The 70,564-nt window shown below is 47.6% G+C and overlaps 5 protein-coding genes across 6 annotated transcripts in view; 4 read left to right on the top strand and 1 right to left on the bottom strand.

Moving 5' to 3' along the window:
* Positions 1-16,249, top strand: part of LOC135826148 (uncharacterized) — a 16,546-nt gene extending 297 nt beyond the window's left edge. Inside the window, exons 1-13 of the mRNA XM_065338788.1 lie at positions 1-265; positions 1,415-1,709; positions 2,792-2,934; positions 3,889-4,057; positions 6,333-6,556; positions 7,000-7,186; positions 7,614-7,780; positions 8,503-8,689; positions 9,147-9,286; positions 9,850-10,060; positions 10,756-10,907; positions 11,248-11,452; positions 12,855-16,249. The exon at positions 1-265 is cut by the window's left edge and continues 297 nt beyond it. Coding sequence (XP_065194860.1) covers positions 37-265; positions 1,415-1,709; positions 2,792-2,934; positions 3,889-4,057; positions 6,333-6,556; positions 7,000-7,186; positions 7,614-7,780; positions 8,503-8,689; positions 9,147-9,286; positions 9,850-10,060; positions 10,756-10,907; positions 11,248-11,452; positions 12,855-15,036 — 4,491 coding nt within the window. The 5' untranslated portion in view covers positions 1-36 and the 3' untranslated portion in view covers positions 15,037-16,249. The remainder of the gene's footprint in view (positions 266-1,414; positions 1,710-2,791; positions 2,935-3,888; positions 4,058-6,332; positions 6,557-6,999; positions 7,187-7,613; positions 7,781-8,502; positions 8,690-9,146; positions 9,287-9,849; positions 10,061-10,755; positions 10,908-11,247; positions 11,453-12,854) is intronic.
* Positions 16,250-18,586: 2,337 nt separating this feature from the next.
* Positions 18,587-21,268, bottom strand: LOC135826436 (uncharacterized). The gene is made up of 2 exons (XM_065339047.1): positions 20,506-21,268; positions 18,587-20,094 (listed from the first exon to the last, which is right to left on the bottom strand). The coding sequence occupies exon 2, from the start codon at positions 20,054-20,056 to the stop codon at positions 18,869-18,871; it is 1,188 nt and encodes a 395-aa protein (XP_065195119.1). The 5' UTR covers positions 20,057-20,094; positions 20,506-21,268; the 3' UTR covers positions 18,587-18,868.
* A 9,818-nt stretch (positions 21,269-31,086) lies between these two features.
* On the top strand, positions 31,087-36,710 carry LOC135825850 (uncharacterized). Of its 2 annotated transcripts, none has more exons than XM_065338482.1 (4): positions 31,087-31,277; positions 33,645-33,850; positions 34,685-34,780; positions 35,449-36,710. In XM_065338482.1, exons 2-4 carry the CDS (start codon positions 33,674-33,676, stop codon positions 36,130-36,132), a joined length of 957 nt encoding a protein of 318 aa, XP_065194554.1. In that variant the 5' UTR covers positions 31,087-31,277; positions 33,645-33,673; the 3' UTR covers positions 36,133-36,710. The 2 variants fall into 2 exon arrangements, with proteins under 2 accessions (XP_065194554.1, XP_065194553.1); XM_065338481.1 differs by lacking the exon at positions 31,087-31,277 and adding an exon at positions 32,922-33,196.
* A 1,985-nt stretch (positions 36,711-38,695) lies between these two features.
* LOC135826014 (uncharacterized) lies at positions 38,696-48,647 on the top strand. The gene is made up of 6 exons (XM_065338645.1): positions 38,696-39,106; positions 42,248-42,916; positions 43,727-43,820; positions 45,223-45,434; positions 46,794-46,861; positions 48,015-48,647. Exons 1-6 carry the CDS (start codon positions 38,938-38,940, stop codon positions 48,138-48,140), a joined length of 1,338 nt encoding a protein of 445 aa, XP_065194717.1. The 5' UTR covers positions 38,696-38,937; the 3' UTR covers positions 48,141-48,647.
* Positions 48,648-50,106: 1,459 nt separating this feature from the next.
* On the top strand, positions 50,107-60,502 carry LOC135826015 (tropomyosin-like). Its single transcript, XM_065338646.1, has 5 exons — positions 50,107-50,440; positions 53,050-53,239; positions 55,870-56,043; positions 57,394-57,471; positions 59,801-60,502. Exons 1-5 carry the CDS (start codon positions 50,244-50,246, stop codon positions 59,897-59,899), a joined length of 738 nt encoding a protein of 245 aa, XP_065194718.1. The 5' UTR covers positions 50,107-50,243; the 3' UTR covers positions 59,900-60,502.
* The last annotated feature ends 10,062 nt before the right edge of the window (positions 60,503-70,564 follow it).

The following is a 70,564-nucleotide window of genomic DNA, read 5'->3' as shown; positions in this document are numbered from 1 at the left end:
CAAATCACTACATGTAGCAGGAGATTTGTTCCGTTTATGGAGTTTGCCCACGTTTCTGGCAGAATGCGTATGTGTTGTGCATGTGGGGATCTGACGTGTCGTCATTCCACTGCAACTCGGCACCAACCAAAACACCTTTCACAAGTCAGGACACGACGTTTCCGGGAAGCTTTCCGGTGCTCCCTCGTGTGGTATTCGTGGACGGCGATTTTCCAGGTGGTTCTATTCTGCTGTATCGTGGTCCATGGAGGCAGACACAGACGCAGTGAGTGCTGAAATCTCATTTTGATAACTAACGTCTTGACGAAAGCCAACAGTCCTACTACCCCCCGGTAGTACTTGTCCTGCTTTGGTTGAATGTGAAATCCGATCATCTGTCCTCCCAACCCTTGTTTCCGGCACGTGTACGTACATGAACATGTATGTTCATGTTGGATTTCAGAGTGCTGCTCAATGAAATCCGGTCAAGTGATTGGATACCACGCTGGGCGCTGTGCTAAACACTAGGATGTGTACCCGCGCGGGGGGGGGGGGGGGCAACATGGATTCATGAGATTGGATTTTATTGAGCAGCACTGACTGTACGTTATACAATAGCATGGGAGAAGACCAATGGCAGTGATCACGTGGGATGTACAGCCGTGGCCAAAGAAATGTGACCCGTGAACCGAAAGCAGCGTCAAGGCTCATGCGGCCCGTGCGGCCCTCGGACGGGTTTTCGGACGGTGCACGATGTCATTGAAATGGAAACACGGCGCTACTTTTGACTGGCAGGTTGGATTTCTTTGGTCCCAACTTTCGAGCTCGCGCTTCTTCCATCGACTTGTAGGTGACTTGACACATGGTTGACTCATGATAATAATACTTCAAGTAAGACACACAGGCAGCAGGCATAGGTTCTGCGAAAGTGCTCAACACCTGATTCAGGCAGAGCCGGCGTGCACAAAGGCACACAATGAAAACCTTGAGCAAATTCCGTTGCGACTCAGAATTTCAGGGCTGAACCAATCATTGTTGTCTGATGATTGGTTCAGCCATGAAACTCTGAGTCACAACGGAATTTGCCCAAGGCTTTCATTGTGTGCCTTTGTGCATGCCGCTCTGCCTGAATCAGGTCCTACTACTTCAAGTAATAATAATATCTTTATTAGAATGATCCAGAGGCTTGATGATGGCTGCTGTCCAGAGTACACAAGATGTTCATCAAACCTACGACCCGGAAAACCTGCAAGAAAGCAAGAGAAAGAAACGGGGAAAGCGCGAGCTCGAATATTACAAGCAACCAACCTCCCCTTGAAGCATCACCGAAGTCGCCACCACTAATTCATAATAATAATATGTTTGTGCTCGTTCGGCTCAAATAAGCCAGAATTTAATATGGTTTCCCTCTGTTCACATGTGATCCCCACTGCAGTCGCTGGTACTCCAAGCAGCGCCGCAACCCTCTGGTCGGAAACTGTGCTGCAAACGCCTCATGGCAATCTGCTGCACCTCCCGTTTCGCACCTACAGTGAGGGAGTTGTGCGTGTTTCTCACTACGGCCATTACATGAGAGCGTGCGCGGATGGATTTGATGACTACACACGCTTGATCACTTGCAGACAGCTTGGTTATGAACGAGTGGAGGACACTCCAACTCGACAAGGCAGCAGCGGGGATGGTGGCAGTGTGGATGCTCACGGACGCGACAAATCAATACACTTACTGAAGTACGGTTGCTTGTGTGTGTGTGTGTGTGTGTGTGTGTGTGTGTGTGTGTGTGTGTGTGTGTGTGTGTGTGTGTGTGTGTGTGTTCTCTGCTCTGGTGGAGGACGGTTGTACTTTTCCGGGCTCTTGTTTCTGGCCTCCGTCCGTGCTTGTTCTCGCCGGTGTGGACGGCCTGGGGTGTCCCCAGCCGTCCAGGCCAACAGTGCCTGAGGTGGGGTATTCACCGACAGGAGACTTGGTCGGATAGTTACGATGCCGACACTCTCCTCGTCGCCCCCACCTCGGAATCCTTCGCGAGGCTTTGCAAGCCCGCGAGTGGAGCAAACTACCGCACGAAGCGACGACTTGGAACGACTCTGAGCGTTGGCTCATGGAATGTTCGCTCTGTTGTGGAGAGTGATGGACCAGTTCTAGCGGCAGCCGTGAGAGGAATCATTTCCGATGATAAGCCAGAGCCATAGCTGCTGGAGATGGCTCTCTCGAACATGGTCCCGCTCGTCGTTCTATATTGTCGGCCCCGTAAGGGGACACGTGACCGTAATGGCAGTGTTTACCAGGACCAGGTGTGTGTGTATGTGTGTGTGTATGTGTGTGTGGAGGGGGGGGGGGGGGGTGGTGTAGGTGTGTGTGTGTGTGTAGACGCGTGTGTATATGTGTGTGTATGTGTGTGTGTGTGCGTGTGTATGTGTGTATGTGTGTGTGTGTGTGCGTGTAGGTGTGCATGTGCGTGTGTGTATGTGCGTACGTGCGTGCGTGCGTGCGTGCGTGCGTGCGTGTGTGTGTGTGTGTGTGTGTGTGTGTGTGTGTGTGTGTGTGTGTGTGTGTGTGTGTGTGTGTGTGTGTGTGCAGGTGTGTTCGCCAAATATAAATAACCCTAATGTTGTCATAGATCATCCCAATCAGCCCAAAGCACATGCATGTGTGGAACATCACAGGGCAGAAATGTCTGTCTTGCAACTTACAATGAAAACAGGTAGCACGGTGTTGGTGATTCCGCACCGTTTGCGATGTATGTTGATGCTGTTCGTTTCCCGTTGTGTTTTGTTGTTGTTTTTGTTCTTTTTAACCACTTCCCTGCTTTCAGCTACAACAGTGCTACACGCAAGTACATCGGTGCCAACGTTACTTGCACAGCCGGAGAAGGCTGTGGTGACTACAGAGCTATCTCCACATGTCAAACCGAACACGCTCCGTATCTCAAGTGTTCCTCGCCGGTTGCCAAAGAGGGTGAGCTAGCTACGCTGACTTCCGTTGTGAGGTCTTTTCTTGTGTTGTGTTAGCCGTGATGTGTGTCGTCGGCTACTGTACATGTTTCGTTGTGTTGGTGTGATCAGATAAGCCGTTCGTTGTCGCCCTTCTTTTCAGGTACTGTGTGTGTGTGTGTGTGTGTGTGTGTGTGTGTGTGTGTGTGTGCATGTGTGTGTGTGTGTGTGTGTGTGTGTGTGTGTGTGTGTGTGTGTGTGTGTGTGTGTCTGCTTCTGGCTAGATTAACTCTTGTGTAATCAATGGTGCTAGTGAAGCTTATATCAGATCCACTCTGATTTAGCCACCCACACTAGTAGCAAGTATTACCTTCACTGGGGGCAGGGGTTCTGCAGTTGGATCCCAGGACGGATACCCTGATGCCGTCAATCCTTTTTCTGCACCTTGTCCTCACCCACTTACTGAGGTGTGGTGAGCCCATAAGTGGGATCATTTTCAAGTCCACCCAGAGTTTTGGGGATTTCAGGGGGGTGTCGGCCGTTGGGCGGTTCAATAGCCAATTGAGTCATCTTTCCAAGATTCCTTTTGAGTCTCTCTCCCCTCTCCCGGGGAGACCCACGTGACCAGTTTTGGCAGTGAGCAACAAGTAAATAAGTAAACAAGTGTGTGTGTGTGTGTGTGTGTGTGTGGGTGGGTGTTTGTGTATACATGTGTGTATACATATGTGCGTGTGTCCGTACCTGCTTGTGCGTGTGTGTAAGAGTGTATGTGTACGTATGTGTGAAAGTCTGCATGCACCCCGACACACACCCTTGTGAGAGCATGTGCATGCATGGTTGACAGATTGGTACATTTTCACATCAAGTACCCAGCATGGACAGATACTACTTCAAGTAATGCTCTTCCTTCCACTGCCAAAGTCATCACCACTCGTTCATATTTAACGGTGTGCACAATCTCATCATTGTCTTTGTACAGGTACGTTTCGCCTAGTTGGTGGGCACGGGCGTAACGAAGGCCGACTGGAAGTATCCGAGAACGGAATGTGGTCGGCCATCTGCTGGGATCACATCTACACGAACCACACGCTGGATCTGGTCTGCCGGGAGATGGGATTCGCTGGCCTGCGATTGGCGGGCAGAGCGAAGTAAGTTGCGAGATGAACCCCGTCCGAAGTGTCACACAATGCTCTGCATGCTGTATGGCATTGGGCACTATTGTATTGACAGTGCGTATCAATGCGTATCTCCAAGAGTACATAACCGCCAAAGAGTGTGCAACTCTGGGTGCTGTCCCGACAGAATTTCAAGTTGACGTCGTTTTTTACGATACAATGTACATGTTTTACCCGTCCTCACCTCCCTGGAGAATCCCAACCAGTTCGGTCTACACTACCAGCAGTTTAGAGTGCAAAGATTCCCATCTCGTGCAGTGTGAAGCGCTAGTGTCATCTTTTACCAATGACATGTCACTCAGAAGAATGTGAAAAAGAGGTTGGTGCGACTTCGACGAAAGTAGGAGAAGGGTGTGTTGCTCCCTACGTGAGAGCTCGCGGTTTTCCTGCCGACTTGAATTCTCACTTGACTGACTCACGACTGCCATCCAGAGCACACAAGAAGTCCATCGAACCGTCCGGGCTGCTTCAAAGGTTGGACGGCTCGCGCTTCCTGATACCTTCCTGCTTTTCCTCTACAATCACTGCTAAAGCCGCAGCCTCTCAGTTCGTATAGGTACGAATCGCAGCTCCATTTTCAGAACTCTTCCATTAGTTTCAGTGTGTGTTTGAATGAGTAAGAAGTCACACTCAACTGTCAAGTGCTCCCACTTCTTCAACCTTGGCATTCTATTTGGCAAACAGTGTAACATTTTGCTACTTTTTTTGCAACTTTTGCGCCTTTTTTCGACTCAGTATCCAGTGAAGTATGGAAGATAAAAGAAATGTGTGCACAGTCAGCTCCTGTTTGCGCTCGCCTTCCCCACTTCTGTCCCACCTTTACCATGAACCGTCCAAGTTGGAAGGCTGTTGATTTGCGCGCTGGAGATGTGTTAGAGCTAGATGTCAGGGAGTTGAATGTCTGAGCAGTCTGTCAGTTGTGTGCCTGGGTGTCACACTTTCTGACTTCATATTACATACTATCTAGTTACAGCGGTGGACCACTATTCATAACCTCTATCAAATTGTCTCAATACAATCAGTTCTGTTGTAATCCCTCTAGCATTGCCCATGAGATAAGGACTTCTCCCACTGTATGGACCGGTGTTCTTGACGAGGGATGGCTGAAAAGATAACTGTTTGGAAATCGGGGATCCCGTGATGACTAGCCCTGGCTGAACATTTGATTGTAATTTTACAGGCCAGGAGCAAAGAGACCACTTGCATTTGTGACGGCGCAGAGGTTTCCATGTTTTGGAAACTGGAGATTTAAAAACTGTTTTGCGTTTTGAATAGCCACTAAAAACCTTCCGGGTTCGCGTAGAGACTTGGCTACACTGAGTGTTTTTGCATCGGTAGGAACACCACCACCGTCAAGGATCGAGGCGCAGATGCAGTCTTTAACCCATTTAGGGCTACAGGTCATGACGCCCAAGCTCTGCACTCCCTATTTGGCATTGAAAAAGACGTATCGAATATATACGTCATCAGCGCCTGGCCGTCATGTTCAATGACATATATATATATATATATATATATATATATATATATACTCAATCTGCGGACAGCATGCTGTTTCGTTCTTTTTGAACTCATCAGCGCAGCACAGAGAAAATGAGGCCGAACCTGATAGCAATGGAAATAAAAATTTCCAATCAGGCCCGAACGTACCTTGCCAGAGTGCTCAAACTGACAAGTCAGTGAGCTCTGCATAACGCAAACAGCAAAGGCACTACCCCACGCAAGAGTGCTCAACTGCTACAAGAGCAGGAGCGAAATACTCAATCTGCGGACAGCATGCTGTTTCGTTCTTTTTGAACTCATCAGCGTCTCATCAGCGTCTTCAGCGTTGAATCGGTTGAAAAGACACATTGGAAATTAGAATTGCTTGCTGATCTAGTGTGGAATCCTGGCAGTCATATATGTTTTGTTTGTGTGTTTTCATGATTGACCATGACCATGATTGAGACACAGAGAGTACCAGGTCCAAGTCCTGCTTGGAAGCGGAAGGATTTTTCCAGCCGTGCTGCGACCCACAGTTAATTGGGAACTCGTGGCCTGGTACGAGGGAAACATGGATGCAGTGAATGGGATTTTCGGTCTTTGACCACTTTGTGGTGGGTCTGATCTACTCACCTCCCACCGCTTAGGAGCTGCATCTGCGCCTTGATCCAAGAGGGTAGCGGCGTTCCTGCGGATGCGGAAAACTGGGCCTTTGGCCGAGTCTCACGCGAACCGTGATTTTTTGTTGTGTGTGTTTCCTGCTCAGTGGACCGTCGGTGAATGGTGCTCCCATGCCCAGCTCTCGGGCAATACACTACTGTCAGGATCAACATGAGAACATTAGCTCGTGTCCCGTGGTGCAACACAAATCAGCATGCGTGCTTCACAAATGGTGGATTCATTTAGAGTGTGCGCAGCAGCCCAGCGATGTGGTGTCAATGGACGTGTCCAATGTCTCCGATTTCTTCATACTGCGCAAAAGAGCCCTCAGTAAGGGTGTGTGTGTGTGTGTGTGTGTGTGTGTGTGTGTGTGAGTGTGTGTGTGTGTGTGTGTGTATAGAGGGGGGGGGGGGGGTATGGCCATCTCTCACATTGCGGATATTCTCAAAAAAATACATCTTTCTCTTGCTATCTCTCTTCATTTCTGTCTGTCACTCTCGGAGCTTCAATCATTATCATACAGCACTGCTCAATGAAATCCAGTCGCGTCACTCAAGTTTGCGCCTTGCACCATTCCACAGCCCAACCAGTGTTCGCAGGTCTAGGACTGCGCAACGCCCGGCGGGTACCTGAGTGACGTGACTGGATTTCACTAGCAGTAGCACTTTACTGAACATTCCTGATGGGGAAAGAAATTCCCTCCCGCAAATAAAAAGTAGATTATCTCATTTCATTCCGGCAAGTTTCCTTGGTTTTGTTTACATGTGCTGTAGCTGGTCGTAAGCTCCGCTTTGAGGAGGTACGTTTGATAGGTTCTGTGCCAACGGAGGGTCGGGTGGAGTTGCGCGTCAACGGTCAGTGGACCTTGCTGTGCAACTACGGTTGGAATCTTCATGCAGCTAACCTGGTGTGCAAGCATCTGGGATTTGGCCATGGTGCCACACGCATCACTGGAGTAGAGTGAGTGTCTGTGTTGCTGCTGTGCTCTCGGCTGCAGTGTCCTGCGTTGCCGTAGGATACGTGTATACATCTGCTTGTGTGGGGGGGGGGAGGTGTATGTGTGTGTGTTCAGATCTTGTCCTCTATCGTTGCTTAAAAGAGAAAATCTGTGGGTACACATCCAGTTCATTTGCAGGTTTGCGTGCTTCTCTTGCGACGGGCGTATACATGGTACATGTGTGGGTTCGTATGCTACTGTATTCACGTGTGTGTGTGTGTGTGTGTGTGTGTGTGTGTGTGTGTGTGTGTGTGTGTGTGTGTGTGTTCATGGGGTCGTGTTTATGGGGTCGTGTTCTTCTATTTGCATATGGACGAGTGCATGCCATGAATACTCCTGCACTGCCAGTCATTTGTTCCCGTCCTTTTCCACCTTCCATTTTCTATGCAGTGTTAGTCAGTTTGCCCCAGAGCCAGTCTACGAGGGGATTGTCTGTCCGCTAGGAGCGAGGGCACTGAGTGAGTGTGAGATTCCACAGACCAACGGCAAGTGCCATATGCAATCTGCGCGCGATGTAGCCGCCACGGTCGTCTGCAACGCCACTGGGCCGAGAAATCGTGAGTTACTCGAGTTTTACGGTGATCTCCTCCGCTGCCCCTCCAGCTGTCTCAGCACCACAGCGGCAGGGGAGGGGGGGAGAGGGGGTGAACGCAGTTGAAGTTGAGCGAAGACAGCACCCCACTCGATTATCATAAGGGTTGTGAATTTGTTGTTGTTGCTGCTGCTGCTGTAACTGATTATTGTTTCTGCTACTGTTTCGCCTGTTCAGCTGTTGTGCATCTATCAGAATGACCATATAGGACCGCTTTGTTGGTTACAACTCCACTCAACCTTTGCATCTATAGATCATAATGATGTCAGTCATGTTCTTTTCCAATGTCCGCGTGCCACGATCACTTTCTACACAAACATATTCACCTCTCTCTCTCTCTCTCTCTCTCTCTCTCTCTCTCTCTCTCTCTCTCTCTCTCTCTCTCTCTCTCTCTCTCTCTCTCTCTCTCTCTCTCTCTCTCTCTCTCTCTCTCTCTCTCTCTCTCTCTCTCTCTCTCTCTCTCTCTCTCTCTCTCTCTCTCTATCTCTATCTCTCTCTCTCTCTCTCTCTCTCTCTCTCTCTCTCTCTCTCTCTCTCTCTCTCTCTCTCTCTCTCTCTCTCTCTCTCTCTCTCTCTCTCTCTCTCTCTCTCTCTCTCTCTCTCTCTCTCTCTCTCTCTCTCTCTCTCTCTCTCTCTCTGTCTCTCTCTGTCTCTCTCTGTCTCTCTCTCTGTCTTGGCCATGCACAGTAACGCTGTCTGGCGTAACGGAAGGTTTTCCCATGGAGTCGGGTGTTCGTGGACCGGCTCTGTGCATGCTGAACTTCAGAGTGTTTCACGCCACGCTGATCTGCAGGACACTGGGATTTCACGGCGGCCATGTCGAACACCGGGTAGCCAGCACTGCCCTCTTGCTGACAAGAAATGCCTCATCACAGTGAGTGTCTGCTGAAGGTCCATGCAGGGGTGGAGAGTGATTTGATAGTTGTGTGTGTGCGTGTGTGTGTGTGTGTATGTGTGTGTATGTGCATGTGTGTCTGCGTGTGTGTGTACAGTGGGGGGGGGGGGGGGGAGTTGTGCATGACATGCAAGTGTAGGGGAGGGGGGGGGGGGTGGCTGATATGTTTGATATAAATGATGTTGGTAGAGGAGGGGAGTGATGTATTCAATATGTGTGGGGGAGGGGGGTAGAGAGAAAGAAAGATCAATGGAGTAAGAACAGGGACGAGAGAGACCTAGATATTAAGCAGATGACTGAATAGTGTGTCTAAGTTGATTTCATCTATGTCAACATTCTAGATTGCCAACTATTTCTATTGTGGTTGTGAAGTTTGTCCGCATGTGTCTGTGTTCTCCCCAACATATCCCTACCCCTAACTCCCAACACCCTGCAGATCCACAGTGAAGGCCATTGTGTCCTGCAAGAACACGGCATCCACTATATCCGACTGCATGATGGCCACACTTCCCGCGGCCGAATGCCACGAGTATCCGTACATCTTCTGCAATCGGCAAACAGACAAGAAACCCTCTGGTGAGTGCACGTTCAGGGTCACTACTATAGAGTGGTTTCATGTCTCTCACCAGAGCTGGCGGAAGCAGTTTTTGATTAGTTCGGCCATACCCTAGCCTTTCATACAGTTTGTGTATGATATGGAGGGTATACACATGACCTCCTCAGCAGTAAACACACGCCGGCGGCCAAACCGTTGGTCCGGCCATGGCCTGACCAACCGGATCGGTTCCGCCAAGCATGGTACACATGACCAAGTGGGGCAGCCATGTTGGTTTCAACTCCACTCAACCCCTGCATCTATGGTTCACGTGACGTCAGCCATGTTGGTTCCACTGTCCACATGCCATGATCAGTTGATGCACAAATTTACTTGTGTATTTTAAATTCATGACAACATTTGGGCGCTATATTAGTTACCATGGCAGCAAATCAAATTGTCCTCGCATTTTGGGTGAATATTTGAATTTTCTGAAAATATTTGGACTTGTTTTTTTGAATTTTGCATTCCAAGTTTGATAGAAAAATTCGCATTTTGTGGACGTCTACTTGCTGTCTATGTGTCCCCCTACCCCACTGCACAGGCAGCGTGCAGTTGCTCGACGAACGGGAAGTGCGTCCGGGCGTATTCCGCGGCAGACTGGGGCTAACGGTGGACGGTGTCAGCGGCACTGTGTGTGGCAGTGTGGCTTGCAGTGGCCACCAGCCCTGGTCTCAGCAGAATAGCGACGTCGCCTGCCATCATCTCGGCTTTCGGGCCGGAGCCGTGGCCTGGAGACTGGCTTCAAGCGCAGTGTAAGAACACACACCAGTAGTGACAGACTAGGGGTTTGCACGGGTAGTCGGGAAAACCCGAAGTAGCAAAGGACATCATGACTGTATCCAATGCATGTGGACAAATTCATGTAATACTCCGCATGTCTACCCAGTGTGTAAGGGAAGGGGCGCGTTGTGGTGTTACCATGCAAATGTTGCTCGATCGGGTACCCGTGCTACCCGTGGAACACTACCCGGACCCCATGCCCGAAGAAAGTGCTACCTGAGTCAGCACTATGAAAGACCACATGCTTTGACGTGAATTCAATTAAGTTAGCTATCTGCGGTGTTTTGTGAATTAGCAGGGTGAAATGCGAACGATTTTTGTCTGTCAAAACCGGGACATGTGGGAGACGTGTGGGAAACATTTGGGAATCTAATGCATGCTGCGAAAGAGAGACACATGAAACTATATGCACGGAGTCACTGGAATGTAGGGTGCAGTGTGCACGCGGGGTAAATCATACTAAAAAGTACGCATGGAGCCATACACAGGAGGTGGCATTCTACCATACCGTTCCCTATGCAAAAAGAACCCGTGTTCTCGTGGAATTGAAAAGAGAAAAAGATGAAGGTGGGTGCGGAAGAAAGGCTAAATGTTGCTTTGTGCGTATGTGTTCACATGTTTGCGCATGGCTGTGTGTCTCCATTTACTCTTCATCCTTGCTAACCAGATCGGGGAGCTACGGCGAGCTGCGTGTGTTTCGCAACATCAGTTGCCATGGCAAAGAGAGGAGTCTGTTGCAGTGTGAATTCTCACCCTGGGCACCGCAGCCCCAGCACAACCATAGCCAGGATGTCATACTCGACTGTGCACATAACCAAGGTAATGGACATGCTTACATGTAGCCTGGCACCGGGGAAGGGAACAGTTGTATCTCTGTCTCTCTCCTCTTTCTCTCTCTCTCCCCCCCCCCCCCCTCTCCCTCACACACACACACGCACACATATACATACATACACTATCTCACTCGCTTCACTAGACACATTGAGACGCTTGGCGAATTGTGGCGCTGACGTGGCGCTGTCGACTACACACAATACTAGTGACCTTGTGTGTGTGTGTGTGTGTGTGTGTGTGTGTGTGTGTGCATGTGCGTGTGCGTGTGTGTGCGTGCACGCTGTGCATACATGTGCACGTGTGTGTATACGTGTTTCCACTACAGTTGTGTTGGCCTCAGATAGCTCTCTGAGAAGCCTGCTGATGATCGGCATTCCGTGCACGGTCTCCGCAGTCGGTATCACTCTACTTGTAGTGAACTTCTTGTCCAAGCATATCGGTAAAAGCGTCAGTGACAGTGTATTGCCAGTGCCACACAGCCACACACCACGGCAGAGTTTTCAGAGTGGCGAGATTACTGTTCCCAACAAGTGAGCTACTCATTCTTGTCCCACTGTTGTGTATTGGGTGGCAATCTGTGTGTGTGGGGAGGGGGGGGGGTGCGTGCGTGTGTGTGTGTGTGTGTGTGTGTGTGTGTGTGTGTGTGTGTGTGTGTGTGTGTGTGTGTGGATACCAGGCTAAAAATAGTGGCGGTCAATTCATCAGCCTTGCAAGCTGTTGAATGGTGTAATCCCAGCACAAGTTGCTATGTCTAACATAGCTGTTCGCTATCATCGCTTCCGCGATGGGCAGGTCTAAGGTCTGAGGTGTGTGTGTGTGTGTGTGTGTGTGTGTGTGTGTGTGTGTGTGTGTGTGTGTGTGTGTGTCCATATGCATGGCAAGGACCTGTATGTCTCATGGGCCATGCTTTGCAGAAATCAGTATGCAGGCAGCAGTCTGCGTCTACCAGAGCTATTTGGGCCGCGGTCAGCCAAAACATATCTGGGGTTTCATACATACTTTGAGAGATGACGGAATGAATAATTGTACCTTTGCAGAGCGTTCTCAACCCTGTGCTTCATTCATCAACCTGTGGCGATAGCATCTTGTCAAACTTCATTCTCACACTTGTTTGACGGTCTAGTTTCACTAGCTGGCGAGCAAAGTGACATTTTCTGGAATAAAATAGAATTTCAAAAATGTCATTCTAAGACATGAGTTAGTTGGTTGTAGCCCATTTCGTCCCGGACACGTAAAACCAGAATGCTACATGACATGATATAATTATTATGAGCCATCAACATACCGGTAATCCAATCACAACCCAAAATTATGCAGGCTTGGCGGAACCGATCCGGTTGATCAGGCCACGGCCACCTCCAATGTGTGTTTGCTGCTGAGGAGGTCATGTACATACCCTCCATATCGTCTGCTATGTACTGTACAACCGGAAAGTCTTATGAGTCACAAAGTCTAACGTTTTAACGATCATTTTTTTTTTCGTTATTTGAAGAAACGTTATCGTGAACCCAGTTTGAGATGTCTGTGTAAAGATGCGCAAACATCGATGCATGTTCTTTCCGTTGTGCAAACATCGTTAAACTTTCTGCACGTTATCATGCCAAAATTACAATTTTTTTAAAATTTTTGCCAGGCTTGTATGCCAGGCTTCTACGCGCGGCACGCGTAGATCTACCACTGACTACCGGTATGGCGGCAGTTTTACTATGCACCGTACATAGCGCATGCACTCTTGACCTACCCGATCCGCGCTTGCATAGAAGCCACTTCTGCGCGCGACATGCTTATATGCATTTGACCCGTTTGGTTTTCAGGCTTCTATCCGCGATGTGCTTGTATGCAAACCCGGCTTTTATCCGCGACTTTACGGTACACTCGTTCACCTTTGCTGTCGTTGCTGTTTTGCTTGTGCTCTCACTGCAAACACTACAGACACGGAAGTGCTGACTCGTTTGCAGCTCGCTCCGCCATCACCACAGCAGAGGGCTGTACGAGCAGAATGTCGTTGACGTGTGCCATTCCTCCGGGCAGCCCGCGCCCGTCTCGCAACTCCATAGCACCACCCCTGCAGCAACCACCACACTGGTCACGCATGGACGAGCATCGCCAGCAGAACTACCGAAGCAAACCCCGCAGGGTCAGCCAGGGATGTGCCGCCCAGTCGTCCAATGAGAGCATCACACCCTATTGTTCGTCTAGCGGATCTTTACCGGTCTGCTTGATACGCAATCTTGCTCCAGGCTCGCCCCGAGGAGCGACGACCGGTCTTGCTCAAATGCTCGAACAGCAACATCGGCGATCTTCCTTCGACTTGACGGAGGAAGAAAATGAACCACAGTCGACGAGACAAAGTGACAAAGCAATGCACATGCCGGCGGGGAATAAGGGTCCCGGCGCCACGAACGCCTACGAGGAGATCAGTCCCAGGAGTTTGAAGATGGCAGCGGGTACGTGTGAGAGGCCAGTAAGTCGTGTCAACGGCAGTATTGAAGAATTGGATACCATTAGCCTTCAGTCATACTCCTGCCCAGACTTCGGGGACTACAAACAGTCCCGTGAGGAAGCAGAACAGCAGCATGCTAGCCAGTTGAACCAGCACCACACCTCCTCTCCTGGCCTACTGCAGCGCAGACAGCGAAGAAGAAGAAGCACAGGTTTCAAACACCTGAGCGTACGCATACCGCAGAGCTGCTCCCTGCTTCGTGATCACGGCAGACAGCTGCGCATTGAGCGCGCCGAGTCGCTGAGCAAAGACTCCGGTATTTGTGCCGTGAATTCTCGACCGGACTGCAGTGAGCTTGCTACGTGCGAGCGAGAGTTTCCCGCGCCTCCACCAGTGCCATCTGGAGCCATTCACGCCAATCTCATCACAACCGGCAAAAGAAACAGTGGTGCTACTGCTGCTCCTGATGGTGGTGGTGGTGGTGGTGGTGGTGGTAGCAGTGATGTGGTAGCTGCTGGCAATCAAGGAGCTCGTTTCACCACTCGCAAGCGCTTGAATTGGTTGCCCAGCGACACGACGATCAGCATTACACGCTTGAGCAGCGACGATTCTGTGTGTGCACCGCTAGATCTGGTGAAGCGGCCGGGCCCTTCGCCACGGACTCACTCCGCAGCTGCTCGATCACCACGGACCCATCCCTCCGCTACCGCTGCCACCACCGCCAACTGCCGCCAGTCGCGTCGCGAAACACGCCTCTTCAATTTCAGCTGTGTGTGCGATGCGTATGACAGCTTGGTCATGACGCCGGCTGGTTACGACTTGCCCGCGGACTGCATGGACCTACCAGACATCTACACCACATCTCCACCATATACACTCTGCTCCAACAACCTAAGCAGGCACTCACAGCCTGCCATCGGCTCTCGTAACGACGCCATGGAGCGGCTCGCATGCTGCTCGGGAGCGGACGTTCTGCAGCCCGGCGTGATGTTCGACACGCCGATGTCGTTCGTGAACCCAGCATGTGGCACGCTACCCACCAACCCACTGAGTGGTTCTGAATGCAGCATCGCCGATGACATCATGACCCAGCGCTATCAGAATATACCAGCAACGAAACGACACGCAGCCAGCAGTGGGGATTTGCGCGGGACATCGTTTACAGAACCCATCCTGGATAGCCTCTTTGCACCCATCACGCTGCCGACGAATGACTTTACAGGTGCGTTTGATTCGCCGAGGAGCCTTCCTGCGTACACTCCAGCAACCATGGTTCCACTGTCTAGTTTAGGCTTGCCGTCATCACATCCCCTACTGCTAGCAAGGACGGAGCATGGTTATAATAACTCCCCCGCGCAACAGACTCCCCCGAGCTTCAAAAGCCTGGGAGCGCACGTCCATGAGCATGAGAGGGGTGACGGCATGCACTCTCTAGTGGCCTTCCCGCCATCCATGGCCCCTTCCGTGCTTTCAGAACAGGTGTTCGGCATTACCATGAAAGACAGTGCAGTGGCGAGTAGCAAGCAGAAATACTCCGAGAAGACGTGGTCAGACGAGCGGATTGCGCCCGCGTTCACGGAAGACGTCGAGCGCTTCACACTGTACACTCTTCAATCTTCCGCTCATCGGTGTGGTCTCATGGAGTGCCAGGACAACTTCGTTGAAATCTGATACATCGTCATTCGTAACAGTGACGATATTATTGGTGACAGTTATGATGTCATTTGTAACGGTGATGCATGATATCGATGGTGTCATTTGTACCAGTGACGATGTCATTTGTAACAGTGATGATGTCATTGGTGACAGTGACGATGTCATTGGTGACAGTGATGATGTCATTTGTAACAGTGACGATGTCATTGGTGGCAGTGATGGTTTCATGGGAACTCTCAAGTCTATCTGTTGTTCTGGAGCCAGTTCTGCTTTCAACGAGTTTGCCTGTAAGCCGGCATGCCGAATATGGTGAGAGTAATAACGTGAACGCATCGCTTCAGCGCTTCCAGCAAAGCACAGTGACAATGCGCCTTTCGTGGCAGCCTCGCCATGTTGTGAAACGTCCGCTGCTGTCTGCCAGGGCATATGCCTCTGTACAGCATGGGCATTTCTATCTTCGACTTCTTTTCTCACTTATGTTGATCAGTTTACGGCACACTGTATAACCAACCCTCTATGCCAAGGCTGAACAAATATTCCTTTTTTATATTGAGCCTATTTATATTATGTATCCAGACACTCCACTCACTCTTTGCTATGCCCAACATTGTATATCACCTGAGCACTCTTTGCTATGCCCCATATCGCCTGAGCACTCTTTGCTATGCCCCATATCGCCTGAGCACTCTTTGCTATGCCCCATTTCACCTGAGCACTCTTTGCTATGCCCTATATCGCCTGAGCACTCTAACCATGCCGAATATAATCCTAGGGCTGGTACAGCTCCAGGATTGAATTAGTCCTTATTTTTACCCCTACCTTTCAACCATGCCTAGCTTGGCTTAGCTGTTTTAAACCCGACCTTGAACCATTACCCGACTTGACCGTATCCGATGTAACCCGACCTTTTGACTTTACCCGATTTTACCCGACCTTTGACCGCGGCCATTTTGACCCTACTTTTCACCATGCTTTATTTGTTATTTTAATGCTTTATTTAACCTAACCCTCGGTCCTACCCATTTTAACCCCGGCCACTCTGCCACGGATTCTGCAATGCACAATTCAGAATTCCGTACGATTAGGCGTCTCAGAGAAAGAAGCTTCAAACAAGCAAAAACTAAAACAGTTTTTTTGATGGGATGCTACTGCACTGGGATGGAAATTTAATTTTTTTAATAATAATAATTGTGTACAGTACATTCAGGTTCAGAAACGTTTTTCTTGCACTCTCTCGCTTTTGTATTTTTCTGCTCCTTTGAGGGCGAAAAACTGCTTGCAACTTTCTCTGCTAGAACGGTCTCCTTGTCTTGTACCGTTCTCAATCCGACACGGCCTCCTCTGCTACAAAGTGACTTCAGGCATGCATGGCCCACCGTCAGGATGAAACGGTATGAACGGTGAATTGACTTGGCAGCAGAGAGACCGTCTGAGCGTATGAATGTTCAACTTAGGATTGAGAAAAGTAAGGTCTAGATGACTGCAATGGAGTATAGAAATCCTTAGAAATGTTTCTCCAGCACTAATCTACCTCAATATTTTCTTTATAGCTACTGTATTATTAGGCTCGGGCGGAGAGCCAAGGATTAATTTAAGAGAATGGGCAATGGGCAATGGGGCAATGGGCGCTTCGTGTACAGAGTGAGTCGCTAGTACAGTCAGTGTATCACTAGCACTGTACCACCACCGACTTGGCCAAAGCATCTCAGCCGACGATGCATGTAAAGCATAATAATTATAACCTCTATAGTTCGGTGCTGGACTTGAATGGAATGATTGTAAGTACCGAACTAGCACATACATCGTATCAACCGTTAAACCGCTTCGACTTTCTTATTACTGTAAATATACAAATTTTCGGCAGCTATTTAATTTCGGCTATATTCGGCACCGACCCAAAACGCCTAAATTGAAACACCGATGAAAATTTTCACAGCATCTGTCGCACTATACCATGCCCTCTACCCCACGCCGAAAATAAATCGCCGCCGAAATGTCAAAAATCGTGAAGTGCCGAAATTTTGCAGCGCCGAAATTTTGTCTATTTACAGTATACAGTCGTCCCTCTCTAATCCGGCACCTTATAATCCAGCACCCTCGATAAACCAGCACAATTTTTAGTAGCCAAAATGTCCTCTTCATGCACATTGCAGCAGTAAATCAGATTTGTTAATCCAGCACCCTCCCTAATCCAGCAGATTTTCGTGGCACAAATGGTGCCGGATTATAGAGGGACCACTGTATAATTATTAGGTCTTATCCACAAAGCTCCGAGTGACAGGACAGATCACAGTGACGTCTTGCGAACAATATGCAGTAAAGTAAGTGAAGTAAATTATCGTGTCCGTTCACAAAGGGAACAATATAGTACAGCAAATTTAAACTCGGATGGTGAGCCAATATAGTTATGATGAAGAACTTCAGGAAAAAGGACAAAATGTTACGAGTTATGACAAACTGTCCACCAACGTAACCAGATCTTATACAGTCCGCAAGTGCGACAAAATGGCACAACACTGACAAGGAGTACTGAGACATTCGGCGACCTGACACCTAGCTCCAACACTTCTCCAAGGCGCAAACCAACAACCTTCCAAGAATCCTCTTGGACCTTTTCGAACCGGAGCCTTCCAACTTGGAAGGTTGTTGGTTTGCGCCTTGGAGAAGTGTTGGAGCTAGGTGTCAGGTCGCCGAATGTCTCAGTACTCCTTGTCAGTGTTGTGCCATTTTGTCGCACTTGCTGACTGTATGAGATCTGGTTACGTTGGCGGACAGTTTGTCATAACTCGTAACATTTTGTCCTTTTCCTTTCTTCATCATAACAATATACAGCAGTTTTTAAACCCGCTGAAAGTCGACTCGAGGATCAGCATGAGAGTGCTCTGCCAGCGAGAAACACTCGCGCATTCGGTTGACCGAAGTCGAATACGTACAGTGTACTTGGGTCTTGGGATCAAACGGCACCAGCTTCATACTGTACTCCAACTCACCAAGAGTTAATGCCAGTCGTCAGGAAGGCGTGAAACAATGCCAAACCTATGCTATAAATAAAGTTATACATGTAGGTGATAAAATAATGTGATACAACGTTTAGTTGGACCCATATCATTGTGCTGCAAGCACTTGAGGACTGCTATCAGTATCAGTGGAGTGATTTTAGAGTGACTGTCTAAGTCACGTAAATTAGGACTTCGTGTTTCAGAATTATGCTGGAGCCGTCAGATGCAAAAAGGTACCTTATGACATTTTTGGCCAAATTGAGTTGACGATTGTTTCAGATACTACCTGGTGAGGAGCGTGTCATGCAAAAAACCAGGTCCAAAAATCTCAATTCATCATAGAGTTACCCTGGAAACTATCCGGACTATCGATCACCTATTCACAGAAAATATTTTTTCGAACGTGATTTTCCGGCTCAACTGCAAAACGTCATAAGGTACCTTTTTGCATCTGACTGTCTGTTAATTATATTATAATTTACTTTACTGTCTTAGAGAACATTGCAGTACCAAAATTAATATAATATTATTAAAATGATAATTTGCACTGGAGCACATGGTTTCGGTGGGCAGGTTTCTACATGTGGCCTTTGGAGTGTGGTTTAGTACGTGTGCATGTCAGTACAAAGACTCGGCCAAGTTGTGGCCTCCTGCTCTTGTCAATGCTGATATTGTATAGCAGATGAATCGTTTTCGGTGATAATCACAAATAAAATATTACGTAATCACGTGGGGTGCCGAATTGTCACTAATAAATAAAAATGTTGTAAGTGGAAAGGCCAGCATAGCAGTGCATGGATCCATCAATAGATATCTGTAAAATCTGGATGTCAAGAAAATTGAGCCTTCTAAGCAAATAGTGTGCATGCACAGTGTGTCGCACTGATATCCTTCAACTCCTCCATCTTGTAGATGGGCTCAGTGTCATGCTCTGTTGCTGCCAAGACCAGTCTGACTGTCCTGCTCGAGTGCGCCACTGGCCTGCACTGGGGTTTGATAGAAATGTCAGACATCTGCATGCTTGCTCCAGGCAACCGGGGAGACAGACCCACGAACTCTGGGCGTTCCGCAAGGCGTCTGCATTTTTTCGTTTGGGCGCAGGTCTTGATCCGAATTACCGCGAAGCGATCCGGTAACTTATAGTGGGCAATCGTCTCGTTTGTCTCCATAGTAACACTTAGCTCATTGGAGCGTATAAGAAAGTCATCCAGATGCCCGCAAACTTGTTCCTGTTCACTTTCGCTTGTTGGGTCTTCCGCTTCCCGACGGCTGCGAGCTTTGTGGGCATTGGGTTGACTCCGGTGCGTGAAATCAGCACTGGCTGCTGCTTCTGATGACGCCAAGTGTGCTTGACGTGCCAGACTTATACGTTTGCGAATATGTGTTGCGGTATCGCCGTTCATAGCGAAACCTAGGACAATCATCGGTCTCAGTCGGTCTGGTTGAATGCTCGGAAACAGCCCGCCGGCATTAGTATCCGGTGACGTCACAGCCGACGAGTTCATGATCTTCCGGAGGCTGACGTAAAGGTGTGCCGAATCCACGTCATGTGACGTCATTGCGGCCATGATGGACCTGTAGAGGGACACATCCAGTGGTTGGTTGAACCAGGGTCTGCTGCACTGTCGACGGGCTGGAATAGTGAAACGAGCCCGCGTGCTGAGCACTGTTTGACCAGCCTTGGCCCGCCCAACATCCCCTGCAGGATATTGCAGGCTAAACGCAGCCTCAATCTCTACACGCCCAACCGGTGTGTGACAAGACAGGGGATTGATAGGGAAGCGAATGTAAGCGCGTGTAGGAATGCCTCCTGAGCTAACAAGGTGATCCATTCGGACAGCAAACGAAGCGTGCAACTCGTCTGAGTATTGGTGCGCCCCGCTCTCAGCTACAGGAGAACCACAGGCTACGGAGACATCCAGACCTTGTGGGGACAACTTGGCATTGGCGTGTTCCAGATAACGCAGACATGAGGATGATGATGCTGATGCTGGTCTTCTGCCTTCCATTTGTGCTGACAGACTTGCGGGGGGCATGCTTAGCACGCATGGTGACAACGTGAGCTGTGTGACAACTAACAGGAGAATAGCAAAGGACGCGCCAGTTCTGCGCAGTTTCACATCGGCTACCACAGGAAATGACGACATGGCGAATTCACGGCAGTGCTCGATTAAAGTTGAAGATCAAAACTGAACAGAAGAGAATAATGCTCGTCATACAATCTTGGCCTCACTAGAAACCTGTGTTTGGTGTTGGCACTTCGCTCTTCAGCTGTTCTTGCCCTTTTAGGCTCTAGAAAAGAACTGTAATGATTCCATAAGCTATTTCTCGTCCTCTTTTATAGTTCTTCTGATGCGCGGTGTATCGGTTTGTTCATAGGTTCAATTCTACAACTACATGTAGCTACCCCCACGTGTCTGGTTAGAAAGCAAAACCATGTCAGGCTCGGCCCCAGCCGAAAGACGAGGGTCCGTGGAGCTCTTACCGATACGATGTACACACTGCTGTGTCTTGCTGGATGATTGCAACACAGCATCCAGCTACATGTTCTTGCTGCAGGGCACGCAATCCGAAAGGGGTTTGGTGCCGGAGAGACCTAGCTTCGATTCCTCGAATCCTAGCTTAGCCTGAGTCCCAGCCACATAGCGCACGCTGCTGAGTGGTGTCGTCACAGCAACCCATTCTGCATGGCTCGTGCTATGCAGCGTGTGGGCAGAGTAATGGATGATGGTTCGCCTGTTGCAAGTTTTGGTGCCCATTGGCAGACGACACCGAGAAAGAAATCACCCACGTGCCGAGAGAAAACAAGCGCGGGCAATGCTCCGAGCGGTATGTGCCGTTAGCAATTCAGAAAGTCCAGCGTTGAAAACAGCAGTAAACACCCCCATACTCGGAGAGTAACAGCGCGGACACCCGTTGTACGCCGTCACTGGCAACCACTATGAGCCAATAAATGCGCTTGTAGTGGCATTTCTGCAATGTTCTTACAGTCAGTCCAGACCATAGCGAATGCTGGCGTAAATAACATGCCCTACATTCCACGGGGCAGAAGAGAAACATTCAACACACGTTGGAATCAATGAACAACATGCGCTCTGCACTGACATTGACAATGACAATCCGCTGTCCCTGGACCATAAGGCCGCTCCAGGACCTCCGGTAGGGGCGTGGGGTCCACGCGACCCTCTCTACCCTTCAATCCTGTCACATAGTGCGCCTCAAAATGTCCAGACTTTCATGGATCAGCCAGGGACATTGATTATGTCACCGTCTGGAAAACACTCCAAAACTATGCCCTCGCCATTTACCAGGAAGGATGGTTGATTTTATTACATACGCTACGATGATCGATTTTGTAATGCATTCAGACTACATTTGTAGTACGTACATGTACTGTATGTACTGTACATGTATGTGGTGAGTTGAGGCTCTATTTGCTGGCAAGAGATCGATTCAGATCTCCACAAGTCAGCTGACATCTCTTGACCCAGTATAGATCATAATAGACATGCGTCCACTCTGCTACATAGGAAGCACTTTGTCTTTGTTGCACTTCGAGCACTGCCGTTTGTTTGTTCGCGCGATCGCATGACCTGGGCAGGCGAGAAGAGCTACTTGTACCGTTTCCCATAGCGAACACCTTCGGAATGCTGAGCAAGCGTGGCGCAGCTCACCGAGCTCAGGCAAATGGTCGTTCGTTGGATTGCCAATGCATGCTGCGGCATGTTTTCCAAACTGCTGATCTAGTATGTGAGAATGTGAGCCTGTACAGGGTTGTGTGTAGATTATGACTGTGGTAGTATCTGAGATTGAAAATGGAATTTGCTCTACATGATTGTATTATTGCTATGCAGCCGCTTTGCATTTACATGTACCTTCGTGATCTTTCAAAACAAAAAGCCGGGTTTTGAGTGATTTCTGAAAAATGTGCGAATGTGAGAGTGTGTGGTATCTGGAGTATGCGGTGGTACATGTACATGTACATGTACGTAGTCATTACATGTACATGCATTGTGAGAGGGTGTAGTGTGTAGAATGTACATACATGTATCTGTACAAATGGCTACATCATGTAAAAATTAATGGAGAACCGGAAACACCACACGAACAATCACGCCCGATGTTTGTGCACATATTTCTTCAGAACCACACAATGTACTTCATGTCACATGACCGCTTCTACACTAGAAAATACTAATGCTGTACTCAAGTGGGGTGTTCAGGAACGCACATGCAAGGTCAATAGTCGATCGGTGGTGCGCCCCCACCTTACCATATCCATACGTTTGGTCGGCAGGAGCTCCTACGTCTGTGAGACTGTACATGTACTGCACAGGTCCTGGGTATTATTGGTATGATCGTGTGTGTGCGTGTGTGTGCGTGTGTGTGTGCGCGCGCGCGCGTGTGCGTGTGTGTCCAATGGATCTTGGAAGGGGTGCAGGAGAATGATCGGTGGCAAATCAGGCCTTTGCCTATGTTTTATCACCCAGCATTATTCCAAGTAGTATTTCCACATTCTAACATCAATAATCCCCTTCCTCCCCCGATTGATATTTTTTTAAATATTAAATGGCAAGACACGTAGATATTCCAAGGCGAGACACGGAGCTATTTCAAGGCGAGACACCTGATATCACGCACCAAGAGGAGGACCGTGATGGTCACATTTTAAGTTGTGCAGCTAAAGATACGTGTGCTAGTACTAGTAAGTGTATGAAGACTAGAGGTTCCCTTTAGCCAGCGGAGAGGGATCAACACGTGGAGCACTATTAGTATTACACACAAAAGAAGGTGGAAATGTATTTGTATGGTCATGAAGGTGGAACGGAATGGATAGCACCCTAGCACCCCAGGTTTACCGACACTTCTCTCTGAACTAATAACTCTCAATGCACCTATTCAAGGTACACAAAAGGCCAAGTGGTGGCAGTGCTTGCACTCAGAAGTGAACTCTGTATCAATGAAAATTGTTAGAAAATAAATCCCCATTACTGGCAGTATTACCGTGTGTGATAGTGGTCTTTGCATGTTTGTCATGACTGGATGTTTCTTTAGCTTGAGAGTCAAGACTCTATTCCACTGTGATGAAGTCTGTCATCCTCGATATCATGTCAGTCGGGTCGTCAGCGGACTCAGTTCCGCCATCGGAGCGACACGGGACACTAGCCATCCTGAGAGTGAGTGAGAGAGACGGATAGGGGTTGTGGAGTGGTATGCGTCAGCTTGTCAACATAACCTTGCTCATTCCAGCCACACTGCAATGCACAGCACCGTACCGCTTGGTACTTGGATAGCCTAGTGGCAGTGCATAGTGAGTGCTTGCGCTGCTGGTACGCTGGTATTGGCTTTCCGACATCACTCGAATAATTCCACGCGTTTAACGTCATGGTGTATTTCCATCACAAACATAGAGCGTACTGGTACCTTGAAGTTAGTTTACGATCACACAAGTACTTTTTGTCAGAAAGAGGCCACCGCTTGCACTCGATCTTCACTCATAATGGTAGCCAGTATGTTGAAGGAGGTAACGTAGAGAACCTCAAACTAAGTGCCGGAATTGAGACAGCGTGAGAGTGCTGACAGATCAGCGCTCCAGAGCTTTCCCACACACACACACAAGGTCCAGTTTGCTTCTGCTCTTCTCTGACTCTGAGCTACATTGTACTTGCTCTGTGCAATCATCAGGAGACTGCTAATCATGTACAATAAAACCTGTGACTAACGACCACCCCTTGGGGCCAGAGAATGCGGTCTTTAGTGGCAGGTGGTCTTTAGTTAGAGGTTTGCACCGCACAACCATAATGTGAGACCGTCCGTGTCGGGCAAAGTGGTCGGTAGTACCAGGCTGGTCGCTAGTCACGGTGGTCGCTAGTCACGGTGGTCGTTAGTTACAGGTTTTACTGTACATTCCACTACATTGTGTATCCCATAGAGAATGTGATACCCCTAAGTCCTTGGCGAGGAAGTGGTGCAGGAATAGCCACGGCACGCAATGGCTTGCTGGTGGAAGGCATGACTGTTGCAGTGATTAGCGAGAATGATATTCTATCACGACATACATGTACAATACCATGCCCCCCCCCCCACGCACACACATACACCCCCTTCGCTATCATAATACTGGTCCATGCTCCCGTTTGACTTTGCGAAGTAAAGTAACAAACAAAATGTATAGTACAAGTATGTTGATTGTGGATATACATGTACATGTAGACAGAAGGTACATGTACATACATGTACATGTCATCAAGAGTAGGGGTTATGTACTCTTGATGTCATGTACTGTACGTGCTTCTTATGGCGTACGCTGTCGTTATGTGGCAGCATGCCAAGTGTTTGTGATCATGAAGCAAACTTTGCAAAACAATAGATTTCACCTGCATGAATCTTACATATACTTGGACGTGAGAGAAAAATGCTCTGCAACAATACTTGTACTGGCTGCCTTGGACATTCTTAAAACGTGATAACTGTTATGTGCAGCGTGCCAAGTGTGCTCAGTGATGGTCAGGCAAACCTTCCCAGAACAATAGGTCTCACCTGATAAATGCACGCTGATCATGTTGTGCATGAACCATACCTGGACGTGACGTGAGAGGCGAATTATCTATAACAAATACACTAACTTTCTCTTGTACTGACTGCGTAAGACATGTATTAAAACTTGTAGTTATGATTACATTTGTTACGTTTGGTGGTGACAATCAATTGTTATACTCCAGCCGGCTCTTTTACGGGCAAATGAAACAAACAATAGGAGGACAGAGAAAGTGTTTTCACTCCGAGTTTCACGCACTAAGCGATCATCAGAAAACAAAAGAAAAGAAACACAATGGATGAAAATGCAATACAAATGCAAGCCCAGACAATCAACAATTGTTCCTTCAGACATTTCAGATTTTCAGCTCCCTCATCCTTACGAATGACTACATGTACATGAGTACATGTATGTTTGTAGGCATGTACATGACTGTACATGTACTTCGAGTATGAATATACGATTAATCAATGTATTGTACTTGAATAAAATAATAATTCTATTTTACCTTTCATGGTATCTCAATTTTTCACGTCTACATGACTTTATTTTGCCCGTAAAAGAGGCCGTTACCCCCATGAAAAAAAATTAATCATTTGCGATGCTAGGGAGTCTGAACTGTACACTGTATTCATGTACTGTATGCACCTGTACATGCATCTGGAGATTGAGTGCATTGTATTCAACACATGCATAATAACATTGTTGTATGACTCGAGTCGAGGAGTGAGGATCTCGTTAGTGTGTACATGTAGCGCTATTAGCATGTAACACATCGTACGCACCATGTTCCATGTTCTAACTCCTCTGTTCACGCACAATACTACACGTACACTGTATGTAAATAACTACATACATATGTACGTGTACGATTATGTCAGGTATATATTTTGTCTCCCTCGTGCCTTTAGTCTGCATGTACATGTATTTGTAACTTTACAAATACATGCACCGACGACTGTTGAGGTCAATTGGCTAGTGAAGCATTGTTGCCAGGAGGGCCCGGTTCTTGGTTATGGTGTTACATTTTACAATGCTGAAGAATGCTGAGTCCCTGACAGCTGCCGCCATCCGCAGAGTTGAATGCATGCACGCACCATGAACAGTATGAAAACATGTTTTATTCACGGCCCCGTGTCGTGCAGCTCAATGGAGAGAGTCTACCCGGTACCCATGACACTCAGACGCATCATCCTCTTTTAAATCATGGTACGTGGGAAGCCGCGAGTACATGTATTTTGTTGATGCGAAATACACCAGCCATCAAGCCGATGCCTGTGACGAGCGCAAAACAATCATGGCCACGATCCATGATATTGCAAAAAGGGCAGGACCAATCCTACAGTGTTTGCTGGCTTTCCACAAGATTGCACTTTACTAGTTTTGAGACTATAGCTGCCATACCTGGAGACAAGAGGCTGACGGCTCTTCCACTCATCCACTGCAGTGCATTGCAGAACGCCGTACCACGTATGTAATTGTCCTTATGATCCTTGTGTTGTTGTTATTGTCTTGGGAGTCTCGTTGTCGCCTAGAGAAGTCTTATAATCACATACTGTAACACGTGATAAATATTTAGTGTGTGTGTGTGTGTGTGTGTGTGTGTGTGTGTGAGAGAGATAGAAAGAGACAGAAAGAGAGAAATGGGAAAATAGAAAGAAAGAAAGAGCGTCAGAGTCAGAAACAGAGAGAGAAAGGAAAAGAAAGACAGAAAACAGAGACATAGATCAGGGGGGAGAGAGAGAGAGAGAGAGAGAGAGAGAGAGAGAGAGAGAGAGAGAGAGAGAGAGAGAGAGAGAGAGAGAGCGCAAGAGAGAGAGAGAGATAGATAGATAGAGAGAGCGAGAGAACGAGAGAGAGCGAGAGAGAGAGCGAGAGAGAGAGAGAGAGAGAGAGAGAGAGAGAGAGAGAGAGAGAGAGAGAGAGAGAGAGAGAGAGAGAGAGAGAGAGAGAGAGAGAGAGAGCGAGAGCGAGAGAGAGAAAGAGAGAGATAGATAGATAGATAGATAGAGAGAGAGAGAGAGAGAGAGAGAGAGAGAGAGAGAGAGAGAGAGAGAGAGAGAGAGAGAGAGAGAGAGAGAGAGAGAGAGAGAGAGAGAGAGAGAGGAGAGAGAGAAAGAGAGAGTGTGTGTGTGGAGAAATGGGGATGAGAGGGGATGGGGGAGGTCAGGGGGGTCTGCAGAAGCCAGTAGCAGAAACTTAGAGACATAGAGCGACAGAAGAGAGAGACAGAAATTATTTAAAAACATATTATAACGTTAGCCCTTTACGTGGGAGAAAGTTTTTAAATACATTTTAAAACGATTCCAACACTTCCCCAACCTCCACTCCTTTTCCAAGCCCAACTGCCGGAGACCTGCCAGGTGGACCTTGCTTGTTGGGAGTCCAGTTACTTTGTCCCTGTGTTTGCTCGACTGCAAGACCCACAGCCATGGCTATAGTATTAACTGGGTATGCCTCGGACAGGTGTATTATGGTCTTCGTCGTGTCCGTAGACACAGCTGGCACACTCCAGCAATGTACGAGCGTAGGCAGCAGCTCCCTTCCAGCTATTTTTGCTCCCAGGCCATAGAGGCGACGTATATTCTGTTCACTGTGAGTGTGAGTTTGTTGAGTGCTTTGTGCACCGACTGATAATCGGGACTTGAGAGACTTGAGCCTCACCCGTGTCAACATTAAAATATACACATTGCCTGGTGATCACTATTAATTTTTACATTTTGTCTTCGAGTTGTCGCGGATCCGGCAGTTTCTGGGAGATTCGCACTGGTCGTTCATTTTTGTTTTTTATGTATTTCGGGTGGATTTATTACATTCTGAAACCTTCACCGCCATGCGCTTTATTAGCCGAACCAACGCACGAAGCATAAACACAACGGCACTGCAAGGACACTTCCGTTGACAATCAGTGTTGTGCCTCACCTACTGATGAACTGGAAGGAGCGAAACGGCTGCACATGTCTAGAGGCGTGACAATTATCTGTCAACGGAAGTGTCTTTGCTGTGCTGGTGTGTTTATGCTTCGTGCATTGGTTCAGCTAAAGACCGCATGGCGGTGACGGGTGGAGAACGTACTCAGTAGTAAAGTGGAGTATGGCCCAAAGGTCTGTCGCAATATTTAATTGGTGGATTTACAGTCAACTTCGCTAATAACGACTGCGAATATAACGACAATTCGCGAACAACGACAGAATTTCCATGCCCAGAGCAAAGTCCCATCCCACTGGAATATAATGAGACTTCGGGTATACCGACACTTCGCGAATAAGGACACCTTTTTGATGCCCCACCGAGTGTCGTTATAAGCAAAGTTGACTGTACAGTCAACTTGGCTAATAACGACTGCGGATATAACGACAATTCGCGAATAACGACAGAATGTTCATGCCCAGAGCAAAGTCCCATCCAACTGTAATACATAGAATGAGACTTCGGGTATAACGACACTTCGCGAATAAGGACACTTTTCTGATGCCCCGCCGAGTGTCGTTATAAGCGAAGTTGACTGTATTATAATAAAAAGGATGCTTATCATGCGAGACAGGCAGACATTTCTCAATGTGAAGACTCCATATCATGGGAGGTGCATACTAATTGCGAGAATATGGGGAGGGGGGGAGGAGAGGTTGTCACGAGCAGGGCTACAAATACAAGCTGCAGGGAGTAGGCCTCGACCAAATTATGCTTGCGCATATTTCCGCATATTTTGTGAGACAGTTCATTATGGCATATTGAGCGACAAAGGGAATATTGGAATGAAGCCAGCATATAATTCAAATATTCTGAAGAAAACGAGGACAAAACATTCATATAATATGGACAAAATGCGTTCAGAAATGCCTTTTATGGATGAATTTGGAATGGTTGAGGCGTTTGCTACATTTCCCCATGGATGAACACTATCGCTACGGTTGCTGGGGACACACCCCAGCCATACTATTCCGCATGTGTTTTGATTTGCACCATAAACATGATAGCCGTGAGGCCAATGAATATTCCAAAGTTGTAATTTTACTGAAATGATCTACACTTTCTGCTTATGTCGAGCATATTTTGGCATATTTTGGCATATCTTTTTGCATATCTTGCTAAGCCTTTGGCCTATTATGGACGTTTTGCCTGATATGCGACGAGCATAATATGCTCTTTTTTTTAGCATATTTGGTCGAGGCCTAGCAGGGAGCCTTCCGAGTCCACATAATTATTATAATTATTATCTTGTATTAATTGCAACATCTCAGGACTCAGTGGAAACACCGGCCAATGTGAAGAGAGTGGGTGATAGCCCTCCACATACAATGTACATGTACATGTACATTGTAACAATAGCGAGAGTTCCCAGATTACCTAGAGTGCTCAGTCAACACCACAAGGATGGAGCATTACCATTTACCACAAAGGCAGAAGAGAACAGAGACAACCGGCTAGGTCATTGTTGTAACGCTGCGTTTCATGCACATACACTGTAGCAAAGCTAAGGCAATCCTCAGACAACTCCTGCCTTTGTACTAGTACATTGTATGCGGAGGGCTCCCTGGGCATGAGCAATCATGCTCTAGACTAGTCTCCATCACTGAGCAGTATGGGACCACACAACCAGGCTGACTGATTCAGTGAATACAACGCCTTTCGAGGGGCATTCCTTTCCGGTTCATCCCGTGATTTTGTCCTCCATATTAAACCTTGTTGTTGTAACGTTAATTGATCCATCTCTCTGTTTACATGAAAGGTTTGTTGTTGAGTGCCAGGTGAGATAATAATTGTGATGGAAATTTAGCAAAAGCTACCGCTGGTGACAACCAGGGAGCCATTATCGTAGACCGTGAACTACATTGTACATGTATCTGAGAAGCTCAGAGCCGCTTGGCGCAGAAGATGAGCTCGGGTTAGTTGCTGCGGAAAGTAATAATAGTTTCATGCCCATGCAAATTTCTGGTTGTCACCAGGGCTAGGGAGTCGTATATACACGACTCCCTGGTTATCAGTTATCACTGATGTTGAAGACAGCCATCATCATGATCGACATGGCATGTATGCCATTGTATGGGCATGAAAGTCTGGCTCTGACTCTGAGTGGCAGCAGATACTGTACCTGGATGTTGTCCTCACTTCACCCGTCCTGCCTGTTGCACTGTGGTCCATACTATAGTGGACGTTCGGCGAAGTGTCATAGTCCAAGTCGCCTACCGCGCGTACCGCGTCGACGCAAACATTTTTGAATTTCAGGGCTCACAGTCGGTATGCAGGATCGACAAAAGCGTCGTGCGAGGGCGGGTTTGGTGCACGTGAGTCGCGTGACCCCACGAGAGCACAGATCATGGTGTACATCCTACGCATCCCAACAGAACAAAGAAGTAAAGAGAAAGAACCTGGGCTTGAGTAGCCTGTTCTTGTCTTGTAGATCTATAGAGCCGATGTTCGCGATATTTTGGTCGGACCTGTCCTTTCCTCGCTTCTCTTGGCATGCAGTGTCAAACCATTCTCGTTTCCGTTCGTCTCGATCTTGTGCTTTTACGATCGTGCATACTCCAGTGGAAATAGTTTGCTTTATTATTTTCACTGGGAATTGCACTGCAACACTGAACAGTTACTGCCAGCCCTCGGCAGCGACTTGCCTTTCACTGTGCCTTGTAGAATTGGTCCACCGAAGGAGAAGGCGAAAGGCAACCTGTGCTAGTCCCAGGAAATTCATGTCATGTAGCCGCTGTTCGACCAAATGCTGATGCTACAATGAGCGATCGCGATATTCCACAGGTAAGAAGACAAACAAACGAGTCAGAGCTCGCCAGGCAGGTAACGCCGAGAACATACAACACGGAGCTGCTGATCGGATGGAGGCGAACGGGACCAGCAAATCCGCCAGGCGTTAGTTGAGGGCCACTAAAGGCCAGGTTTCCAGAGGTACCAGTTCCTCCATGATGGCGAAATGCGCTGCCACAAGAACTCCAGCGAGAACGAAAGCACAGCAACCAACTCCGCGGGCGAACTGAGGAGAGAACACTGAAAAATCTGTGCGCAATGATTTTCTGTTGGACGGCGCGCGTTGCTGTTCCGCTGCATGCATGCGTTTTTCTTGTTGTTTGATCTGGTGCTGCTTTTGCACTTTTGGCGTTCTGCGCGCTGAGTGGCACTCACTCAAAAAATGTCCACTACATCTCATTCTTGGCGGATTTTGATCATCTATGGCTTATTTTTTTCAGCGTGGAATTCTCCAGACATTTACCGATCACTTTTCCGTTTGCTGTGCCGAAATCGAAGCCAAAACGACCAGACTTTGGCTAATCCGTGCCGGAAAACTGGAGGGAAAATGGTGAAACGCTGCGGTAGATCACTGAGTTTGGGGGTTTTGAATCAGCACAGCGAATCCCAGCTTCGTGGACATCAGGGCCGATGTAGTGGACAAGATCAAAGATTTGAGAATAGAGGAGAATAGAGGCCTGTGATTGGTCAGTTGTCATCACGTGACATCCGCGCAAAGCCGTGCGCGACTCCACGCTTTTGTATTGGACTGTGAGCCCTGAATTTTCCAAAAATGAAAGGAGATGATTGTACTGAAAGAAGTGAATACTGAATTGCCATGGTCTTGGCCGATTGGTGGCAATCGAATCAGCTTCACGCAGGGCGTGGTGGTTGTAGTAGGTCGCTCTTCTCTTGAAGCGTGGAATATGACTATGGACAGGAGAAGCTAGCCGTCTGAACTTCAGCTGCACAACAGATAGGTACGTGTTTACTAAATTTTTAGTTCCGACTTGTGAACTGTTTGATTTCATCACTTACTACAATTATGTACTTTTGCTCTGACCTCCTGTCGTTCGCGTTCATCAGTAAACCATTCATTGTCACTGGCCCGAGGGTTAGAGCTCTCCACTAGGACATAAGATTTTCTAGCCTAGGGTACATCGACTAAAATAATAGGAGTTGGCATTGCGCTGCTGAACATTGAAAACTGTCTGCATTTGAGTTAGTTGATTGATTGAACGAATTCGGTTGCGGATTTTGTTTTCGCATCCGTCGCCAGTGCCGTGATATCGATGTGGTTTGACACCAGATACATGGAAGGACGGCTGTGAGTGTGACAGGGACAGCGAGTGAGTGTGTGAGTGTGACTGTGGTGTACGATGTACTGTATGCAGCCTGTGTTATTACTGTAGTTACTAAGTTAGTGTTGAAGCCCTGTGGTTGTGTGGCAGGGTGTTTGTGCGCGCGACATAAACCGGTGTACTGTCATTTACTTGGCGTGCCAGCGCCGCTCAGCACGTGCTGTAACATGGTAGTGCTGGAATGCAACCCTAGAAAAATGGAAATAAGTATGTGTCAGTAATATTGTTGTGTCACCACACTATAAATGAGATGTGTCACAGTGTCACCCATCCAATGCAGTACTTATGCGATAAGTTATGGTATCTGGCCAGGCCCCCTTCTGAATCTACGAGTAGTATCTTTACTACTTTATGTATACTGATGGTGTGCAGCATGCTGTTCTTTGCGAAGTGACTGCCAGTACTATCAGTATGCTGTGTGAGTATGAGTGTGTATCACACCGTATACATTGTACTCAAATTACAATAATTTATTTGTGTCCAGTGCTCTGAGTTACGGATTCAGTCTCGAGTTTCGAACACCCTCCGGTTCGGTCCCAACCCACGGGTCCTAGCACCCTCGCACGACCTCGACCTCCGTTCCCAACCTCCCCCGAAAATGTGTGGGAATCCGAATTTCCGGGCATGACTCATCCTCGGAGTGAAACAGGCTGCTGCTGACACCACCAGAAGGAAGAAATGGACACATACATGTAGAAGCGCATAATAGTGTAATTCCATATACATGTACTGTCGTGGACATGGAAATCCGGTCGCACGTCTAGCGGCCCCAGGACGCTGGCCATGCAGCCGTGGATAAGCGGTACGCACATACATGTACGTACATGACTTTGTACATCGTCATGCATTTATGCGCTGCAGCGCGATGGTCGCGTCGGATCACCAGATCACCATGTGCACTGCACGCAGCGTTCTGTACGCGCTGAGGGCGCCGGCCCCGGTCAATCGACTGGATTTCCATGTCCGCAACAGTACAATGTACATGTGTACTGTTTTCCAAAATTATCTTTGCCATGCAAAATGCAACGTACGGGGGCGCTGGCCAGGCGAACCCAAAGCATTTTTTTAGTGACTATCGACTGCATTTTCGTTGAATTGCCCGAAAAAACACAAAAATCTAGAAATGAGTACGGGCGGCACATTTTCACAAGGGAGGGGGGGGGGCGCTTAATCAGTGTAGGGGGCTGCCCCCCCCCCCCACCCTCCTTTTGATAGGACACTTCTGTATTGCATGTCAACTAAATGAATTATTTGATACTCGTGTGTTGATAGAAGAATATTTTTTTACTGCCGAAATCTGCATTTGTGTCTGCCCTAAAGTCTTGCTGCAGTTCACATCAAGAGCGCTTAGCTGAGAGTTTCTTTTTGTAAGACTGATTTAGGGCATGTGTATGTGTGTGTGTGTGTGTGTGTGTGTGTGTGTGTGCGCATGTGCGTACGCGTGTGTGTTCTTGTGGAGTGCATGTGCACGTGCTTGCACACTCGGGTGCAGGTCTACACATGTGCGTGCACGTACGCCTGCTCAACGGCACTTGCCAGTATGTGAGCGTGTGCACACCCAATTGTTGTTTGTTGTTGTATCTTATTTATAGTAGGAATCAAAACAGGCATACGCCTAATAGCAATGGATCCCCTGGGAATAAAATTTAAAGGATGGTGTGGGAAAGTGGAGATAAGAAAAAGAACAGACACATGGGTTACGAGTTATGAGTACACCTGTCTTCTACTATAAGAAGATAATAAGCAGTCAGAAAGTACGATAACTAAGCACAAAACTGACAGACTACTGCGACATTCAACGACCTGACACCTAGCTCGAACACATCTCCATTGCGCAAACCAACAACCAACAGTTACTCAGTCATAATTCGTAAGTTGAAGTCGTAACCCATGTGTCCTTTCTCATTTTTACATTTTACTATTCGCTCAGTGCCTAAGAAAAAGAAAGAAAGAAATTAGGTTCTCCTGTCCGTTTCCCGTTTCCAGGTGCACTGTGTCTTCGTGTCGTCGTGGTGATGCCTCTTCACCGCGGTCACATTCTCTGTTGCCATGGTGCCCAGCAGTCTGTACGCAGCCGCTGCAAGACGCTGTGCATCGCACTGGGCATCGGTGCGCTGGTGATCGTCGTTGCTGAGGTGATCCTGCGGAACGTTGGCGTCGACAACCTGCATGTCTACAACTTCCACCGTGATGTAAGTCCTAGGTCCCTGGTCTGGGTAGCCAGCAGCAATGTCTGACCGATACATTGTCAGTTTGTTTTGTTTGTTTTAATAGCTTTATTTACTTCACCATAAGCACAGGTAAAATCTGCCTTCTTACTGGGCGTATTGCCACAGTTCTCGCACAATGATGAAGCTACTGATATGAGAAAAGGGAAGAGGATAATATTATATTGAAGAACGAGGCACGAAAAATAAGACGGAAGCGAATCAATGATGGAGTACTGCAAGTAACGGATTTGAATCCCCTGCCCAGTGGGCTTGTACAGTATTGTCGGGCGCCGAAGAACGGAGCGCCGAAGAACGGAGCGCCGAAGAACGGAGCGCCGAAGAACGAACACGCTAGGATTTTACCAAGCACAGCATACCAATGTATACGCGGTGACTGTGCATGGACTGTGCATGGACCGAAGTATTTCGAAGTACAATAAACCTACAGCCTCTTTTTACGGGCAAACAAAACACTTCGAAGTACAATAAAATAAGAACGGTCTAGGCTGGGAGGCTGATCCCCCCCCCCCCCCCCCCCCCAGTTCTTCGGCACCCGATCGTACTGTACTAGTGCACAACTGTACACAGGGGTATACTGGTTGTGGTAAAGTTCTAGCCTGTTTGTTCTCCAGTGTGTCGTTCCCCGGTGCCCGGCAGTGCTGAACATGCACAGTGTGCTAGGTGAAAACTGAAAACCGACCCAAAGTGCATCTCACACACCCGGACATGCACGGCCAGTGACGCCCAGGCAGTTAGCGGTACGAATGCCGTTGTTTTCATTGTCGTTGCTGCTGTTTGTTTGTTCGTGCTGTACAGCTGTTGCACCTGGTTCGCGCTAAGGAACCATGTTACCCCAGCAACCAAGCTGAGCGATTTCGCTTCTTCCGCAATACCCTGAAAGACGTTGATGAGGTGAGGCGTGCTACCTGACTTTCTCTATTCATGTGCAGTGCTTATGCAGGGTTCTAGCCATAAGAGGAACATGCAGTGGACAGTCACAGAGGGTTCATAAAGACACACTTGCCGGGGGTGAAGTCGGGGGTTTGCCCCCGCACATTGCATTTTGCATGACGAGACATTTTTTGGAAAAATGGAAAAAATGGGCTACGGGGTAACTGTTTCCTCTGCCCCTGCCCCCCCCCCCCCCCCCTACTACTTTGACCCGGCTAGAACCCTATTATGTACATGCCATTCTTACGAGTTGTCGTCGTCTCGATGTACAGGGACGGGGCGTTTGTTTATTCAGCTGCCGGTTTGGGATTGTGCAGGATGTCTGCACAGGACTCTTGTGCAGGTTAATAGCTTCACTTTCTTTATCCATCGCTGTAGTATGGAGAGGTTTCTAATGCAAGCAAACTTCTCCCTGTCGTGTGTGTGTGTGTGTGTGTGTGTGTGTGTGTGTGTGTGTGTATGTGTGTGTGTGTGTGTGTGTGTGTGTGTGCGTGTGTGTGTGTATCTGTGTGTGTGTGTGTGTTTGTGTGTGTGTGTGTATTTGTGTATGTATGTGTGTGTGTGTGTGTGTGTGTGTGTGTGTGTGTGTGTGTGTGTGTGTCTGTACATGTGTGTGTGTATGTGATTAGATATTCACGACATTGGGTATCCCCTACTGGCTGGACTTCGGCACTCTGCTGGCTGCATCGCGATCTCCTCACTTCATCCCGTGGGACTACGATGTAGATGTGGCAGTCATGCAGGCAGACTTCGTGCCGCGGTACACCGCCATCTCCGATGACCTGCGCAAACGAGGCCGCACCATATACGGCACGCGGGGCTGCCGCTACATCATCAACGCGTGGGATCACGGGCTGCCGCTCATCTTCGAGATATTCCTCTTTGCCAATGGCTCGGCCGAGGACCTGACATTATTCGAGAGATCCCATGGTCGTCGAGATATAGCCCCGTCGTCGCCGCAGGATTCCCCCACTCGCTCTCCGATCATCACACGCTGCAACCTGAGAGACGCGTATCGCTACACCATACCGCGCAAGTACGCTGAGGATCTGGTACGCGTGCCGTTCGAAGGCGTGAACGCCTCGATCCCGCGCCACCACACGGACATGCTGCGTCTGTATCGCTACCCCTACTCATACGGTATCACCATTCCGTACAAGATACGCTGCTACTTGACCGAGCCCGAGTACGCCTGGATGCTCGCCGTCGCTCTTCTGTTTATCGCCGTCGCCATGGCAGCGTGTTACCATGGTGTTGGGGTGTTACGACGTCGAGGGCACACGACAAAGATTAATCTCTGCGCTGTGACGTGAGGGTATGGCACCTAGTTTTTTTTAAACAGAAAAAAACAATGAACTTGAATAGTCTGCAGGCAACCTGCCTACACTAGTGCTCTCATTTCACACAAATCCAAAACAATGAACGTAACAGGAATGAGGCATCGTTCAGCTTCGTAATTCAAAGAGAAATGTTGAGCACACATGCTCTTTCCCTGGACACTCCAAATTCACAACTCAGTTCACTGCATTACTTTCGACGTTTCGGCAAACTGCCATCATCAGGATGCAGTATGAAGTGGAAATCTGGCAATGGAAAGGTGGCTGCTTTCCGCACGACTTGACACTTGAGCGCTAGCTCCAGTGTGGGGAGCACTGAACCAACTACTCTATAAGAAGTATCGGCCAAGAAGTCGCTATCAGTATTTCTTATGACAATGGTGCTCATCTCTATCTCCTCGGCCTGACTTTAAAAAAATGCTTACAGCGTCCGGGTTTTATTTACTTTTACAAGAACTTGTCTTGGAAATGTTTTTTTAATGGATTTCTTTTTCAAAATACATAAAACGGTTTTACTGATTACGTTTTCAATGGAGGTTACTCAGCACAAACCATCGCAGGTGTTTCCATTGTGTGATGTGTAGCCAGGCCTGTGCTACACTGGTGCCAACGCTCATAATTCACCAATGGTGAAATAATAATCAACGGTGAGATGTCTGTATTTCGTGAGAAAAATCTAGGTGCGGCTCGTACTCCGGAAGTTTCGGTGTTTCTTTTAAAACAATAAAGGTGCATAAGACCAGAGGCAGGGTGTGCATGTGGAGCTCTGTGCTCCTGTTCTGCCATGTACGAACTGACACTGGGCGTCTCTCCTCAGACAGCTCTCAATGGGCGTGCACATCTCCAGCGATCTCCCGGACCTTCGTGCACAGTTTATTGTAGGAGGTAGTTTATTGGCGTTGATTTGTACATGCAGAACGCAGGCTGTTCCGCTCAGTTTGGCTTTGTGTGTGGCCAGTTATTGCATTCCTCAAATCATTGACTCGTAAGTGTAGGTACAGTAAAATCTGTAACTAAAGACCACCGTGACTAGCAACCAGCCTGGTACTACAGACGACTTCGCCAGGCACGGGCGGTCTCACATTATAATGGTTGTGCGGTGCAAACCTCTAACTAAAGACCACCTGCCACTAAAGACCGTTTTTTCTGGTCCCAAGGGGTGATCGTTAGTCACAGGTTTTACCACAACTCAACCAACTCAGTGACAACATGAGTCGTACCGCCATTTCCGGCAAGTCTGTCTGGTAGTCATGGTTCTGTTGCTATAGAGACGGTCGTGCGGTTACGTCATTAGTTTGAAATGCTGTGGCGAAGTTGCGGGCCTCGCGGTGCAGCGCTTCACTTGCACTATCGAGTAACAACTCGCGCTGCATACATGTACATACAGCACATGTACATGCACATACAGCACATGTACATACAGCACATGTACATACAGCATACATGTATGTACATACAGCACATGTACAGTACAACCTGTCAAGGCGACCACTCGGATAAGGCGACCACCTGTCCCTGAAGAGTCAGTGAAGACCACTGCCACCAGGACACAAGGGATGCTATTTCCAGTCAAATGACCCTGGACAAGGAGACCACCTGGTAACAGAGACCGTGTTTTGAAGGTCCCTTGAGCGGTCGGTCGTCTTAGACAGGTTTCACTGTATAGCGCCCATTGGCCAATCCGCTGACTCACCGCTGTATACTTAGAAGTTAGCGCCCTGGGCCCTGAGCGACTCCCGGCCGGTACGGTGACTCACCCAGCCCTTGGTGGATAATGGTGGCCTGGGGATATATTTAATTGGCAGATTCTGCTCGAAAAGCAGAACCACACAAACTTTATCGTAGGCAATTCCTTGGGCTTGAAAGTGCTACGTCACAGCATAGCAACAATTTCAAAAATTCAAAAATTGGATCCACTTGGATCCAGTTTTTGTATGGATCCAAGCACATTTCAAGCTGTCTTACTCACAGCAAGGTGATGTAACCAGTGAAACTGACTGATTTGGCTACTGGGGGCGGGGTTACAACTGGTGGCGAAGTAAAAGTCACCCCTGCATACGACATGAGTGGGTTGCTATGCACCCACATACTGAGGCAATAGCAAAGTCACACCTTAGTGGATCCAAAATAGAAATCTGATGTCAACTTAGTACTCCCTGGCCGTTTTTGACGTCATCACTTTCAAGCCCTATTCTGCTCCATTTCCAAGTCAGTTTAACCAAACTCCAAACATCCATGAACTAACGTTTTAAAAATTGCGACGCACCAGAAAAAAATACCAAAATATTAAATTCTGCTAATTTTTCTACTGGCATTATCATGATGATCCGCCAAGACTACTTACTTACAAGAGCCCACTGGCCACTGCACTACGCCAGTCCCGATCACCCCCATGATGATTCGCATGATTTCATTCGCAGAACTACTGATGTAGTGACGTATTTGTAGGTCTTGATGACGCAATGACAGCAACAGTCATGATGTCTGTCATCTGGGGAGATGATTCTGGTCTCGAGTCACGAATCACGATACGAGTCGAGACGGAGCAGGAAGGCACGGATTTTGATGGCGATTCGAAGGTCCTTGCTTGAAAATGAAAGGACTTACTACTTAGGTACTAGTAGTAGTAGGTGAGCGTTTCTCAGCTCTTGCGTGATGTTGCTGACACGAAACCCGCTAACTACTTTTCCCTCACTGCCATAGCTGCTCAAGTAGAAAGGCGTAGTGGTATTTTACATTATAGATCTACGTCGTTGCGTTTCTGCCCTGCCTAAATTAATTATGGGAGCAGGATGGAGGAAGATTTGGTTGGAATGTCTTCTGATTTCCTTGACGGTGCTGGCGCTTCGAGTGGCGAGCCTCAGCAGTTCTCCGTACCCGTTCCGATGTGATCGCACGCCAGAGCAACACAAGCTGGCCCTAGATACCAGTATCCGATTTCTGGAGCTCGGTACGTGCAGCACAGTCCTGACAGATAGGAGGATTAGCGACCCTCTGCAATATCGTCTTATTACCGTATTTCCCCGAATATACGTCTCACCTTTGTACACTAAATTGAATAGATTCCAAGGGTAAAAAAAGGGGGTGCGACTCACAATCCAGCATGACTTACTACTGACGTCAATATATCTAGTCAATTTGGCTAAAACCTGAAAATGGGGGTGCGACTTATGATTGAGTGCGACTTATATTCGGGGAAATACGGTATTGCTTTGCACGGGAAATAAATAGACTGCAGAAGTATAATTATAGAGAATTATAAAAGGAAACCCCCTCGATAAGCGAGAAGCCTTTGGGGAATATTAAAAAAAATAATACAGAAAAGCGAACAAAAAGAATGCATTGTAGTTGAATGTGATTTGTTTTCTGAGATGTTCTCTTGAACACGCACACATCTTTCTCACCATATCTCCACATGAAATACTCCACTCAGGCAGCCATTCAGCACTTCCACACGACTGCCTCATCGCACTGTAAAACCGTCTCTACCCTAAGTTACACTTCAAAGCAAGCGAAGCACAAAAAAATCCACGTGGGTGGCCAGCGCGAGCGAGCAGCGAGGCCAAAAAGCCACTTCAGCCAATGATGTCATTGTCCCGAACGTCCTATTGAAAACTATACTGCTCAAGCCAGGAACATTTAGAGTTACAGTTGAACCAACCATACCCGGGTACGTTTGGGACCAGGCAATGCACGTAACTAGGAATTGCCCTAAAACTCAGAACACGCTTACAAAACTTGCATGCAAGTTGCCCCCTTTTTTATGCCAAATAACCCTTTTTGGTGTTATTTGTTATTCGTTGGAAAACCTATAGTTGTTGCTCTGGAAGACTCAGAACGTTGCACAGTATACATACAGGAGTGCCCGGATGCGGAGAGTTAAACACCACGGGCATGTCATATATTATACCCAGAGTAGATAAACAAGAGTGTGCAACTCGCGGATTGGTTTTCCCATGGCAGAAATTTTTGTTGGCATAATCTTTTCTACGATGCCAGCACTGTGAGTCTTTTGGAAGGTTTTGCCTCGTGCACTTGGCCGGGCTTTACATTACAAGGTCGGTGCCCGGCACGTGCTCTCACACTGTTCCGAGGCAAAATTCACGTGCTCTGTACGACACACGTCAAGTTTTCTGAAAAAGCGACGTCGAAAAAATTTCCACCGTGGGCCGGGGCATCTGCGGATTGTGCAGAAGAGATGCGGAGTTGCACACTCTTGTTTATCTACTCTTGGTTATACGATTGAGGTCATCGTATATGCTCTGTGGCGCATGAAGTGGAAACCCGTGCTAGAGTGGAACTCACTTTGTGCATACAGTTCTGTCGCGCGCCGAAGAACAGAGCGCCGAAGAATGGCTAGTCTAGAATTTCACCAAGCGCAACATACCAATGTATACACGGTGACTCAACTGTGCATAGACTGTAATACATGAAAATATTTCCAGCGGTCTATGCTAGGAGGCGGACCCCAAGTTCTTCGGCGACCAACATGCAGTAATGTACTGTAAAAGCCATATATATATATATAACGAAGTGCTAACTCTAACGAGTTAACGAGGAGAAATCTGTCGTTAAAATAGAAATCGTTATACAGAAATCGATACATATACTGTCCTATTGAGCGTTGAGAATGAGTGAGAATCGTTACCTTTGGTACACGTAAACTAGTCAATTTTGGGAAATCGTTATATATGCGCCTCGTTAGAATAATGGCTTTTACCGTACTCTGGTAAGACCAATCTCCTGCCTAGTACCGTCCTTGTTCAGAGCATGGCTGCATTGATCTGTACTTTTTTTCTTTCTTTTTTTAAAACTTTGTTTTGCTTCGCAAAATCCTGGGGATAAGAAGTACAGTCAGACCTCGCATTACCGCACACATCCGTTTTCCACAAACATATCCGGATAGGCGAGGGAACTGGATAATCGAACACACATACTGTATGTATGCATGGCATATACTGTAAATAATTGGTAACCAACGGTTTCTTCCGGATGGCGAGGGATCCGGATAAACGAGGACCGGGTAAGCTAGGTCTGACTGTACCCCCATACATGTGTTTATCGGTAGTACACCTTCCTGCTACCGATGGGGTGTGTTTTGTCAGAGTAAACCAGGAGCATTGGAAGGTACCTTACGGTGGTACGGTCAGCCTTCAGAGGTATTTTTTTTCTCTTTTTTCTACAAAATCCACATATCTCCAGACACTGGGGTGAATATTGGAGTGTGGTGGTGGGGCCCATTAAGCTCCGCCGACCAGAGGTCTCGGCTTCATAGCTCCATGGACGCACCAAAGGGATATAGGTATACTCTAGGTAAAGGGGGGTAGGAGTCCTCTGCAGAAAATTTAGAAAATACAGAGCCCGAATCAGGGCATTGTATTGATTCGCGGGGTACCTGGGGCAAAGAGTGGTACGGTCAATACCGTAGTGACCGTACCACTCTGACACCCCGTGGAGTTCGCCGTGGTTTGCATCGGGATTTGAATACCTAATAATGTTGCATCGAGTGGCTAACCATACAAGCAGTGCTAGTGTTGACTGGCAGAGTCGCACTGTAGGGCAGTGTACACTGCTTTGCTGTTCTATACAATACATCTGGATATGATGATGTGCTTGAAAAGCCTCTGTTGACTAAACAGAGCCAGAGGCTCCAAAACAGTGAAAATCGCTTAGGCGTTCACACGATTGTTTTCCGTAGAAATATCGGCGCGGGCGAGGAGGGAGGAAGTGAGCTGAGCGCATTTCCCCTGCAGTTTACACGTAAGCATTTGCTGTCAAAGTGATCCAGTGAATTTCCAGCAGATTGGCCGAGGAACCAGATAAACACGACCGCTCGTGACCAACACGAGCATTCTGGCCCCGAAAAGTCTGTATGAAGCTAGCAGGATAGCTAAGCTTAGCCGCGAGTGCTGTGCAATCTTCTCATGGGATAAAAAAACATGTGAAGCGTGTATCCTGTGTGCACATAATTATGGGCAAATGCACGCATGCTAACATACGTGTGTGTGTGTGTGCGCGCGTGCATGTGTGCATCCATGCACGTGTGTGTGTATGTCCGTGTGTGTGAACGGACACGCTATCCACTCTGCAGAGGGCTTCAAAGTGGAGCACGGCGAGCACACGTACGGCCACGCCACTGAGTTCAGTGCCAACCCGTCCACGCTCTACGGCTTCTTCAAGTTTGGCATCACGCCGTTTTTCACACTGGACGAGGCCGACGCGTTGGTCTTCTACGGCTGCACTCCGCCGGCCATGCGATACTTCAGCTACACGCCGTACGTGTTCACCACGCCGCAGCTGAACAGAACCATCGTGTTCGCCTCGTTGCAGGACCCGGTCAACTCGCTCACCATACGAACGGCGCACGACGCGACGTTCTCCTCCAGCACGCTGATTATAATGACGGCGTCCGTTCGTACCGACGCGGCCGTGCGCACTGCCTTCGAGCCTAACCTGGAGAGCTCTGCCATGAACACGCTGAAAGTATCCAAGGAGCTAGTCAAGCTGGGCAGTGGGGCGACCAGTGCCAGCGCGCTCATGCTGCTGTCGCGAGTGGCGATCTACGCGAACGAAACCGAGTGCGAGCTGTACACGAACAGTACATTTCCGGTGTTGAAGGTGACGCGGCCGAAGCAAGGTGACGAGCCCGTGTTCGGTCTGCCGTCCCTGCGCTCTCGCTACACAGGCGTAACCGAGGATCATCTAGAGACAACGCTGGCTGAGCTGGCCATAGCGGTCATTGGCAAGGTGACACAAGCAGGCAAGTCGCCATACTATGTTCTCGTTTTCTTCTTCTTTTGTGTTGTTAGTTTTTGTTTTGGAGGGCCCGTCCATTTAGCAAATCCTTCTATCCATCCATCCATCTCTCCATACATACATTTGTTCATCCATCACTCCCCCATCTATCCATCCATTCATCTAGTAATCTCCCCGTCCATCCATCCATCCATCCATCCATTCACCCATCCAGTTTTTGCATTTTGCCGTGCATGATTGTGTGGTGTGTGTGTGTGTGTGTGTTTGTGTGTGTGTGTTTGTGTATGTGTGTCCCATATGGTGCAGTGGTATGTGCAGTCGATTTCCAATCGAGAGGTTGCGGGTTCAATTCCCGACGATTATGGTCGCACGCGTCTTTCTTCTCTTTCTCGGACTCTTCCTGACTTTTCTTTCATTCTCCTGGGTGGTTACCAACAGCCAGTGTATGCCGGAGTATGTGGTGTGGTGTGTGTGTGTGTGTAGAAAGAAATGAAAAAATGAAAAATAGGGATTCACTGGCGAGAAAAAGTCACTTCAAACAGCTGTGTGGTGGATACCAGGCTAAACATAGTGGCGGTCAATTCATCAGCCTTGCAAGCTGTTGGATGGTGTAATCCCAGCACAAGTTGCTATGTCTAACATAGCTGTTCGCTATCATCGCTTCCGCGATGGGCATCTCTGAGGTCTGAGGTGTGTGTGTGTGTATGTGTGCATGTGTGTGTGTGTGCGTGTGCATGTGTGTGTGTGTGCGCGAGCACGTGTGTATGTGTGTGTGTGTGCGTGCGTGTGTGTTTTCGTGCGTGTGACGATCCAGGTTATCGTATTGATTATCAGGCGCGCATGGAAAGGTTTCCGCTGGACGCTCGCGAATGCATCGCTAAGGGCGAGGATTGCCTCGGAGATTGCCCGTAAGCCACATCACAGGACAGGGAGTAGCTGGTCTCCTTTTAGGAGGGGGGGGGGGGGGTGCACGGCCGCATAAGTGTAGGATGGCTGGTGCATGTCATTCATGGTTATTATGGACATGCTGAAGCTAGGGGAAAAATATTCGGGGAGGGGGGGGGGGGGGTGCACATCCCCCCCCCCCCCCCTCCCCGCCCTGTGCCCCATGCAGGCTACACGCCTTCAGGAGATATGTTTTTTTAGCAGGAGCAGCGAGTGCAATGTCTCAAAACATAAGCAATGTCGCCTGTTCCCTCTAGCTTACCGCTGACACTTCATGTCCTTCTCATCATTAGCTGGTTTTCTCTTCTTTTATACCTTCCCTTGATTTATAAAATTGTTGGCTGGAATATGTTCGTGCCATGAGCTGATGTCAAAGTGAACGAAATGTTGCAGTGACCGTGGTTGCACAGAGCCATGAGCCCGACATTGGGTCCAACATGTTTCTGCGATTTCCCTTAGTATTAGAGACGTTGCGCACAACGAAAATTCGTAAGGTTTGACCGTCCGGGTTCGAGTAACGAAAGTCGATGTGAAGATTCGTCCGCACACGACCGAAACAGAGGAGATCTACGAAACTATTTTTTTCTGATATTATACAACTTTCTTGGTACTGCGACAGTGAACCTGACACGTACAGGCCTGGAATTCGTGCTACAAAAAAGTTCACACCTTGTGCGAAACCTCACGGTTTACGAATATCATTTAGCTTTTTTTTAAGTTTTAAAATATTTCGTTTACGGTGCTACGGATTTTTGTTGTGCGCAATCTCTCCTTTATGGTCTTGTTCTATAGTACTGTCGGTCGCCGGGTAGCGAAGGACCGGGTAGTGAGCCTCGTAGCCTAGACGTTCTTATTTTCATGTATTCCAGGCTATTTAGGAAACTTCACTTCTCAACTCTCAAACTCCAAAACGGTCTCTTCACTGTGATTCAAATTCAAATTTACATGACGCTGGACAATTGGAAATTTTTCCAGTCTATGCACAGTTGTCACCGTGTATGCTGTGCTTGGCGCAGTTCTAGCCTGGTCGTTCTTCGGCGCTCCGTTCTTTGGCGCCCGACAGTACTCCAACTCATTGGGGTAGTCCACTCAAAGTCCGCACGCAAGCATACGTTTCAGATTAAAAGTAAAGTTCAGGGCAAACCATGTATTTTCACCAGATTTACGTTTTTTCAGTATATTTTTTACTGGGAATTAAAAAAGAGTATATTTTAGGGTTTTCAAGTTCTGTGCGGACCCTGCCCTTATGTACAAGTACAGTAGTGGACAAAAGTATTTGCCAGGGGCCAAAAACATTGTAGTTTTATTGTAAATTTGTAGCATTCTACCCTGTTTTGATGTGCCTTGTATCATGTGTTCCTGCAGTGACGCGGCGTACTTTGCCGACCCGAAGAAGTTCCGCATGGGCTCGGAGACCAACCGCGACCTGTTCATGGTGGTCGGCGTCAACCATCGCATGCTGGGCTCGGCCACCTACACCAACTTTGGCCTGGATCCGTTCGTGGCGGTGACCGACGACAAATTTGGCGACAGCGCTGCGCACTATCTACCGTCAGCCCCGGGCATACACAATTTCTGTAAGTATTTTAATTGAAGAGTGTAGATGCGAAATGCGACAAGCACAACATTTGAGAAATTGAGATATTTAGCTCGGTGTAATCAGCAGGTCTAGGGGCGTCCTCACACAGAATTTCACATTCAAAATTGGACAAGAACTACACTTCAAAATTGGGACCCTCAATATGGATCCAGATATACCGTACTGATCTTCCCGAATATAAGTCGCGACCTCATACGACCTAAAAGCGGCACTAAAAAGGGGTAGTTGACTTGCAATACAGTCAACTTCGCTAATAACGACTGCGGATATAATGACAATTTGCGAATAACGACAGACTTTTCATGGCCAGAGCAAAGTCCATTCTACCTGTATACATATAATGAGACTTAGGGTATAACGACACTTCGCGAATAACGACACTTTTCTGATGCCCGGCCGAGTGTCGTTATACGCAAAGTTGACTGTAGCACAAAGTCTATGGCAACTTTGGGTCATCATGCTGATGTGTTGGTGTGAGCTTGAATTGGCATCATTTGTTGTTGTTTTCTTTTCCTTTACTTCGTTATGGACACAGGCAATGCTGCCTTTTCATCGCAGGGTGAAACGTCCGATTCTTGCGAAAAATGAAAAATCCGAGGGGAAATAGTGGAAGCGTTTTTTTTTGCCAGTATGTTTCTCTGGAAAGCGTGATTGCAACAGCGGTGGTAACGAATTCAAATGAGATACATAATAATATTTTCATTATTTTATTAGTTTGGCGAGACTCCCATGATAGGTATCCATTTACCTCTGGAGAATCCGTAAATAGACAAACGAACAAATAAAGACACAGTGAAACCTGTCTAAAGCGACCGCTGACGTGACCTTCAGAATACGGTCCCTTTGTACAGGTGGTCTCCTTATCCAGGGTCATTTGACTGGTAATGACATCTCTTGGTCCTGGTTGTAGTGGTCCTCTAGGACAGGTGCCGGTCGCCTTATCAAGAGTGGTCAACTTGACAGATTTTACTATACATGTGTGTGTGTGTGTGTGTGTCTTCACGCCATGTACAGTCAGATCTCGCATAACCGCACACATCCGTTTTCTACAAAAAATATCCGGATAGGCGAGGGAACCGGATGATCGAACACACATACTGTGTGTATGCATGGCAAATGCTGTAAATCGGTAACCAACAATTTTCCTCCGGATGGCGAGGGATCCGGATAAAAGAGGAGCGGATAAGCAAGGTCTGACTCTACATGTATCTACTTAAGGATTAGTCACGCTTTTCCGGCATGGAAAATTTCTGCCTCCACCGGTGGTAGGTGTAGTCGTGAATACGGAGAATTAACGTTAGTCTTGTTTTCTCGACGTCTTTCTGTGTTTATGTAGTTGCCTACAAGGTCACCAGAAAGTGTTCGGTGTCCGACTTCTACTGTCTTGAGGTACCTGTTGACAAGGTCAGTGAACTCGGATGGTGAGACAATCTGATCATGAATCAGGGGTGTCGGACACGGTATGGTCATTGCAGTATTGACTGTACACCATTCCGCCCCAGGTACCCCGTGAATCAATAAAATACACTGATCTGGGCTCTAAATTTCCAACATTTCGGCTCAGCCTTCCCTCCTGCACGAGAAAATTGTACCGTACCACACCGAAATACCTTCCGACGCCCCTGTGGATGATTGTTGGTTTGCACCGCTTAAAAAATGTGTTGGAGCTAGGTGTCACGTGTCTTAGAATGTCTCAATGCTCCCCGTCAGTTTGTGCCTTGTTGTTGCACTCGCTAACGGTGTATTTGCATGATCTGGTTACTTTTGGCGGACAATTAGTCATAACTTTTAACATTTTGCCCTCCTTTTCATGCAAGGTTAGTGATTGTAAAGTATACTTTTATAAGTTTTATTCTCGTAGCTATGCAAAAGACGTTACGAATAGTAGCGTCCAGGGGCGCTAGCCAGGATCCATATCGTTTGTTTTCGTATGTATGGGGTATGTGTGTGGTCAGTCATCGCGTGATCGACTGGCTGTCGTCACACATGACGTTGAGCAAGCTCAGCAAAGATGGTCATGATCATTAAACAAGCGTACACAGCCAAGGGTCCCCAAACTAGCTCTCTTGTGAGGGTGTCTGTGGGTGTAAGTCTGTGCATGTGTCTGGGCGCTCATCACCCAAGGTGAACTCCTCTGCCATTGCCAGCTCCCTTTATAATCAAGCTTCTACATTCTTGTAAATGAATGCCGTGGGCTCAGAAGAAGATCGAGAATGCCGTGGAAATAATAATTTTACCAATAGCTGAACTTCGTTGAAATGTGTGTGCTGCAATGACAGCACGGCTAATAGTTAATGATGCTGATTGAGAAGTAACTCTGAGGCATCTTGCAGCTTCATCCGTAGAGAGTAGTTGGGTGGACACACCCATTCCCAAAGCACTGCAAACCGAACCAATTCTTTTACGTACGACGTGTCGGCAATATTGCCATCGTCAGGTACGAATGAACAATGTGATGCTTATTGATAGCCATTATTGCATTACCGGTATCATAGGTATGATAGGTTCATTTTGATTGCTCACTCGCGTAAATGTTGTGTGTGTATTGTGCATGCAGGTGAAGCCGACGGATGAGGTTCGCTTCACCGGACGCGTGTACCTCAACCCCAAGACGACGACGGGACCTGCGTACAACGAGACCATACCAAACTACCTGCTCCACTTCAGGCCAGAAATCAGTTAGACCTCGTACCCAGCTTTCACAATCTATTTTTGAAAATGGTGATGTTATCATTTTCACAGCTTGCTAACCCATGTACACTAAACACGACGTATTCTTTGTGGAGATTTTGATTCTCTTTTTTCGGCCTTGAAACATACATTATTATTATTATTATTAATTAAGAAAAGGGGGTTTGTCAACTAACATCCGCTCTGTTCAGTGGCTATTCACAATCGCGGCATGCGCTGGATGAAAATTTTATTTTATTGTGATGTCGAAAAAAAACTAAGATGTTTCTGGCCAGTCACCCATCGTCAGAACAATTTACAAGGGGCGAACCTGGCCTTTTATGAACCACAACTGTTGCCTGGTTCGTTCAGCCTTGTACGCGCTCTTAATCCATTCCCAAGAAGTCCTAAACAGCGAGCTACTGAAGCGTTATTACCGTAAAATCCCGCCAGAGCGCCCCGTCTCTCCCATCCGCCCCTCCCTGACTTCTTGTCAGGGACGTGATTGATTGTATCCTCGTATGACTCTGTCGCAGTCTGTGATGCTGTACTGCACTGCAGACGCGTGCTCGACCCCGTTGGAAATGTACGCAACAGTGCCCACCCTCCTGACCAGGGATCGCACAAACCCTGCGTTTTGTCGGGTCTGTTCGTCTCCTGGCTCTTGACCTTTGGTCGGTGTACGAGATGCACGAACAGTTTTCGTAGGGTGAGTACTTTTTCATGTCGCACTGAATGCGGCAAGTAGGACTCGCCCATCCGCCCCTCCCCACCTGAAGCATCGAGGAGGTAGGGGCGCTCTGACGGGATTTTACCGGATTATTATTGTAGCTATTTGAGACTGTTCTCGTTCACGAGTCCCATCCTATTTTGCTATTATCAAATTAAACTTATCAGTGGATTTCCGACTGTCGCTCTGCAAGGTCCTGTTCAGTCAGCCCTTTAGGGGCCGTCCGGGGTTACCAATTGTTTTTACAAAACGAAAAGTTTTAGTATTTCAGCCCCCACCCACCCACCCACCTTTTCTGCAGGTAAAACGAATTCCAATAAAATATTGATGTCAATTTTCGACACCCAGAAGTAACTGGGCATTCTCCATCAGCATTCAATAATTATTTTCAAAACGAAACTCCATCAAACCCACCCACCCACAAACGAAAACATTTCGTTTTGAAAATAATATTGGTAACCTTGGACGGCCCCTTAGGCTTTACCTGGCAAGAGGGCAGTGTCGTTATTTGCGAGGTTGAATGAAGAAAAAAATGATATGAAATGGTTTTACCTGGCCTGAAGATAATGTTGTTTCTTGCTAACTGTTGTTGTCTTGCGATTGGTACCGGGTATGTGTGAGGTTGACTATATTCATATTCGTGGATATTTTGAATTCCCATTGAGACGGATCATAATAATTGTACTTTACGCGGAATATTATAATTATTATTTTATGCTGACGAGTCCACAAAGGACGAAACAGTTCTGTCCGCAGATTGAGTAATTATTATTTTATTATTACGCGAGACAAGTAGACCTTGGGCACGTCCGAGTCATAAGATATGTACTCGTCTCCCGGAATACACTGCCATGATATGGACGTGCCTAATCCAGTAATCGCCGATCATGATTTACACTGCACGGAGAATGACAAATTGCTTTCGTGACCTGTACTGGCATGGCAGTAGGCAGTAGGCAGTACCTAGTACCTGAGTTCTGACAGTCTGTACGCGGCCATACCTCCCCTGTCCGTACTTCTGAAGCGCACACCTCGTCTGTGCATGTGTCACTACACATGCACACTCCACTTGAACCTTGACTCGGCTTGAGCAGTTGAGCGTTGAGGTTTGATGTCTCGAGTTTGTGTAGTAACCCAGGCCAGGGCCCCAGGGGGGCGAAATTATTTTGTCCGATTCCATCGGGATGACAGTAGTGCAGTAGTGCATGCATGCATCGCAGAGTCTAGTCAGTGTGATCATGGTGATTGACAGACAGACTCCTCTCTGCGAGTAAAAATATGTGAGTGCGACGTTGTTGTGGAGTTCTGGCTCATTTTGCCTTCTTGTTTGGCGGCGAAAAACTTTCCGAGTCGAAGCGGCTGATTACTTTTCCTTGAAGCTTTATCATGGCATCCGCCGTGACGGTGCGTCAGAAGCTGGTCGAGATAAAAGCGGAGCGGGATCGGGCTAATGAACGAGCAGACAAGGCCGAGAGCCGGCTCAAGAACCTAGAGGCTAGCCTGGAAGAGAGCGAGCAGATCCTGGAAGAATATAACAAAAAGATAGCCATCCTGGAAGGCGATATAGACGAGGCGGAGGAGCGGTAAGTGCCACGATCAGCTATTTGGGGATGTGCGGGTGTTGCATCGGTACGACGGTAGGCGCTCTCACTCTCTTTCCGAATTGGTCGTGCGGTAGAAAAATTTCGCCCGGTCAACGACGTACGAGCTCTTGTGTATGGTTTGTGGACACACACACACGCACACGCACGCATTCGTTGTCAGTGTCCCTGCTCCATGCATGGTCTTCCTGTTACTGTGTCAGCGGCGGCGTATCGTGTGGCGTAGCCTGTAGTGCAGTTCAACCAACTGGGGAGCGAGTGCGTTGCGGAATGTTTCCTTGCCTGGTGAGGGGCAGACTACGAAGCAAAAGTGTTTCAATAATGAGCAAGAAGCCAGCAAAGTACTACAATAGTAACATTGTTCCGTGCTGCGGCCGGCTTGGCCGGGCTGTACCGTGTTCACGCTCGTTGAAAGAGCATCATGATTGTGTGTTGTGAGCGTGGCACAATTATTATTATTGCAGTGAATACAGAGTTTCAAGATCCGAGACTATTTTTTGCATGTTCACCGGTACGCGATCTACGAGTAGAGGGCTGATGATGAGCGTACTGTATGTGCCTGAGTGCGCGGCTCTGTATGTGTATGCGCGCTCATGTGTGTGTGTGTGTGTGTGTGTTGGGTGTGCGCGTGCTCGTACAAATAATTCACTAGTCCGTAGTAGCTATGGTTGACTTTTTGTTGAATATCCAGTTCACTTCACTTTTCCGAAATAAATTCCAAATTTATCTTTTGAGGTGTTCCAGATTGTACTCACATTCCAGAGAGAAATGGATGTGATTACATTCCACCCAGGCCACAGACAAGTAGGTGTCGAATGACCTACAAAATGTCATTGCAACGGCAATAGGGGAGTAGTGAGCTGCTGAATACTTTCTCACTCCAATGTCCATTTTTAATTTTAATTGAGTGTGTGGGACTTTCCAATGCGTAAAGCATTAATTTATGTAAAAAGAGAAGAAAACACGTGAGAACGAGGTATGCAGCAACTATCTACGACTGTAACAAGATGATAGTTGCTGCAGAACTCGTTCTCATGTGTTTTCTCCTCATTTTTTACATTTATGACTGGCTCCGTATCCGAGTTTTAAAGGATATATTTATTTGCCGAAACGCGGAAAGATGCGCTCAGGCTTCTGAAACGCAACCATTTTGCCATAACGTTTTTTTGCACACATCTTGTCAAGGTGCAACATCGGCGTAGAGGTCAGTGTAGTTTCTTGGTTTGCTGTATTGTACGGTGTTATCATGTGTCCCGAGTGAACTCTCGACAATGGTTTGGCCGCGGCATCGTTTGGCATGAGCATCAGAAGCCTGTGCAGTTGTCCACCAGTACAGTACAGTACCGTACCGTCGGGCGCCGAAGAACGGAGTGTCGAAGAACGGTCAGGGTAGAATTTCATCATGCACAGCCTGTATACCGTATTTCCCCGAATACAAGTCGCACCTTTTCACACTAAACCTCAGGGCCAACAAAGGGGGTGCGACTTGCATTGAAACGATAATGACATGGACCTGAAAATATGGGTGCAACTTACAATCGGGGAAATACGGTACACATGGTGACTCAACTGTGCATAGACTGTCGTACATGAAAATAAGAATGGCCCAGGCTAGGAGGCTGACCCCCCCCCCCCCCCCCCCAGTTCTTCGGCGACCGACAGTACGGTAGGCTTGGTCGATGATGTGTTCGTGCGTCAGTCCAAGTTGTCATGCTAAACCGCCGCCTTGAAATCCAGGTGTTCCGCGCTCTTGTCCAAACGTGATTTGGATGAAAGCAACGTTCAGAAACACCGCTTGTTCTCTCTTGTGTAGTGTGCTAGTGCTGTTGTTGCTAGTGGTGCTGGTGCCGGTATATGTGGGGGTGGTGGTCCTGATGGTGCTAATGATGGTTCTGCTGCTGCTGCTGGTTTTTGTTGCGGGTGATGCTGGTGGTGGTTCTGGCAGTGCTAGCGATGGCGCTGGTTCTGTTGTTGTCTGTGGTAGTGCTGCTGGCGATGCTGGTGATGGTATTGGTGGTCCTGGCGATTGTGATCGTGCTGTTGGTGTTCGTGTTGGTGGTGATGGTATTGGTGGTCCTGGCGATTGTGATCGTGCTGTTGGTGTTCGTGTTGGTGGTGATGGTATTGGTGGTCCTGGCGATTGTGATCGTGCTGTTGGTGTTCGTGGAGGTGGTGGTGGTGGTGGTGATGGTATTGGTGGTCCTGGCGATTGTGATCGTGCTGTTGGTGTTCGTGGAGGTTGTGGTGGTGCCGGTGCCGGTGGTAAGCCTGCTGCTGGCGGTGATTTTGTTGTTGTCTGCCCTGTTGCTGATGGAGGTGTTGGTGCTGGAGGCGAAGGCGGTACCAGGCTGCTGCTGGTTTTGATGATGTTGTCCTTGTCTTCATCACAAAACCAGAATTGGTTTCCACTCCGTGGACACACACACACACACACACACACACACACACACACACATTCACACACCCATACACACACACACAACCACGCACGCACACAACTGCACCACACAAATACTCTCTCACACACTCATCATTGATTTCGTGAATCACTCTTGCTTCTCTCGTATCTCCATGGCATCTGCTGACTGCAGTGTGAAGACGACAGAGGAGCAACATCGAAAAGCCGATGCAGAAGCAGATGAGCTAGAACACAAGGCGAGGCGTACGCTGACGCTCTCCGGCACGGACACGGCAAAGGCAAGCGCCATGACGGCAAAGTGGAAAGTAGCCAACAAGCGGGCGGAAGAGAGCGAGGCCCTCTTCGAAGAACTAGAGAATAAGGTTAGCATGATCATCCGTCGTCATTGTCTTTGCTGTTGTACATTGTTTGAAGTATGGACAGAGAAAAAGACCTAACAGTTACTACAGTGGAGATTGGATATAACAACACTCCTTCGGAAGAGAACAAAATGTCACTATGTTCGATCTGTCATTAAACCCGATCTTCACAAAGGACTTACTAAACGACTTGGGCAACAGAATTGTGTCGCTAAACTCAATCTGTCGTTGTATCCGATCTCCGCTGTACCGGTAGTTCTAGTGTACTCTAGTCGAATTACGATGAGGCCGTCGTGGCTTCTGTGGGTAAACTCGCCTTTCTTATACTACTCAGATGGTGATGAAGTTGATTGTTCGAACTAGGCCAAGGAAAAAATTGTAACTTTGGAAATTGTGGGCACAAGACAGTTTTGTGCTAGATTGTGCACGCCTGACTGTTCAAAATCTGGTTTAGTTGGTGGACTCGATCGCATAACTTGTGCCCACAATTTCCAATGTTACAGTTCTTATAATACAATAATCTCTATGTAAAGGATCTCCCAGACAAGCGGCTCTCCTGATGCAAACCATGCAATAGAAATAAACAGTGAGGAAAACTGTATGCTACATAATGAGCAATAAAACAGGGCTAGGTTATTCTAAATAAACCAATTAAATGGCCAAGGATTTACCACTACAGTCAAATTAAAACTTTTCCCATGAAAGCGGAATTGCTGCTGAAGTTTAGAAAGTGAATCTTCGGATGTCAGCCTTGGTGGAAGGCAGTTCCACAGCCTACCGATTTTATGCAGAAAGAGAAAAGAAGAGATGCGGCCATGAGAATTGAAAATCAGTTTGTCTGGTCGGCGTGCGCTAGAAGAGATATTGATGTCAAAGCGGGATAGATTCTTGAGGCCTCTGTAGTTCACTAGGCGTCGAGGTAGCCCACGCCGGTTCTTCCTGACTGTGCCGCACATCACCGCCCCGTTCTCAGCCACATACCGTGCTAGCTCGACACTGGTGTACCAATTGTCGACACATAATCGATATCCCTAGGATACAAATGGTTCCAACAGCTTAGCAACCACTGCAAGGAAATTTTCCAATCTGACGTATCACGTCAACATCGAGGGTTTCAACACCCTAGAGTATAGACGATGAAATTGGACATATACCCCGAAGATTCGCAGAGAGCGAACACCTTTATACCAAAGCGCGCTCTCTTTGACAGGATATACTGCCTAAACGGGAGTTGACCACACCAAACGACCAGCTCTTCATCGATGGAGATGTTCATCCATGGGGTGTATGCTTCCAGGAACCGATTGGTTATCATCTTCAGTAGAGGTCTCACCACCTTCCTCCATTCACCGTCAGCGTCGGCCGTCTGGTTGCTGGCGAAATGGATGAATGTCGAAATTACACACCAGCAATCTCGTGGCATAGACGAGTTGAACAATGGTGTGGCGAGAAGCGGATCATTGCTTCAGTACATGTCGATTTCAGGCTCGACCACAACCCCATAGTCAAGTAAAGAGCCATATACACTTTCATCTCTGGCTTCATCACAGGAGTCCACTTTCGTGTACGGCTTGCTGGCAGCAGTTGCTGGCCATGCTGAGCCGGGTATTGTTCAGCTCCGAGACTTTGTTGATGGCATGACATCCTCAGCTTCATCATCTTCCCCTCTCCCATGGTCGTCGATATCTCCCTCGCCATCTGAATCCAAAAACAGCAGCAGGAGGTGAGTTGTCGTCATCAGCAGGACGAATCTCAACTTCCGCAGCTACAGCACCAGCTGCTGACGCTTCGTGCTCACCTGATAACCACTCATCAAAGTCGTAGTCAGAGCCATCCAACGACTCCTGGTCACTGTCTGTGTCCAGGCAGACCAGAGGAAGAGCATCAGCGGCAGATACTAGTAGACGTCTTCTTGACGTATCGAAATTAAAATCACATGATATTTCAGAATGTTCAAATTTTGATCGCGCTGCACGGCCAAATTTTAGTCCCTGCTTTCGATTTTTGCGCCACACCATCAAGGAAACGTGGACGGCATGCCAGCCAGTTTTCAGCGCTCTACACGCTGTTGGAGCGCGTCCTCGAGCCGATCTCTAGACCATACTTCTGTAGTACATCCATGACGTCTATAGACGTCATCCACGCACCGGCGTATACAAGTAGTCATCCGCGCACGGGTGTCATTTTCAATGATACCTATAGACATCATGCGCATTCAATGGGTTATGTAGTGGACAAACTAGGAGTAGTACGGGTGAGCGTGGCTCGTGCATGAGAAGATGGAGATTGGCAGCAGGGGTGAGATCTTGAACAGAACTGGTGATTGAACATAGCGGAACTGATGGGAGGCAAGTGAAATAGTGGAGAGATCTATCAAAAGGGGACCCCGGGCAGCGGCCGGCTCTTGCAGTTGGTAAATGCCAGCTGCGAGTTTGCCGAAAGCTATAGCCTGCATCGACTCTATTAGAGGTGGCAAGCGTTACAATATATGAGGCGGGGCGTAATTGTGGTGGATGAAGAAAGCAAACGCGATGTTTTTAAATTGTTGTCGTCGTCGTTGTTGCTGCTGCTGCTGCTGGTGTTGTTGTTGTTGTTGTTGTTGTTGTTGTTGTTGTTGTTGTTGTGTTTCCTAGGTCCGTGTGCTTACAGAGGACCTGGACACATGCGAGGAACGTGAACAGGAATATAAGGAAGCCACGCAGGCAAACGAACAGAAACTTCTGACTCTGACGGCTGACACACGATCGCTGCAGGTTCAGACGAACAAATCATCCGACTACGAACAGCGCCTCCAGAGGAAAGTCGATGTGAGTGATGTGTCCATAAGAAGCCTCTGTTTGTGTGTTGTGCGATTATGCGTGTGTGTGTGTGTGGGTGAGTGTAGGTGTGGGTGCGTGCATGAGTACGTGGTGTATTATGTGGTGTTGGGGGGGGGGGGGGTGGGGGTGCTTTTGCGTTCACCACACATTGAAGTTAAAGCACAACAGGTCTTTGTGTGTGTGATACACATAGCTAACTTTGGCATAACAGACCAAATGTCTTGCAGTAGAAGTTTAGTAGAGCACTATTCCATGGGATTGTGTAGCTCGGCAGTTGTCTGGGCTCTGTATAATATGATTAATTCTAGACCGTCCTCAGATTGAGTTGGTCCTGTGAAATTGACCACCTTGGACTTCCTCTTCTCTGGCTCTGAGAGTTCTCCTTGGATTCCTATCGGCCCTAACCTTAGTTCCGTGTCATGGTCTGATGTGTTTTCAGCTGTGTCTACAACCTTGCCTTCACCCCTGTCTTACAAATGGTGTTGGAAGGAAGGTTCGAAGGTTCGAATGATATTCGTTTCGAATTCAAAAGATTAAGCAATGTTCAATTGAAACGAACCTTCGTGCACACATTTTACTCGTACACGCTGCACTTATACGCGCCTGAGCTTTGCGCTCTGGTCAACGTCGCATATGTGTGTCATGTCACACATTGCAGGGTTCTAGCCAAAGGGGGTAGGGGGGGGGGGGCAGCACCCCCCCACTCTGTTTGCGCCCCCCCCCCCCCCCTGTGAAAAGTGCCGCCCCCCTGCTCATTTTCAGATTTTTGTGTTTTTTCATGCCATTCAACCTGGAGTCTGGGGTGAAGTCAGGTGTTCGCCCTGCACGTTGATTTCGCATTGCATGACAGTTATTTTGAAAATGGAAAAATGGGTCGGGGTAAATGTTTTCCCTCCCCCCCCCCCCCCCACTCCAGGTTGTGGTCCATTGTCTGAGAACAGTTCAACTAGTTGACCGTTGACGGGAAACTAAAAGCTGTGGTTATCATACAACACGTCTGTAACTTCTAATCCCCACGGCCACCCGGAACGGATAAGACGACCGACGCTATGTCGGCTGTGAAGCAGGTGAAACTACAGCCATTTTCAGCACTTTTTTGGCCTATGGGACAGTGTCTACATGTAACAGGAGGATAACTTTGTATACTGCATTTAAAAGGAGGGTTCAAACATTCGTCCGTTTGAAGCAGAAGGATTATTTTCTCATGAAGAAAATTCGTCCCAAAACCTCTGTGTATAGTGCTCTAACATTAGCGCTGTGTGTGTGTGTGTGTGTGTGTGTGTGTGTGTGTGTGTGTGTGTGTGTGTTTTGTTTATGCGTTTTGATATTTCCGTCTAGGACCTGGAGAGGAAGATTGACGGAGCAGCTGAGCGTGCTAAACGGTACCTTGAAGATCAGCGTATGCTGGAGCAGGAGGTGAGGTTCGAACAAGAGAATCCGTCACGTCGCCATCCTAGCTTGGTTGTAGCTGGTCTCATTGCAGGAAATCTGTATAGACCTGGCTTCATATGTGAAAACAAAGAATAGAGTAGCTTGTAAATTCAAAAGAAGGTGGTCTACAAGGGGTATTCATTGGTTTGAGGGAAATATGCATCTGCAGGAAGGTCTACAATTTCCTCCGAAGTCGCAACATCTCAGGCCTCGTTTACACGACAACGATTGAAAAACGTTTTTGTCAAAATCGTTTTCAAAAGAATACGGTTCCACAGATTTTGATAAGAGCGTTTACACGACAACGCTGAAAAACGTTTCAAAAACGTTTCAAACGGCTTCAAAGTGTTTTTCGATCGTTTTCATTCCGTTTCGTTCTTGTGTAAACGGCAAAAACGTTTTACTAGTACGAACCTTGTACTCAAAACATCGCGCCGCCAGCCTGCGCCAGGCCAACTTATTGCACGTGACCATTGCGCGCCGAAAACGTGTTGCAGTGTACACGATTATCGTTTTCGTGTAAACAGCAAAAACGTTTCGAAAACGATTGAAAAACGTTTTTCAATCGTTGTCGTGTAAATGAGGCCTCAGTTTGTAAATTGAAAGCTGCTCTATAGAGTGACTTCATATCTATCACATGATCATACGGGTCGACCATGTTGGTTCCAACTCCACTCAACCCCTGCATCTATAGGTCACATGACCATACTGGACAGCCATGTTGGTTCCAACTCCACTCAACCCCTGCATCTATGGGTTGAATGATGTCGGCCATATTGGTTCCATTGTCCACACGACATGATTGCTTTCTACACGAATTTAGTCACATGACAAACTGATGTGAATACTACTCTGTATACAAGCGTTACTCACTGCTGGTCACTCTCAGGGAGAGTGACCAGCAGTGAGTGACGGAGAGTACCATCTGAAGAGAGCGGTTGCCAGTCGACAAACCACCTGTTATTTGTGATTTGGCTGTGCGGGGGTCTATGTACTTGTAATCATATGAGAAGTGTATGCCAGGGTCATATCATCAAAATGACTTTCTTCTAGAATTCATGTTCCAAAACAGTGGTAGCGACTTTGGCGATAATTTTACAGAAAGTCCAAGCTCTAGTGTGGGGAGTAATAATACATACATACTGTAATACATTTCACAGTTCGCGTGAGACTCGACTGGAAGCCGAGTTTTCGCATCCGTAGGAACGCCACCACCGTCTAGTAGAAGTAGAAGTAGAAGTAGAACAGACCCACCACCAAGTGGTCAAAGACCGAAATCCCATTAGCTGCATCCATGTTACCCTCATGCCAGGCCACGAGTTCCCAATTAACTGTGGGTTGCAGCACGGCTGGAAAAATTCCTTCCGCTTCCAAGCAGGACTTGAACCTGGTACCCTCTGTTTCTCAATCATGGTCTTAGACCATCCCACTATGCCTGCCTGCCTGCTCCTGGGGAGTAAACACTTTCTATAATTCATATTCCAACTCATTCTGCCCGTCCCGGAGCAGTAGTATAGTACTGGTGAATGAAATCCAGTCGCATCACTCAAGTAGGCGTGTTGCACAGCCCTAGACCTGCGAACATTGGGCTGTGGAATGATGGAATGCGCAAACTTGAGTAACGTGACTGGATTTCATTGAGCAGCCCTGTGTAAACCTTTACAAAAGGGGCCGGTTGCGGCAGCTCCAATAGAGAGTGCTCAATACGCGAATGTGCTGAGCACTAGACTAGTGGAGAGTAGTTGGGTGGACACACCCAATCCCAAAGCACTGCAAACCGAACCAATTTTTTTACCTGCAAGATTCTTTTAAATTTATATTTAAATTCTTTTACGTACGTGAAAGAATTGGTTCGGTTTGCAGTGCTTTGGGAATGGGTGTGTCCACCCGACTACTCTCCACGGATGAAGCTGCAAGATGCCTCAAAGTTACTTCTCACTATACTAGTGCACACTTGAAAATGCCACAAGAATTGCAACGGGAAATCTGCGTGCAGTGAAACCTCGTGAAACCTCATTTCTAAAAAAACAAAACGCTCATAACACAAACTTTAGCCCTGTCTTGTATTCATGACTCTATTGGATAAATCACGGTGTATTCACTGGGTATAGCTTAACATGGAAAAGAAGAACTCCCGTTATTGCCAACAGACCCCACCGCTCCCTTGGTGTTCGTCCTGAAGAGGTTTGTGTTTGAACTCGGATTGTGGGGCTGGGTTCCTTCACCGAATGTGCATACAGTACGTTGCGAATCATGCTACAATTGCTTTACTCGGTTTTGGCTGATTTTGTGTGCGTACTACTGTTGCATGCAGCTTGAAGACGGCGAGGATCAAAAGGATCAGTTAAAGGTAGCGTATGAGGAGGTGAAGGCTGAACACGACGCTATGATGGCGGAGCTTGGCGACATCTAGCCGCGCATAGTTGCTGCAACAGATACGAAGCGCTCCACCACCAACGCCGCCCCGTTGACCACCTGGTACGCTGCGTCTTGTTCTACCTGGTACGCTGCGTCTTGTTTTTGCTTGTGTGATTTCCCTGTATTTACAGCTGGCGCGCATGCACACGCACGTGCGTACGCGCAAGCTCGCGGACCTCACGTTTCGGTCTAGGTTGTGTTTAAAAGCAACTCTATTCCTTTCTACCCTCTTTGCTTTTTCTCTTCCCCCCCCCCCCCCCCCCCCACTACTCTCTACCCTGCTCTCCTCTCCCCCGTTCTCTTTCCACACAAGACAATGTGCACTTGTGACACAGCCGACAACCCTCAGCCACCCTTGCCAAAACAAACACTCACCTTCTCGACGGCCAGATTTGCACAGCATTCATTTGTGTTGCTGGTTTGCACAAGCGTACTTCAACTGATTTTCCCCCCGCCTAGGCATATTCTCAGTGACTATTATTTCCTCATGTGACAAACTCTAATTGTATAGCTGCGGTTTAATGGCTAGCCAATCGCATAAAAAAAGCCTCTTTGTTGTTCAAATGCCTGTTTACAGGGCACTGAGACAGCAAGTGTATTTTGGTTTGTGTATTGGTTGTGTAGCTACCAGCTCTGTAGGCTTGCTTGATGCTGGTCTAGCACCCCGCATACTGCACCTTGCGCCGCTCACCGGTCGGTAAAACACCCTACACTGGTGGCGGTGAGGGGAGGTGCATTGCCCCGACTCTTTCTACAAAGCTGCTCAATGTCGTGTCACTCAAGCTTGCGCCTTGCACCATTTCGCAGCCCAGTGTTCGCAGGTCTTCTAGGGCTCCGCCACACCCCGGCGCGTACTTGAGTGACACGACTGGATTTCGTTGAGTAGCACTGTAGTATCCTGGTGATTGCAGTTGTCAAGGCTGGATGGCTTGACACACTACTGAACCAAGCGCTCATCACGTCAACAATGGTAAGAATGAGGTGCAGCTCCAATGTCACGGGTCTCTCCGTCTGAGCCAAAAGGTACAGTAAAAAAATTCTCGGTTTGCGCGGGACACAGGTGGAGGCCAAGTTTTCGGCATTCGTAGGAACGCCACCGCCCTTTGAAGGATCAAGGCCTTGAAAGTACACGAAGCAACGTTTGTATTTTGAGTGTGTTGCCTACCCGTTGTGCCTTCACTTCCAATGCATATTATATATGAGAAGGCGAACGCCCTTCCGCTTGTGTTCTTGATGTTTATTCTATTCCTGTTTGTTTCGGAGGTTGAGCCAATGTAATCCTGGATAAAGAGGAAGGACAAAAATGTAACGAGTTGTGACCAACTGTCCACCAATGTAATAGGATCGTAATACAGTCAGCTAGTGCCACGGGTTTTATCCTTTTCATCAGGGAGTGTGGCCTCTCTTTCTTGTACATGTACTTCGTCCTCAGTGCAGAGTTTGAACTGTACTAGTACAGCAGGCCATACTGGTACCATTTTTAATGGTTTTTTTTTCAGTTTCGGCCAGTTCCATTATTCAGCTGTTACTGCTACGAGTGTTGCCAATGAGCGCAATACAGTCGGACCTCTATTTTCTTCTGTTGCCATTTTGAGTGACATGGAATGCTATGCCTGGCAGGTCTTTCAAAACATGTCAGATTTTACGAATACAGGCACACTCCCGGACGAGAACACTGGACACCCATTGCTATGTACATGTAGATTTACTGTTTTTCCCCAGGGCTGGTGTCGTTGAGTGCCGGCTGAATTCTATAATAATATTATTGATATAATCATGTAGTCTGAATAGGAAGCTGTGCAAGTAGGCCCGGGTAGATTACCGGGAGGAATTATTCACTGGCTCATCCCCAAGCCCGGCCTTTCACAAATTCATATTAATCCGCGATATTCATGTTAAAACAAAATGGCGTCACGATTTATTGAAAGTGGTATAGTTGGTGGTACGAGTGTTCAAAACCATTTGAACTTCATACTGTTCGTCTTCTTTTTGACATGCTCTCTTTCCCTCGTCCTTAGCTTTTGTTTGTTGAGAGCTGTTTTGGCTTTCTCCTATACCTCTGGGGGATGCCAAGTGATGGTTTTGAGAGGCTGGTGATGGCTGTGAGCGAGAGTTTGCCGATCGGCGTCGTCCTCGCTATAGCGATGAAAATACTAGTTACTGCGCACCTGGCAGATATCACAACACGTCGGAGCGTCCAGGAGCAAAGGAATCTTGGGTTTTCACTGGAATCTAGTTCCTCCAGCATCGTGTAGCCCACCGTCGGTGAATGGCGGTCCAGAAAGGTCGAACCTGGTCTTCTGCAGCATCTCGCAGTCCTGCGAGGCACACTGAATACGCCTGTCATGTATTCTACAAATAAAAATCACGAAGTAGTGGACTTTACAGTGATGAGTCTATCCTGTATGCTGCAAAAGACGCAGGAAATGTGACTGGTGTCCGTACACTTGACGCCAATATCATCCCAGTCTTCTCCTGCAGGATCTGTTTGACATTGACATACCGGTATGCAGTGGGTCGACATTGGCCTGGTTTGGCAGCTATCTGCCTGGTTGGATGTAGCAGGTTTGCATTGGCGCGTCGTCCAGTCCGACATTTTCTTGTAACTGTGGAGTACCGGCAGGGTTTGAGAGGTTGCTCGTGCTGTGAACACATCTCTACTGCCTGTCTCGTCCTGGAAGTGCCGTCTCGCCGCTTCCTTGCTCTACAGTCACGCCGTTATTTCGCTTTGTTACGTGGTGCAGCTCAAAACCTGCCCAAACAACTGTGAGCTCGCAACATGGTATGGACAAATTGCACCACTCATTCTGGTTAACTAAAACCGGGATAGTCGAGTAAGCGAGTTCGCTCCCTGGGCCATGGCAAGATCTGTTCAGCGCGGGCTATTCCAACCTCCAAGTGCATAGTCACCGATCGATCCATGCGATGGTAGATGACCTACAAAGAGCCAAGGTCTACGAGTACTACTATTGGATGCTGTCTACATGCAGTCAACAAAATCAAAGTACCCCAGTATGCCCCAGAATAGGGCATGTGCATCTATAGCATGACACAACAGGGGTTCTGGCGGCACCTGTCAAACAAGCAGTAGCGACTAGTGCCAGCTACCTATTGGAGGCTAGCCGCTACAGTCTGTCACTGGAGATAATTATTATGTTCACTGTTTAGACTGAGCACAATCAGTGATGCCCAATCAATCTGCCCAATGTGTGTTCTGTTCCACATAATTATAACGTCCCATCGCATCAACCCTACTACACGCACATGTCGTCACTCTAGCACGACTTGTGTTATTATTGTTTATTTTGATTCACACGATAAATAGAGCACAATAAACGTTAACTTGACCGAAGGTTAAAGGCGACTGCAGATAGAGGAACACATCGAGTTACAGGTACCGGCATCAATACAGTATCAGAGATAAACAAACAAAAATGAGAGGTACGCAGAAAAAACTCTCGTAAGCCCAAGGGGAAGTGGTTGATGAGGGATGAATGCACTCTCCACGCTCATCTACACTGTTCGTGGAAATGCACACATACATACAATAATATACAACATAGCAATAGCATGCACAGAACCGAACAATTTCATGTTCACACATGCAAGCACAGACCTGAACATTAGTACCAAAAGCCGATACAGACAATATCCCCATACACACAGACGCACACACACACACACAATGTCCCATGTATGCGCCCGTGGCGAGAAAAGCACGCAAATCTACAAATGCACTGGATGTGAACCCACGGATTTTCTCTTATAGCAACGATACCGGATCTGATTCTGAATGAAACACACACACACACACACAATACAATCATTGAATGCCCATCCGCAGATGATGGCAGGTCCTGAAAGAACAGGCAGTGTTCCAGTGATGGGGAACAGAACTTCGAGTGGCGAGTGACGTATACACACACACACACGTGCGTGCGCGGGCACACGCTAAAGTATTCAGAAATAGAATCGACATCGTAGTATTCATTGGTTGGGGAATGGAAAGGAAAATAAAACATTGCTGTAGGTTATTGTTGTAAGGACACTGGGAGCACAACAGAAAGGTAAGCAACTTGCTTTGAAGCAAAGAAAGTTATTATTCCACGGATCTCAGAAGGAAGGAACGTTCCAGAATGCTGCACTGGCAACAGGCGGCCTGCATGTGCGCGGCCCCTGCAGTCGGTCCAGCTGCCGGCCTTGCAGTGCTGAAAAGAATGTGCAGTACAGCATGTCACATAGTATCGCAGCCTGGACAAATAGGCGCTGGGAAGTCCTAGTTATGTGCTCACCTACACCACGATGCACCAATCTTCTGAGCTACTTTGGCAACAACTTTGTCCACTTGAGACTCCCATGGGCTGAGCCAGTTGTTGAGGGCTGCACCAAAGTGGACGGCAATGACCGCTGATGGCAAGGCAATCCATGACACACAGTCACTAGGGCATCGTCAACATGGCGCTGAGGCTGGATCGATAAAATTAACCTTTAGGCTGCCGCGGGGTTGACAACGAGGCCGCTGTCTCGAAGCTAGTCAGTCAGCCTGGTCACCGCCATTGACGAACCAGTCGCCACCGCCAGCAGTGGCGGTAGGTTGTGACAAGTGTGGTGCAATATTGACAGCAAATTCAGTACTCAGGATAAGATGAGTGACAAAGGGAACGTTGTGTTTGATATTGAAGTGAACAGGGATGATCACAAACCCTGCGCGTACTCCACCGTGAGTCACAAGAAAATTCCGGACTGGACGACGAGCAAACACTAACCTGCTACATCCAACCAGGCAGATACTATTACGATAGCTGCCAAACCAGGTCAATGCCGACCTACTGCATAATGTCAATGTCAAACAGATCCTGCAGGAGAAGACTGGGGTGTTGGCGTCCAGTCACTGAGTGTACAGACACCAGTCACATTTCCTGCGTCTTTTGCAGCATACAGGATAGACTCATCACTGTAAAGTCCACTACTTCGTGATTTTTATTTGTAGAATACATGACAGGCGTATTCAGTGTGCCTCGCAGGACTGCGAGATGCTGCAGAAGACCAGGTTCGACCTTTCTGGACCGCCATTCACCGACGGTGGGCTACACGATGCTGGAGGAACTAGATTCCAGTGAAAACCCAAGATTCCTTTGCTCCTGGACGCTCCGACGTGTTGTGATATCTGCCAGGTGCGCAGTAACTAGTATTTTCATCGCTATAGCGAGGACGACGCCGATCGGCAAACTCTCGCTCACAGCCATCACCAGCCTCTCAAAACCATCACTTGGCATCCCCCAGAGGTATAGGAGAAATCCAAAACAGCTCTGAACAAACAAAAGCTAAGGACGATGGAAAGAGAGCATGTCAAAAGGAAGACGAACAGTATGAAGTTCAAATGGTTTTGAACACTCGTACCACCAACTATACCACTTTCAATAAATCGTGACGCCATTTTGTTTTAACACGCATACGGTCCATTTTCAGGATCCTCAAAATGAAAATACTTTCCTGAAATACACTATCTATTTACTGGTCGAAGGAATGGGAAAGGGGAAGCTCGGCCTGAAATACATTCATATTTCAGGATCCTCAAATTGAGAATACTTTCCTGAAATACACTATTTGATTCACTAGTTGAGAGAAAGGGAAAGGGGAAATTCGGTCTGAAATACATTCTACATACACTGTGTGTTGGAAATGCAGTATTTGGAGTGAGAGCCAATGATGTTTGAAATCCTGTTCTGAGTTCATTTATCATAACTACATGTATAATGGAGGTAAGAGTTTAATTAATTTGTCATACTGAAGTAAGTGAAATTTTGTGAACGTCATGGCCAACATTTTAGGCTCGAAGCAGTGTAGCTTTTGACCGCGGGAGCGGAATAGACCAATCCCGAAAAGATTGTCTGGGTTCGTGAAAGGGGGCACGCGTGCAAGCCAGCACGTGTGAAGTGCATCGTTTTGTATTCAGTTTGTGTGTGTCAGCTCATGGCGGAGGAGAGAGTGACTTTTGCTCGCCGAGCTTAAGCTAAAGGATTTGATGGAGTCCTGCCAGCAGCTAGTCAAAGGACCTTCGGTACCTTAGGCAGACCCTGACGGAGTTTGGAGGCCAGATAGCTCTCGGTGAGGAGAGAAACATTCGCGTGGCGATCGACTCTCCGTAAAAAATGCAAGCTACATAGCGCCGACAAACCGCAACAGCTACGATTTCAGCTAACTATTACTTCTCGATCTGCTGCTTCACAAAGTTCAACTATTTACAAGTCCTGACTGTTGTAGTCTGAAGCTGGAGTCTCATCGCCCACCTACAGGTAGCTTTTGGAGCTGATGGATTTCCTTGGACTCCTTCCGCAAACTCTCGCAACATTACTACAGTGTATGCTGTGTTTCCGCACGCTCGTGTCGACATGTCACCTATACTGTACATGTACCGGGTCGCGGAGGAGCTTGACGACCCCCGATGACTCCAGGTTTCCGAAATACTGCCGTCGTCTTCGTTGATGTCGCTGGTGACATTCTCCCCTTGCAGGACGTGCACATAGTTGTCGACCCGGGGGTAAAGACTATGTTGTCTTTCGAAATAGTTCTTCATCACGCTCGCGCGAATGATGTTTCTCATCATCAACTCGTTCCGACGGTGTGACACGGCGATGGTCTTTGGCGGGGCACTGGCTTGGCGAAAACGATATCTTCTTGTGCAATATAACATTGATCGGCTGCAGATGAGTACAGTCACTTCGTGGTTGGTCCTATAGCCGGGCAGCTGCCAGGAAAGAGGCAGGACTCATCGAAGACGAAGCGCTCGCAACAAACAATAGCACTCGAAATATCTCGTAAGATTTAGGGCCTATCGCTTTGAGCCACAGCGCTCACAGCCTTGCCTACTTCATCAAAGTGAGCTCTACATGTTCGTTGACCTCTTCACACTACACAGAAGAGCGAAACAAGGATTATGTCTTAGCATTTCAACTCCAACAGCAGACCATTACCAGTGCGAGAGAGAAAACTACAAAGGGCTTCGCTTTCTGTCGCATCGTCTCTCTTGCATGCAACTAACGAGAAAATCGTGTACTAACCCTCGCATTCACACGCGAACTATCAAACACGTCCTGTGCGCATGCTGATCAGGTAGTGCCGTGTATGTGTTGTACAATGTACTCTCAGTTGACATGCCCCCTTTCGAACCCAGACAATCTTTTCGGGATTGGTCTATTGTTATACAGTGTAGCTGAGTATACGAACTGGCATTGTGTATTCTGAATCGTTTACAAACATAAGCAGTTGTACTGACGTGACTGCAAATTTTTGCGATCAATACAATTAATAAACTGTGGTCACAAATCAGTGGGGATTGCGGATACAATTTGTTTTATACATAATTAACTTTGGGGACGTCGTGGCCAACAGATTTGGCTCGAAGCAGTGTAGTTTTTGACCATAATTATACATGTACATGTACATGCAGTTGAGTAAATGAATTCGCATTTTTCATCCTGTGTTTGACTGTGATCTTAATTAAACACATTCCCCAGTTTCTCTGCTGCAGTAACGCTACTTTAAAAGTGGAATGTCGAAGCCGTGACTCCTGTAACTACATGTACGTTATATGTTGTATTTGGACTGGGCTAATTAGGCAGTCATTCTGGAATGTACATGTAGGTGGTCACTTCAGACTCGCAGTCCGTCCCATGGCCCAGCCGAAACACATTATTAGGCATTGACTTTTCATCATGCACAGTACTGGTACATCATGCCGACGATGAAGTGAAACTGCATTATGACAACAACAAGTGTTTAGATCAACCAGCTATTCACAGACCACAGTGTGAAAACGTATGCGAGTGTGGTGTATTCAATAATCGCAGTCATGGCGGTCTTTATGCCCACGCACATAATTACCCTGGACTGCCTGGAGGCAGTCTGCATTGTACGTGTATGGCCATGGAGGCTATTATTATGCCAGCTCAGAGTCGGAAGGTACGCGCAGTCGCGCACACAACATACGGAGAGTAGACAACCTTAGACTTGCCCCGGGCATGACTCGAGTTGTCATACATGTAGTACTGCACTACATGTACACAGTTGTGCACGTACATTGCTAAAGTGATGCATGTAATATTGATGTTTGCCAGATCGATTCTAGGAGCAAAAAATGTCACATTGTGCTAGAATAGACATCCCACCGGACCGCAGGATTATGTGTGTGTGTCACAGTGTGGCGTGCATGATTTAATGAGTTTCATCTTTGAATAAAAGGATAGATTATTTTGAAACCACCATGTGAAGTTCATCCACCGTAGAGGGCTCAATTTGCTGAAGTCAAAGAGCGGAATGCACAGAAAAAAGAGCGATCAGTTGCTGTCTCGTAACTCTGAGTTTCACGAACTGAATCGATCATCAGTTATCAGACGAACAGTGATTTTGATGAGAAGAACATTAAAACAAGCAACGAGGCGACAACAGTTCAGGAATCGCGATCGAAAAGGACCAGCTCAATCGACATAATACATGTGCACATGTACATGTACATGTATATGACAGTATAACTAACGTCTAATATTGCTTGTTTGTTTCTTGTTGGTACATGTATCTTCAAGTTTTAAAGTGTTCTCTCTTTCTGTGCCTCTCCCACCTACATGTACATGTACCGTACATGCTACATGTATTACCTTTTTATTATTAATGTTTTGTCGGCCTCTTTTACGGGCAAATTAACACAATGGATTAAAATGCAATAAATCATACACTGGAGAAGAAATCAGAAAAATGCATGTGTAAAATAAAGCAAAAATTGATTTGAAGTTTTTTTTTATTACCTTTCTATTTATTTTGTGAGTTCCAGTTTTTGACATAATTGTACTAAGTACATCATAGTAGTACATTCGGAAGTACAATTATTATAGTAGCATCTACGTTTTAGATAATAGTCTTGTTTTATTCAAAGTCTCACATAAAGTGCAAGAAGGTACAAGAGAAGAGCTAGAGAGAAAAGGGAAACCAAGGAGGAGTCAAGGTAGAAAAGGAAATGTAAAGATTAGAACATTGAAAGGATCGGTCACGCAATACGGTTAATCCCCATCGTGGATAGGATAATTATTCAACTGACATCCCCGCGCAAGAAGTAGGTCGTTATCATAATTATTAATAACAAAAAATAATATTACCAAGCATGCCTTCAAAAGACGCAGAACACACTGTTATTGATGCAGTCAGCCTACACATTGTGCAAGCGGTATTGATCGAGAAATGATGAGGGTTAGGCTCTGCGGCGCAAATAGGAAGCCCTGCCTCCGCGAAAACAAGTTACAAACCATTTCAATACTAGCAAGAAAGAAATACAGCACCTCTACCTTGCCATAACACTTGAATAATGCAAATCGGGCACGTGAACACTCCTGGCCGCATATGCCATTGATGGCAAAAACCAAGCGCGTGAATGCACCTCTCTCGACATGTATTACCCTCTGCAGGTAGGCTCTATTCTTCTGTTGCTCATTCCTGGTTAACGGAGCAAGAACCTCCGCTCTCGACAGCAAGGATGCTGAAGGATGAGTCACCCTAACAAAGAATGCGTCTTGCTGCGGAGACCAGAAGCCCCTTGCACAGATATCCAGACGAGCCTCCGGACGCCGGTTAGTCGAGGCACCAGGGAGCGCTTTAACCCTCGAGTGGAAGCCGAGGAGGCTCAATTCGCACATCGAGAATGGCCACATCCATGGCTTCGGCAATCAGGTCACGCAAAGCATTGTGCCGGAGAGTGGGGTATCCCCCAGTAGGGCACGTTTCCGCATGATCGACGCTGAGGTCCGTACCACACACGCACGAACGTCCCGCAAGGGCCAGCCATATCGTATTGACAATGCGTCGACAAACTCCACCTTGTTCAGGATGAAGCCACTCTCTGCCCGGGGCTCAGCAGTCAGCCAGCTTGAAACCCCATACCAGGGTCAGCAGCACACTCCACCAGCGCACGTGCAGCAGCTTCTGCTGATTGCCCAGCCGGGAGGACATGTCCACCTGCAACTGACGATATGCAGACAAGCGCAACCTCTGCTCACGCTTGCGGAGAATTGTCGTTTTTTCCTTGTTTATTGCTGCTTCTAATTTCTTTTCTACTTTGCGTTGCTGTTCACCTTTTCCACTTTCGTGTTCGTCTTGGCACTGCATTCAGCATCACTATACATGTACATGACTACAGTGAAACCACGGATAAGACGAACTCTCGGTATTGCAAACAAAATATCATCGGTCCCTTGGTGTTCATCCTAAAGAGGTTTTTCTGTACATGTAATAAAGCAGTACTTGAAAAGTGCGATAAAGCCAGAAGAACAGCTTGTATACTAGTAGTATTACTCAGATGGTGAGCCAATTTAATTACGATAAAATAATAAAAGGAGAAGGACAAAATGTTACGAGTTATGACAAACTGTCCACCAACGTAACCAGATCTGATACAGTCAGCGAGTGCGACAAAATGGCACAAAACTGACACGGAGTACTGACACATTCGGTTGGTGGACAGTTTATCATACTAGTAACTCGTAACATTTTGTCCTTCTCTTTTTTTATCATACTAGTATTACTCTATACTTTTCCTTTCCAAACAATGCATCCTCAGGCTCACGCCTTTCAGCAGTAGCTAGTTTTACCCCTCGCCTATGTGTGGCAATTACAT

Source organism: Sycon ciliatum, chromosome 10 (genome assembly GCF_964019385.1).
Source record: "Sycon ciliatum chromosome 10, ocSycCili1.1, whole genome shotgun sequence".
Lineage (NCBI taxonomy): Eukaryota > Metazoa > Porifera > Calcarea > Leucosolenida > Sycettidae > Sycon > Sycon ciliatum.
This window is presented reverse-complemented; position numbering and strand designations above follow the sequence as displayed.

What these genes read in the sequence shown, in the direction of transcription:
- LOC135826014 (XM_065338645.1), top strand. Translation starts at nt 38,938, where the DNA reads ATGGGAGCAGGATGGAGGAAGATTTGGTTGGAATGTCTTCTGATTTCC. An exon ending in TATCCGATTTCTGGAGCTCG is followed by an intron (nt 39,107 to 42,247) that starts GTACGTGCAGCA and finishes TCCACTCTGCAG; the next exon opens with AGGGCTTCAAAGTGGAGCAC. An exon ending in TGGCAAGGTGACACAAGCAG is followed by an intron (nt 42,917 to 43,726) that starts GCAAGTCGCCAT and finishes GTGACGATCCAG; the next exon opens with GTTATCGTATTGATTATCAG.
- LOC135826436 (XM_065339047.1), bottom strand. Translation starts at nt 20,056, where the DNA reads ATGCCCCCCGCAAGTCTGTCAGCACAAATGGAAGGCAGAAGACCAGCA.
- LOC135825850 (XM_065338481.1), top strand. Translation starts at nt 33,088, where the DNA reads ATGTGCGTACGCGTGTGTGTTCTTGTGGAGTGCATGTGCACGTGCTTG. An exon ending in TCTACAACTTCCACCGTGAT is followed by an intron (nt 33,851 to 34,684) that starts GTAAGTCCTAGG and finishes CGTGCTGTACAG; the next exon opens with CTGTTGCACCTGGTTCGCGC. An exon ending in CCCTGAAAGACGTTGATGAG is followed by an intron (nt 34,781 to 35,448) that starts GTGAGGCGTGCT and finishes GTATGTGATTAG; the next exon opens with ATATTCACGACATTGGGTAT.
- LOC135826015 (XM_065338646.1), top strand. Translation starts at nt 50,244, where the DNA reads ATGGCATCCGCCGTGACGGTGCGTCAGAAGCTGGTCGAGATAAAAGCG. An exon ending in TCGAAGAACTAGAGAATAAG is followed by an intron (nt 53,240 to 55,869) that starts GTTAGCATGATC and finishes TGTGTTTCCTAG; the next exon opens with GTCCGTGTGCTTACAGAGGA. An exon ending in GCCTCCAGAGGAAAGTCGAT is followed by an intron (nt 56,044 to 57,393) that starts GTGAGTGATGTG and finishes ATTTCCGTCTAG; the next exon opens with GACCTGGAGAGGAAGATTGA.